Source organism: Bufo bufo, chromosome 4 (assembly GCF_905171765.1).
Source record: "Bufo bufo chromosome 4, aBufBuf1.1, whole genome shotgun sequence".
NCBI lineage: Eukaryota > Metazoa > Chordata > Amphibia > Anura > Bufonidae > Bufo > Bufo bufo.
The window spans coordinates 585412422-585473369 of record NC_053392.1 but is presented as its reverse complement, the minus strand read 5'-3'; the positions used below and the strand labels follow the sequence as shown (position 1 = coordinate 585473369).

Here is a 60948-nt window from a genome sequence, read left to right as displayed (position 1 = left end):
CAAATACTAACAGCGCCAGCAGAGAACGATTCCCTTCCCTGGCCCTGTCAATCAGCATGCCGAGGGGGCGTTATTACCATCGGAGGATGCGGCTGCTACCAGCAAGTAGCCGCCCTACTTGCTGGTAGCAAGGTAATTAGCATATTTCAAAAATCGATTTTTAGCAAATTCTACTGAACGAAAATCATTAATTAGCTTATGTATCATGAGATCGCACTATAGGGATTGTTAGTAAAGAAGAAAAAAAAAAAAAAGGTTTAATGGGGTGATAGAAGCCCTTTAAAGAGGTATTCCCACCACAGACAATGGAGGCATATCACTAGGATATGCCCCCATTGTCTCATATGGGCAGGTCACACCTCTGGGACCCGCACCTACACAGAGAACGGAGCAGGTGATGGAGGGCGCATGCGTCGGCACCATAGAAATTAGCAGTGCGCTCCCATTCACTTGTATGGGGAGAGCGCTTGGCAGTGGCTGGACCCTGGAATACCTGGGGGTCCTCCACAGCCACCACTCTCCCCACCTCATTCTCGGCGTAGGTACGGTTCCAGAGGTGGAACCAGCACCTATCAGAAAATGGGGGGGGGATATCCTAGCAATATGCCCCCATTTTCTGTGATGGGAATACCCCTTTAAGTGCTTCTGCGTGTGTTCTGCGATCTGCAATTATTTCCCCCTCTCTATGCTGTGATGATGATCTGTATTGCGAGTCTTAGATCTGTGTTCTGTGAGCAGATGTTAGGGAGAAGGATTAGGATAGGACTTACTGGTGATTGGCCTAGAATTATGGGAAACGAAGTCTAGACCAGTATAGTACTGGCAGACTGCCTGTATTAAGACATGTCCCAGGCTTGAGGAGAATGGCTGGATGCAAGGGCAGCTAAAAGTCAATATCAGCAGACCAGAGAGCTGGTGCAGATGGGAACGGATCCTCACTGTCCCCAGCAAAAGCATAAGTTAATTTGTGAGAATCTCTAAAACTCAGTTACCCCTTAAAAAAAATAATAATAATATCGTTTTCCCATAAATTTTTTATTACTCTGCAGTGTGAAACAGAAATTTTGTAATAAAACTCACAGGCAAACTTTGGTTTCAGACTACTGCTTGCAGAAAACAATCCAGCGATTCACATTTCTAAAAAGAATTTAAACCAAATTATAAATTTTTCATTCAAAACAATAAAACGGGTGCCAAAATAATCAGATGCAGACTGTATACGTTGCAGATGTGAAATTGAGGTGCGTCATAGGGCGGCCATCGTGATGTCAGCCGAGTGGCTGTAAAGCGGTCAGAAATCAATCCTTTACTCAGAGAGAGAGAAAATGTAGAATTAAGTGAAATTCTAAAATTCCACTCAAAATAAAAATAAAAAGGTTTTTTTTTTTCTTTTTTTTCTGCAAATTCCATGTCTTTGCTACAGGAGAGCTGGACATGTAGCCCTTTAACATGCTACGACCCCTGCAGAGGCTACAGTTCCCCATGGGATAAGTGTTCCAAGATTGCCCCCTAGAGGGACTTGGAGGCATGAACAAGAAGCGTCCATTTTTAGTTAACAAGCCCCTGAGTGCTGTGGGTGATTGATCGCCAAACATCTTACATGCCAAGACGGGACAAACCATAAATAGATTTCAGGAGGTCAGCTCCGACAGACGGGGTTAAAGCAGCACTTTGCTTAGCGGGTCCATCCAGACATACACATTTACATTCCGACATACAATTAAGGAGAAGTGCATTGCATAGATCTCAGACTTCATTGTTCCAGCTCCTTCTTGACTTCCGCTATGTAATAATGATCAGCTCCATGGGCGATCTCCATTATAGCAATAGCCTGAAAGGAGAGAAGATTTTTTGTTGTTGAAAGGACGATTCTTGCTGAATTAAGACCTTTTAAGAAGCAAATGTCCAGATTTGAACACCAGATTGCTTATAGGTTCAACATTCTACACAGCCACCATTAGGGGGAGCTCAAGAGCTTACTGCATACTGTTTTAGTACTGATTTAATGTGTAGTAAGCGCCCTGTAATTGTGGCAGCAGGTGAAGAGAATTTGATCATTAACCCTTCCCCCACAGACACACTCCAAGAGGGATAACATTTTTAGTTTTCCAATGGCATAGCCAAATAGGGACTTTCACCCCTTGGGACAAATCTGATAATTTTACACAGTGTCGTATTGTGGTGGCAGCGACAGAGGGAGCCCTCTCCCTCTGAAACCACTTAAATATTCTATTTGCTACTGACTGCATCTAAGGAGTTAAAAAGGGGAATATGGGCAGTTAAGGGGGTTAAACCATATCTAGATACAATACAGTATTTACTTTTTCAAGGAACTACAAAAATATTCATATCCCTTAAACTTTTCCACATTATTTTCAGGTTACAACCAATGTATTTTTTGGGGGATTTTATGTGATCGAACAACAAAAAAGTAGCAAGTATGTGTGACGTGAAAAGAAAATTATACATGGCTTTCAAAAGTCTTAATAAATAGAAGTGTGGTGTGCATTTGTATTCGTCCCCCGAGACAATACTTTGTAGGACCACCTTTCAATGCAACTTTGCACATCTGGAGGCTGAAAGTTTTGCCCATTTTTCTTTTCAAAATAGCTCGCGCTCAGTCAAATTAAGATGGAGAGCGTCTGAGATCAGTAATGTTCAAGTCTTGCCACAGATTCTCAATGGGATTTAGGTCTGGACTGTGACTGGGCCAGTCTAAGGGCTCATGCACACGAACGTATGTTCTTTCCGTGTCCGTCCCGTTTTTTTTTTTTTTGCGAACCGTATACGGAACCATTGATTTCAATGGGTCCGCCAAAAAAATAAATAAAAAAAAAATAAAAATAGGAAGTTACTCAGTGTGCATTCCGATTCCGTATCGCAAAAAAAATAGAACATGTCCTATTATTGTCTGCATACGGACAAGGATAGTGCTGTTCTATTAGGGGCCAGCTGTTCCGTTCCGCAAAATATGGAATACACACGGATGTCATCCGTATTTTTGCGGACTGCAAAATACATACGGTTGTGTGCACGAGCCCTTAACAGATAGATATCTTTTGATCTAAACCAGGGATGCTCAACCTGTGGCCCTCCAGATGTTGCAAAACTACAACTCCCAGCATGCCCTAATAGCTGTAGGCTATCCAGGCATGCTGGGAGTTGTAGTTTTACAACAGCTGGAGGGCCGCAAATTGGGCATGCCTGATCTAAACCATTCCATTGCAGCTCTGGCTGGATGTTTAGGGTCATTGTCCTGCTGGAAGGTGAACCTCCGCCCCAGTCTCCTACAGGATTGCCCTGCATGTAGCTCCATCCATCTTCCCATCGACTCTGACCAGCTTCCCTAACCCTACTGATGAAAAGCATCCCCACAGTATGATGCCGCCACCACCATGTTTCACAGTGGGGATAATGTGTTCAGGGTGATGTGCAGTGTCAGTTTTCTGCCACACAGCGTTTTGCATTTAGGCCAAAAAGTTCAACTTTGGTCTCATCTGACCGGAGCAGCTTCTTCTACATGTTTGCTGTGTCCCCTACATGGCTGATGGCAAATTGCAAACAGGACTTCTTATGGCTTGCTTTGAAAAATTTGAATTTGTGGAGTACACGACTAGTTGTCCTGTGGACAGATTCTCCCACCTGAGCTGTGGATCTCTGCAGCTCCTCCACAGTGACCATAAGCCTTGTGGCTGCTTCTCTAATTAGTGCTCTCCTTGTCTGGGCTGTCATTTTAGGTGGACGGCCATGTCTTGGTAGGTTTGCAGTTGTGCCATACTCCTTCCGTTTTCGGATGATGGATTGAAAAGTGCTCCGCGAGATATTCAGAGCTTGGGATATTCTTTTATAACCCAACTTTGCTTTACACCTCTTCACAACTTTATTCCTGACCTGTCTGGTGTGTTCCTTGGTTTTCATGATGCTCTTTGATCACTAATGTTCTCCAACAAACCTTTGAGGCCTTCACAGAACAGCTGTAGTTATACGGAGGATAAATTACACACAGATGGACTCCATTTACTAATTAGGTGACTTCTGAAGGCAATTGGCAAACTGGATTTTATTTAGGGGTATCAGAGTACAGGGGGCTGAATAAAAATGTAAGCCACAATTTCCACATTATTTATTAAAAATGATGAAAACCATGTATCATTTTCTTTTCACGTCACACATACTTGCTACTTTGTATTGGTCTATCACATAAAATCCCAATAAAATACATTTAAGTTTGTGGGTGTAACGAAAAAAACAAAATGTGGAAAAGTTCAAAGGGTACGAATACAGAAATGTGCAGAGATCGTTATCATTCTTATCAGACACACATGCTAGATCCAATTACATAAGATGACCCATCATTATGTTTTTGCAGTGTGGGACTAATGCCTCCTTCACACGTCAGTGTTTTGGTCAGTGATTTTCATCAGCGATTGTGACTCACAATCACTGATGGAAATCACTGAGTGTGAATGAGGCTTAAATCACAGAACCCGGAGGAAATCCATGCAAACTCCACGCAGATGTTGCCCATGGTCAGATTTGAACCCAGGACCATGGTTAAGAGTAGTAACCACTGTGCTGCCAACGAGCAGAAACATTCTGATGATATCTAATACATCGTAATGAACTGTACTTGAACTAATGGGACACAATTAGGAGGGAGTTTAAAGGGCATCTGTCAGCAGTTTTGTCCCTATGACACTGGCTGACCTGTTACATGTGCGCTTGGCAGCTGAAGACATCTGTGTTGGTCCCATGTTCATATGTGCCCGCATTGCTGAGAAAAATTATGTTTTAATGTATGCAAATGACCCTCTAGGAGCAACGTGGGCGTCGCTGTTACACCTAGAGGCTCTGCCCTCTCTGCAACTGCTGCGCCCTCTGCATTTTGATTGACGGGGAAAGAGCTGCAGCAGAAAGGACACACCCCATGAGCTGCCAGCTTCATATAAATCTAGCAGAGTAATTGGAACAATGAATGGGGAGATCTCTGGGTCCATGTGAGGTACAGGACTGGTCCTAGCTTTGTTAGAAAGAGATTTGTACTATACTATAGGATGTCTGATTTTAATTTTTTTTATATTAATCATTGGAGAACCCCTTTAAATACACAATAGAGCAGGGCTTGACAAATTTCCTTGGAATCTAGGAGCCAGCTAAAAAAGTTAGGAGCCAGGCGGAGCCGCGTCATAAAATCTATATTGCGATATAATTTTAAGCATGTATATCGCAATATATCGTTTTCTATATTTGGGGGGGGGGGGTGGGGGGGTGTTCAAACTTTTTTTTTTTTTACTTTATTTAATAACTATTAGCCTCCTTAAGGGCTAGAACCCTTGTCATATTCACCCTAATAGAGCTCTATTAGGGTGAATAGGACTTTACACTCTCCCTGCTGTCCTGTGCTTTGTGCACACAACAGCAGGGAGCTGACCATGGCAGCCAGCCTCTGATCAGCCCCTCCAGCCTCTTATCAGCCCCTCCAGCCTCTGATCAGCCCCTCCAGCCTCTGATCAGCCCCTCCAGCCTCTGATCAGCCCCTCCAGCCTCTGATCAGCCCCTCCAGCCTCTGATCAGCCCCTCCAGCCTCTGATCAGCCCCTCCAGCCTCTGATCAGCCCCCCCCAGCCTCTGATCAGCCCCCCCCAGCCTCTGATCAGCCCCCCCCAGCCTCTGATCAGCCCCCCCCCAGCCTCTGATCAGCCCCCCTCCAGCCTCTGATCAGCCCCCCTCCAGCCTCCCTCTTATCAGCCCCCCTCTTATCAGCCCCTCCAGCCTCCCTCTTATCAGCCCCTCCAGCCTCCCTCTTATCAGCCCCTCCAGCCTCCCTCTTATCAGCCCCTCCAGCCTCCCTCTTATCAGCCCCTCCAGCCTCCCTCTTATCAGCCCCTCCAGCCTCCCTCTTATCAGCCCCTCCAGCCTCCCTCTTATCAGCCCCTCCAGCCTCCCTCTTATCAGCCCCTCCAGCCTCCCTCTTATCAGCCCCTCCAGCCTCCCTCTTATCAGCCCCTCCAGCCTCCCTCTTATCAGCCCCTCCAGCCTCCCTCTTATCAGCCCCTCCAGCCTCCCTCTTATCAACCCCTCCAGCCTCCCTCTTATCAACCCCTCCAGCCTCCCTCTTATCAGCCCCTCCAGCCTCCCTCTTATCAGCCCCTCCAGCCTCCCTCTTATCAGCCCCTCCAGCCTCCCTCTTATCAGCCCCTCCCCCCCCCTCTTATCAGCCCCCTCTGGTAACAAACCCACCCTGCCTCCCTCCCCAGTATTAATCATTGGTGGCAGTGGCCACAGGGTCCCCCTCCTCCTCCTCCCCCCATCATTGGTGGCACTGGCAGTGGGCAGTTCCGATCGGAGTCCCAGCAGTGTAATGCTGGGGCTCCGATCGGTTACCATGGCAGCCAGGAGTCACGCTACTGAAGTCCTGGCTGCGATGGTATGTTAGTGAGCAGCATTATACTCACGTGCGCCGTGATCGCCGGGAGCTCCTTCTTCTCATAGGTCTGTGCGGCGCATTGCTAATGCTATAAGCATTAGCAATGAGCCGCACAGACAGAAGAAAGAGCGCCCGGCGGCCTCGGCGCACGTGAGTATAATGCTGCTTACTAACATATCATGGCAGCCAGGACTTCAGTAGCGTGACTCCTGGCTGCCATGGTAACCGATCGGAGCCCCAGCATTACACTGCTGGGACTCCGATCGGAACTGCCCACTGCCACCAATGCAGAGAGTCGAAACTGAAGAACCCGGCCCCCGACCTCTGACAGGACGCTGTGATCCGCGCGAATAACCCCTCAACTGAGGGGTTAATCGCGCGGATCACAGCGTGCAGTCATAGGGGCCGGGATATGGCCGGCACATTCATTGGTGGCGCAGTGGCCACAGTCCCTCCCCTCCTCCTCCTACCCTGTTCTTAGTGGCCAGCGGCAGCCGCGCACAGTGGGGAGGGAGGGACTCCTCTCCTCCACTGTGCCGCTCAGGAAACCATGGTGCGCGCCGAGAGCGCATCTTTGAAAACGGGCTGACAAATACCCAAGCGCCAGGACCAAATTCCTGGTCGCCATGGCGACCTGGCGCCCGGGATTTGTCGAGCCCTGCAATAGAGGAAGCATCAAATACCTTTTTCAGAGCTTTTGTCCCGGCCAATTTCTTCTCCAGTCCCATGTAAAGTCGTCCGAGCTTCAGCCACATGGAGGCGACATTCAGAGAGTAAGGAGGATAGTGCTTACTGGAAGACAAAGCCACCACTACATTGTCACTGGAAAGGACCACATCCATGGCTTCTGCTCAAAAACACCAGACATTGCTCCCATCAGGGGGAATTATCTTGGATGTCACCTGTCCTATGCAGAGATTTCAAGATCAGTGGCGCCAGGGGTAGCGGACAGCAGCTTATTCCTCCCTGTAATAGCATCGCATGTGTATGTATAGCCTTGGTGACCATGTGAAAGCGGTAAAAACAAGATTTATTAATGTTAACGCCATTTTTTGTGGCGTTAAAAGCTGCAAATTTTGGCACATACCGTATTTGTGACTTTGAGCTTCTTGCCACTTTTCTAAAGGGGTTGCGGTTTAGCGAGAGGGCGGGGCCTCTCGTGACCCACCAGATACTTTTTTTTAAAAATATTGCATTATATTTATTTTAAGCTAAAAATATATATTTTTTAATTCGACTTTATTTAAAAAAATATGGCTTTTTCTGTACCGAGCTGACATGCTGTACTAGCAGCCTGTGGATTTTATGTATTTTCCGTCAGACCAGAAGCTGACGGGCTCCTTATCTCTAACCTTATAAACACTCATTATAGCTCAGTTCTCATCTTACTGATAAGAACGAGGCTTAAATAAGTGTTTATGATGTCTCAGTAGTTTAGAGAGAAGCTTTATAAGATGACTGGCACAAAAGTGAAAGTACCAGTCACACAGCGACAAAAACAGTTAACCCTTTGTGACAAAACAGCTAAATATTTTTTAAAAAGGCCAATAAAAACAAATTTTAAAAAAATGGTCTCCAAAGGTGTACATAGCCTTCAAGTCCAAGGTGTACATTTGAGTTTCTGGCACACTCATGCCTAATGTATTAGTAGGTGTCTACCTCTTAATAAATTAGGCATATCACATTCCGGAGCCGAGGGGATCAAGACTGGCATAGGACACAGCAGACTTGTTAACTCTCCCCCTTTATGCCTTCTTATATGACCGCCATACATAAACAGGCATGCTTGGACTGGTGCACAGAAAAGTAAGGCTACTTTCACACTGGCGTTTCTGGCTCCGCTTGTGAGATCCGTTTCAGGGATCTCACAAGCGGCCCAAAACGGATCAGTTCAGCCCCAATGCATTCTGAATGGATAAGGATCCGCTCAGAATGCATCAGTTTGGCTCCGTTTAGCCTCCATTCCGCTCTAGAGGCGGACACCATAACGCTGCTTGCAGTGTTTTGATGTCCGCCTGGCGATGCGGAGCCAAACTGATCCATCCTGACTTACAATGTAAGTCAATGGGGGCGGATCCGTTTTCACTTACACAATATGGTGCAATTGAAAACAGATCCGTCCCCCATTGACTTTATTTTTTTTCTGTTCATGGTAATGCAAACGGATCCGTTCTGAACGGATACAAGCGTTTGCATTATCGGTGTGGATCCGTCTGTGCAGATACAAGACGGATCCGCACCTAACGCAGGTGTGAAAGTAGCCTAACCTGAAGAAGTTGTATAGTTGGTAGAATTCCCCTTGAGGACCCAAACAGTCTTCACCTTCCTGACCCTGCCCAATTTATCAAATCTGACAGGTGTCACTTTATGTGGTAATAACTTTGGGACGCTTTTACTTATCCTAGCTATTCTGAGAATTTTTTCAAGATACATTGTACTTCGTGGTGAATAAGACAATATCTTTAAAAAATAAATAATTTGAAATTTACAGAAAAGTTGGAGAAACTAGCAATTTTCTAAATTTGAGTGTCTGCTTTGAAGACCAGTGATACCTTGCAAAATAGTTATCCTAATTTTTTTTTTCCAAACACTTTTTTTAAATTTTCTTTTTTGCTACTTTTTATTTTAGTTCTACTAGGGAACTTGTGAGGGTCTGATGGCTGGTTCAAAGCAGTACAGTACATGTTGTATTGTACTGCATTGGAACCGTCAGTTTCACACTAACACAGACCTCCCAAGTGTCCCTCTTTTGGAGGGACAGTCCCTCTTTTTGACTCAAGTCCCCGTGTCTCTCTTTTTGATCTGAGGTATAGATTCTCATTATTGCATTTACAATACTGATCCAGAAAGTGTTTCCCATGTGGCTATTAGAGCCCGCCTGGTATATCATTTCATTATTTGAATTTTAGAAATTTCTATATTCAGATAATTTTTGCTCTATTTCGTAAAATGCAGAAAAAAAATAAAATATGGAACTTCACACAATGAACCATAAGTGTCCCTCTTTGAATGTCCAAAAAGTTGGGAGGTATGCTAACAGCCTGGGGGCTGGGCCTCTTAGGCTTCTGTAGCTGGCAGACTATCGGCACCCTGCGATCACAGTGGTTAAAAAAAAAAAGGGCGCCCCCTCCCTCTGTAAACCGCTTAGATGCTGCAGTCAGCATTGACTGTGGCATCTAAGGGGTTAACCCGTCGGAATCTTGCTCCTGTGCCCACCTGATCAGTGTGCCGTACATGTACGGCGTGGGTCCGGGGCTCCCTGCTAGCTGTGCCGTACATGTACAGGTGCAGAAGGGGTTAAAGGAGTAGCCCTAAAACAGCGCCACACTTGTCCAGAGGCCGAACGTGGTATGACAGCTCGGCCATAGTCATTTTAATGGCTGTAATACTGCAGACAACCCATGGACAGGTGTGAAGGAAGCAGTCAGGTGTCTCTTAGCCGTGAAGATTGTGATGTTGCATTGTTGGATTATTGGTCACGAGTCACATGCAACTTTCTCATCATAGTTCACAATGCAAGTCACGTGCGACCACAACGTTACTGCTCTGAAACAGTCACGTGACAGCAAGTTGCGCGACACATGTCCCCGTGTCGCCCCGGCCTAATCCTGTACAGCACCTTGGGAGCGTGATCACAATTACCTGTAGGGGGTGATGATTTTCTGCCCATATTTCAGGGCTCCTTCCCAGTCCTGCTGATACAGGCAGACTCCCATTGACTGGTACATCATATGTAACATGTACACGTTGCACTCGCCAAACACCTCTCCCATCTTCTCTATGCTGAGCTCGCACATTTCCAGCAGCTCGCTCGGACGTGGCAGAGTTAAGGAGAAAGAGGCAACGACAAACATGGATTCCCTCCTACACCATATTGAGACACAGAAAGGCCTGATCCGAGATGATTACTCAGAGAAGTATAAAAGGCGTAGAATATGGTCGGGACTATAAAAAAAATTTTTAAAAAAAATTGGATTCTGGTCTTGTGAAATTCCACACTACTTAGCTGCGCAGATTATCAGATTTTCTAGACTATAGGATGCAAAATTAATGGGGTTTTATGGATGACCCATCAATACGACATCAGAGTGGGGTCCGAATCCCACCACCCAAGCCAATCAGCTGTTGGAAGGGGCCATGTGCTTAGGCGAGCCCTGCAGCCTGTGATCTTATGACCTTTCTGCAGCGCGGTCTCATTCAAGTGAATGGGAGTGAGATGCAATACAAAGGACATCCACTATACAATGTATGGCGCTGTGCCTGGTGTTTTATGAAGAGGCTGCAGCGCTCGCTCAAGCGCCCCAGCTCCTTCATACATCTGATCGGCGGGGGTGGCAGGAGTCTGAACCCCACCGATCTGATATTTATGACTTATCCTGAGGATGTGTCATCAATTATTAAGCCCTGGAAACACTGGAGCTTCAGGGAGAGACAGCCATGGCTACAAAATGGTTGTGAGGCTCTGTTCACACCACGTTAAGAGTCAGGTATTCAGCAAATGGGGCTCTATTTACCCAATGGAGACCAATAGGGCAGCACAGTGGCTCAGTGATTTGCACTGTTGCCTTGTAGCGCTGGGGTCCTGGGTTTGAATCAGACTTAGGCCTCATGCATACGACCATTGCTGTGGTCCACATCAGAGCTGCAGTTTTTGCGGCTCGGGTGCGGACCCATTCACTTCAATGGGGCCGCAAAAGATGCGGAGAGCACTCAGTGTGCTGTCCGAATCAGTTGCTCCGTTCCGTGGCCCCGCAAAAAAACATGTCCTATTCTTGTCCGTTTTGCGGACAAGAATAGGCATTTCTACAATGGGCCGCCCGTTCCGCAAATTGCAGAAGGCACACGGGCGGCTTCCGTGTTTTGCGGATCCGCAATTTGAGGACCACAAAAAAACGGAACGGTCGTGTGCATGAGGCCTAAGGATAACATCTGCATGGAGTTTGTATGTTCTCCCCGTGTATGCGTGGGTTTCCTGCCACACTCCAAAGACATACTGACTTAGACTGTGAGCCCCATTGGGGACAGTTGGATGCGAATGTCTGTAAAGCGCTGAGGAATATAGTAGCGGTATATAAGTGCGTAAACTAAATAAATCCTTTTGGCCTATGGGTGATGTATCCCACCATATACTTATACAGTAGAATACGTTGCAGCCTTTTGTCGGAGATATATAGCTTTGACGCAGGCGATAAATGTGGTACGGACAGAACCATTGTTTGTCCGCCCTGAAGTCCCGGAGATAAGTGGATGCCAAGCACCTGTGTTCATCTAGGGACTAAGCAATACGATCGGACATGCTGCAATGCCAGCTGTCCAACTCCTTTTTTTAGCCCAGTTGGAGAGGTCTGAGCATAGTAGAATCGTCCTCATTGACCTATTGATCAGGTTGGAGACTACAACTCCTAGTATGCTCTGACGGGTCCTAGGTGTTGTACTTTTGCATTAGCTGGAGAGCTGCACCGATATAAAGGGACGCGGTAAAAGAAAATAATGAATAAAAGGATATTTTTATAATGTTTTGCTCTCCGGAACTCCTCCACCACGTTACGGGCGTATCGGACCATGTCTCGTATGGTCTGAGGGCTCGGGGGGTCACCAGGATTCCTGAGCTCCAGTTTTGCTGTATCCTGTAGAGAGATACATAAACAGATGAGTGCACTCCCGTATACCCCACTGACCTACAACCAATACTATGGTGGCCCCAGCCATGGTCCAATCAGTTCCAGCAGTCGGCATATCTAATCAATATAAGAAATGTAAGCACTGAATGACTGCTAGGTTCAGTTGTGGTCTCTGATGGGACTCTGATAAATGGGGCTCATAGTGTATAGGTCTCCTCTTGCAGTATCAGATGGAATTGTACTTTCTGGGGATACCCCTTAAAGGGGTTATCCAACCCCTAAAATGCCTCTCCATACGCCCAGGCTGCTCAAAGAGGTTGTACTTGTCTGCTCCCTGGCACCCACGTCGCTTCTCATGTCGGAGCGGTGGCCGCTGCATCTCCCCGTCGCGCAGATGAAAACACTGGCTGCATACAATGCCAACCCCCCCCCCCCCCATGCCGGATGTTTTAATCCACGTGACGGGGAGATGCAGGGGTGGCGATCAGAAGTGACGCGGATGCCAGGGAGCGAGGCAAGTACAATCTCTGTGAGGGGCCCGGGCGTATGGGGAGGCATTTAAGGGGTTGGATAACCCCTTTAACCTCCGATAATACGGGCTACTTTAGTCTTAAAGCGTTTTTTGCACTTTTCATTCAGAGAGCTGTTACGTACCGGTACGAGGGCACGTTTTCTAGAAGGAGGCGTTGTCATTTTTCAGAGGTACCAATTCAGAGTACAAAAAAAGTCCAGCATGTTGGAATATCCTGGCAGCTAAAATGCCAGACCCCATTATAGTCAATGGGGTGAGTTTGGCACAGTTGGTCTCAGTTATGTGTCGGGACTGGCACTTCTGTTATTTTCATTGTTCTGATCCTATAACGGAGCAGAACAACAAGTCCTAAATCATTGTTTCACGGGAACCCATCAGCAGGTTCATGCCACCATAACTACAGGGACAGGTAAGTGCAGAACTTGAAGCTCCCCTCTGGCTTCTCCCTGCCCGGCTCGGCCCAATTGACGGGTCTCACGCCACGCAAATAGTAGTTAGTGCAGCATGAACTTGCTGGTGGTCTCCCTTTAATTTTTTTTATTTGTGGGGGTGATGTATGGAGAAGATTCTTTAATTAATTATACAAGTGTCATACCAAGTATGTGCAATTTTTTTAACTTACAACAAGAAGTGACTTTTTTGTGCAATAAAATGTTTTTTTTTTATTGATTTTTTTTTACTCCCTTTGATAAAGGGGTTGGTCATCCTCAGGGGCCTTTTGGGCCGATTCCCCCCCTCCCCACTACGAACATAACCGGACCTGTGGAAGGAAGCACTCTTACCTGCTCCCCCCTTACCCCCGACTTCTTCACTCCACTGCTGCCGCTCTCCCTGTGTCAAGTTTGACAGGAGTCATGTGCCCGCTGCATCAGCGACATGTCTCCTATGTGTCCCAGTGACATGATGCATAGGGGACAATTCACCACTGCGGTGGCGATGTGACCCGTGTCAAACCAGGAAGCAGCAGAGGTGGAGCAAAGGAGCAGGTTAAGTATGCTTCTCTCCTCTGGCCACCTTGGGAGTGGGGAGGTTTTGCCCAAAAGGCCCCCAGGGGTGAACAAACCCTTTAAAGGGAACCGGTCGCGTTGAACATAGTGTCTGAGCTGCAGGCAGCATGTTATAGAGCAGGAGGAGCTGAGCAGATTGATGTATAGTTTTATGGGAGAAGATTCAGTAAAACTTGTTATTTATATATTTATATTCCTGCTCATTCTGGGCTTTGAAGTCCAGGAGGCGGTCCTATCAGTGACTGACAGCCTTCCCTCTATGAGGAGGCGGTCCTATCAGTGACTGACAGCCTTCCTTCTATGAGGAGGCGGTCCTATCAGTGACTGACAGCCTTCCCTCTATGAGGAGGCGGTCCTATCAGTGACTGACAGCCTTCCCTCTATGAGGAGGCGGTCCTATCAGTGACTGACAGCCTTCCCTCTATGAGGAGGCGGTCCTATCAGTGACTGACAGCCTTCCCTCTATGAGGAGGCGGTCCTATCAGTGACTGACAGCCTTCCCTCTATGAGGAGGAGGTCCTATCAGTGACTGACAGCCTTCCCTCTATGAGGAGGAGGTCCTATCAGTGACTGACAGCCTTCCCTCTATGAGGAGGCGGTCCTATCAGTGACTGACAGCCTTCCCTCTATGAGGAGGCGGTCCTATCAGTGACTGACAGCCTTCCCTCTATGAGGAGGCGGTCCTATCAGTGACTGACAGCCTTCCCTCTATGAGGAGGCGGTCCTATCAGTGACTGACAGCCTTCCCTCTATGAGAAGGAGGTCCTATCAGTGACTGACAGCCTTCCCTCTATGAGGAGGCGGTCCTATCAGTGACTGACAGCCTTCCCTCTATGAGGAGGCGGTCCTATCAGTGACTGACAGCCTTCCCTCTATGAGGAGGCGGTCCTATCAGTGACTGACAGCCTTCCCTCTATGAGGAGGCGGTCCTATCAGTGACTGACAGCCTTCCCTCTATGAGGAGGCGGTCCTATCAGTGACTGACAGCCTTCCCTCTATGAGGAGGCGGTCCTATCAGTGACTGACAGCCTTCCCTCTATGAGGAGTCAGTTCTATCAGTGATGGACAGCCTTCTCCCTATGACTGTGTATACAGAGATAGCTGTCAATCACTGATAGGACCGCCTCCTGGACTTCAAAGCCCAGAATGAGCCTACAGGCAATTTTACCAGTGTGTTCCTGCACTGGAGAAGGGTAAAAGTTTACACATCCAGCAATCTGAACTATCGGCTCAAACGGCGGGAAGGAACATGCACGGCTTCTGGTCCATACAGATATTCATCAGGGTCTGAGTGACCACCCAATGCTGAGCGATACGGAGCAGACGCTGCAGTACCCACCTTGTAAAAGACATGCACAGTAAGGACACCTGGTGGGTATACAGCCCACATGACCCAGACTAAAGACACTGAGCCTTCCATGTTTGAACACATTGAGAAATGACCCCCTCTACCTTTTCCTTGATGGTGCACTCCTTGCAGTCGCAGGTGAAAAAATACGCATCTTTAAGTCGGTCGTTTCGATCTTCTGTAGGGTACAGCAAATCGATGTAGCTGGTGAAGACCTGAAATTAGAGAAGAAAAGTTCTACAACCTTCTCAGAGACGGTGGGTTTCATTTCCAAATCATTTGTAAGATCTCTGCATGCTGTCTGGGAATGGCAACCTTCAAGAAGTCGACACTCAGAAGGCTGAAAACCTGTCCTGATCAGGCGATCTGGATCTAAAAGCACATTTATCTGGTTACATGTATCAGGGTCTAGCTGCCGAAACCCCCAGAGAACAGTCTGCAGTGGAAACGGGATAGTAGGTGGGGTGGGGGGGGGGGGGGTATTTATCATTCAATGAATGGCAGCATTTTCATAAAATTGCAACTTTTGCTGTTTGAGGTCAGTGTCACTTTAGCCAAGAGTAGGTGGAGCTTAGAGAAGGGGCGTGGTCGCCTGAGGCCTACAGATTTACTATAAATTATACCAGAAACTGGAGTGAATTATAGCTCAGATCTACATCCGCTGATAGCTGGTGTAGATTCGATTTTTCTGGTGCAGAGACCTCTTTTTTAATAAATTTGACACCTCTTCCTCCAGCGCACTTTTTAGTATAAGACTGCAGTATGAAATGCTACTTTTAATAAATTTCCCACAGACGGCAGGACACCACAAGTAGGCGGAGCCAGCAATACCATAGTGCAGCACAAAATACCGCCCCTGCAGAACCAAATAGCAACCTCGCTGCAGTATTCCAGTGTATCACTACTCTGAGGACGGCAATGCAGATGAATTCAGGAGAGCAGCAGCCCCCTGGGCATTGGTCCACTTGGAAATTTCACTGTGGGGTCCATGGCCAGTCCGCCTCTGTGGGGGACCCCATCTCTAGGACGAGATCTTAATAGATGCCTATAAAACAAAGGCTCCCCAGTATTTTGTTAAACTACAACTCCCAGCAGGCTGAGAGCTGTATATGTGCAAGAGCTGGAAAACCCCTGCCTTACATGTACGTTCTAGGGGAAATTAACCAGAAAGAATGGAGGAGGCGCGACCATGTATGTTATTTAAAAGAAGCAGCATATATGACTACATTACCCCAGGCAGAACAGGGTCACCCACAATCATAAAACCTCTTCATTTATAGAATTTTTAGAACTAGTGTTTTAAAACTTGGGCCTATAAATTAAAAGTGCCATGAAACTTTAGCACGTAAGACTTGGGATACAGCCAGGTGCAGTTATTCCTGGTGTCCACAAGAGGGACCCACAAGACAAGGTAACATTACACCACAACAGCTGCCGGGGGCCACATCTGAAGATGCGGCGCGCGGACGCTGAAGACCATTTCATCACACATTTACAGTGGTCTTGTAGATCTTATCGACATTCCACGGACTAAGCTGGCGTCCGGGAGAAAGGGAGAGCCGCTGCCAAAGTATGATCATCTCATGAAGTCATGTTTATCTGGATAATCCTGTGGTTAGTTATAGCCTGGTGTGTTACTACCCTGCTCATAGCGGGACCCTCCGCTCCCGTCTTCCACATCATGGCTTCCATACAGCAGGCTATACCGCACAGTATAACTCTACCTCCTATAGGTCATGTCTTTTTATAGCTAAGGTTTCTGGAGTGTCCTCAAACTTGGAGAATTTCCCGGCGGTGCCCACAAATGCCTCCAGCGTAACGTCAGGGTGTATTTCTATCTGGGAAAGAGGAGGAAGGAGCAGGATTTCTACACTGCATCTCTGGGAAGACCTGACTACATGGAGAATGATTGCCACGATTATCACCAAGGGTGCAGTCACGGGTTACGTTCAGCAAAAAAATGGCGGTAACCGGGCCCGTGACATTAATTATAATGGTGTGACAGAGGGGCCATCATCAACTGCTCTCTAAATCTATTCTTACATTGCAGCAATATCATATAAGACTTTTCAATCATCGGACGCTAGATTACTGGAATTTCACTGCATTTATTGCCCCTATAGGGGTTCAGGTCGGGGGGTCCTGTATGCTTATAATCCAGGAAGGGGGAGGGCGGCAATAAGAAAACATCTAGAGATGGGACATGCACGGCAACGAAGGATATCCTACCTCATCTCCAGCATGGATCTCTTGCACAGCCCGGATCTCGGCCACGGTGCCTTTGTAGGTCACAATCACGTTGGGGCAGCAGCTGTGATTCATTAGTGCAACGCTGCAAATAAATAATGAATAAATAAATACATTTCAATATTTAAAAAAAAAATAAAATGAAAAAAATAAAATAAAAATCATCTTCTCTGAAATAATGCAATAGAAAAGTGAATATGTGGCTATCTACTCGACCAACGCTCCACTCAGCGGTTGCCGGCTGGGGTAGGGCAGAAGGACCAACCACAACTAGTCCTCCTCTGCCCAAGGGCCCCCATAGCAGCCGCATTGTCTCTAGGATATGTACGCCCTTGGATGTAACGTGGTCTGTGAGAATCCATCAGACGGCGTGCGCCATGACAGACGTGAAAAGTAACCTACTCAGGGAATATCGCTGATCCCAAGTGCGACAGCTCCTCGTCTTCAATGGTAAAGCCATTGCAGTTAACCTAGAAGAATAAGAGGGATTAGCGGGGATCCTTCTTTCACACGGTGCATTCATCTCCCTATGTACAGTCATTACACAGGGGCGGTAAAAGGTTCTCTTAATCCCCCTCCTTGGGGTAGAATCCAAATTTAAATTGGATTTTGATATTGATGGCCTACCCACCGGATAGCTCATCAATATCAGATCAGCAGGGGTCCAACTTCTGGCACCGCCAATGATCAGCTGTTTAAAGGGGACCACTGTCTCCTCTTCCTAGGCCTGGTGACATCCCGCTCAACTGATCCGAAACCTGGGACTGCTGCCGATTTGATATTAATGAACAAACAAAAAAAAAAACAGCCATGTTTTTCCAATTCTGTATGACCACTTTAATGGAGTCTTCTGAGCCTATCCTATAGGTCATTAATATCAATGACCTATAGGATAGGCTCAGAAGACTCCATTAAAGTGGTCATACAGAATTGGAAAAACATGGCTGTTTTTTTTTTGTTTTGTTTTTTTAAATACAGCACCCCACCTGTCCACAGGATGTATGGGGTATTGCAGGTTATGTAGCTGGGGAAATTTTAACAACTACCATTGATTTTAGCAGCAGTTTGTCAGGGGCGCCAGGAGTCAGACCCCCACCGATCAAAAGTTTATTTATGTCCTATCCTGAGAATAGATAAATCGATATTTAAATCTTGTAAAACCCCTTTAAAACGTGGGTTTCCAGGATATTACATTGACAGTTTATCCTTATGTGACATCAGCATGAAGCCCACCCTCAGGGGAAAGCGCCATCACTTTCAATACCCGAAATACCAATGTCGGCTCATTCCGTCAATTGATGTGGGATCTGGTGATGGGTCCCCCCCCAAACCGATCAGACATCGATGGCCCAGGTAAGGGAACTGCATAAATAGCAACTTCCTAACATGTTGTGTAATATTGTCGCAGAAAGTGGTTCACTTTGATCTCATTAGCAAGATAGGTTCCCTTGCCACCGATTTCAGCAATGACCTCCGTGAGGAAGCACAAAGCATTACAACTGCCCGGCTGATCACAGAGCCCGGTCTAGAAAACACTGAAACAAAATCTAATTTAAACATGGCTCTTAAAAGGGATTTTCAGATTTGGATAATCCCTTGGCAAAAAGCTGATCACAAAAGGTCTCCCTGCTGGGATCTACAGCGATCAGCTACAATCTGTGGGTAAATCTGGTAATACGTATCCAGTTTCCCTGCAGCGCCACCACAGGTGAAACTGAGAATTACACCATTCCCATTCACACAGTTCCTGGAGGACAGGGCAGGTCCTCCAGGATGTTCTTTGTAACCGCTCTCCACTCTAGCCATAAGAGGAGAATCCTGAACAGAGGACCCCCCCCCCATCCCCACTTCTAAAATGGACAACCCCTTTAAGGACTCAAGGACAAGTAAGGAACCATCAGGACATAGTTCTTTATCCCCAATGGTGCATCTGTAAAGACTGAAGGTACACAGCTTAGCTCAGGCAGCCGCAGCTGTCACAGTGATCACAGACGTCTCGGGATGTCCACACTCTGACGACAGCTGAACTTTTACTACTCATCAGCAGGGAATGATTGTCCACAGAGCCAGAACGGCTATCCATCATTATGTGACATCTCCATGCTCCTGGGTAACAGGGACACTGTCCGTCCATATGTACAACTAATCCGAAAGTACTGTATGCCTTCCACTGCTGTTCACCTTCTACAGCCGGACATGCTGTGTACAAACACGGAGCCAGCAGAGAGAAGCAAACTCACGCAGCAAGAGCAGGAAGCAAGCAGAACTCTGAATGCAGCTCTGGATGTGTGTAGAGTATCAGTGTAAAATAAATTAAGCAAACTATTTGCAAGCAGCATGAACAAACGGAAGCGCAATTACCTGTGCAAAGAGGACTTCAAGTGCGGCATTGTCACCATAGTGCAAATTCTTAGAGTAAAAGTGATGCAAGGCAGCAATATCGATCTGAATGAGCTCTTTCTTTTCATTGTCCAGTTTGTCAAGGTCTAAAAATAAAATAAAACAATAACAATAACAAAAATATAAATAATAATAAAATATATAATATTTTATTATATTTAACCCTAAAATTGTAATAAAATATAAATAAAAATAATTAAAAAAAATACAAATAAAATATGAATTCATTATAATTACTGTTATGGAGTATCATATGGAGATCTTGAAAATTCTTTTGACATAAATGAAAAACAAAAAATAAATAAAAATAAAAAAAATATATACAAAATTTCTTACGGGATTCAAACTCCTTCACCGACAGATATTTCTCGGATGGCGTTCTTTCTGGGTGCAATTTCTAGGATTTAAAGAAAATCTTGATTTATTTCCATTATAAACAAATTTAGAAAATGTGAGTATAATAGTATATATATATATATATTTTTTTATTTTTTATTAGTATAATAGTATTAGATAATAGTATAAAAGTTCTCTCTCTATATTTTTGTCTTCCCTTTTTAAACTGCATGGCCACGAGGCAGTATTCAGAACTTCCTCCATCTGCATGTATGACGATCAGAAAAATAGCAGGGTTCATTTAAATATGTAATTTCCCTTTGTTTCCCATGCATCCAAATAAGGCCGACTCGCATGTTGGACTTTGAGGCAAGCGAATCGCCTCGCTGTAGATGGAGTTGAAACGCGCCGTTCAGCTGTTGGCCTCAGGCCAGCACTTTGTAATCTTGCCCATTAAATATGGGATTGCAGGTGGCTCAGCAGCTGAGGTTAAGAGGACTGGAGTTTGCATATTAAACCTTCAGAAAAAGTCGCCGGCGTTTATCTATTCCGACAACCCCGCCATCGCCGCCTCTTGCCAGTCAGTTTGAGCGCAGAAAAGATCACTTATTTGCGCGCTGTAAGACTTCATGACAGACCGCGCTCCGGGCAGAGCAACTCAACGCCTGCCATATTGGCTCTCTTTTGTACATAGACTTGAAATGATATGAAAATTAAAAAATCTTTACGGCCCCGACGCTCTCCAGCAGCGCCTCAGACTAGTTTTCAATGTTCCCATATGCGGCAGGGGTGGAACGCCAACTTTGTCTTTTACTATGACCTTGAGAATAATAAGTCTCGACTTCAATGTTGAGATGAAGTTTTTTTAGGACATGCCCCCTTTCCTGACACTCGTCATGTAATTAGAATTCTAGAGCGTCTATTCTTATGACTATGTTGTGCCATTCTTCTATTATTCCTACTAGACGTTATGAGTGAATTACTAGAAGTTTGTTGTGAAGGTCCAGATGGGTGTTACCAGCGCTGATTGGATAGTGTCAGACTGTGCAGGGACAACCCCCCCCCCCCAACTGGTAACACCCATCTGGACCTTTACTGCAAATGTCTAGCAATGCATTCATAACTTCTAGTAGGAATAATAGATGAATGACACAAGAGTCATAAGAATAGATGCTCCAAATTGTTATTAAAAGGGGAGATGCAAGATATTACTAAAATAAACATGTCAGGATCTGTCAAGTGATTGCCCTCTAACGAGGTCTATCAGGTTTCCATCGTCGTGTCCATCTTTTTACCGCATTCTGGGCTATTTTATCAACGGCAGTTGAGGAAGGCTGGATGGGCCGAAACGCGTCCTGTACTGTAATTTTGCTATGGATAAAAGAATATCATGGATTGAAAATGAAGACATCTGCTGGGGTTATTTTTTGAACCATTATACTTATGACTCGATACCATCATGGTCCTAGATACATAATATGATGATGGATATATGCTGTGGTCAACCCCCTCGCCTCACAACATATAAATCATCCTCACGCGGACTTCCCGGCGGCCTCACCTGTTTGGCCAGTATCCTTGCGGTCAGTCTTACGGTTTCCGAGGGGTTCCAGTTCTGTCCATACGAGCACATTGAGGAGCATTCCAGCTTGTGCATGGGCCAGTCTCCTTTCTAACATCAGCAGAAAACAGCGGAGAGCAATTAAAACAAGGATATGGCGGTCTTCTCCGCAGACAAAGGTTAGTCGAAATATGTTTCCTTTACAAAATAAGGGATGACACAAAGGATGAGATCCGAGGGAAAGCACAGCGAGGCGAGAAACAATCCTCCGGGACAATCACAAGATGACAAACTGCTTTATTTAGAACCCTGAGTGAGAAGTGAACCTTCCCAACAAAATCGGCCTCTAGCGTCCACACATACAGAACAAAGAAATCATAGGGCCCCACTGCAAAGCGCACATCGCGTCCAGCTCCCAAAATGGATTGGGGGAAAAAAAATAAAATAAAAAATATATAAATTATGTCTGCCAGTATCTACCAACATATGGGAGGAGTGTTGATATCAAGGAAAAAGCTAAGACTTTAGGTTTAAAAAAAAAAAAAAAAAACACGGCTCTCACATCCACATTGATTTACTCATTTGCATTTCTCAGCACAATTTATAATCTGCATATGAGGCCATTTGTAGACTTTTTGATCAAAATACATAAGCCCACTCCCCACGTCAAGGTTTCCTATTTTGGTGGTTGGCGCCAGATTAGAGTAGATACCCACTCGACAGAGGCAACCTTGACAAATGGCCTCACATACAGATTATAAATGACGCCGAGAGCATGTGGATCCGCAAGCCATGTTTTTTTTTTTGGGGGGAATTTATTTACAAATAAAATATTGACAACTGTGCCTTTTCATGGTATGGCACAGTCCAACAGATGCCATGTTATAAATGCTTTGGATTCCCCCTAGCGCCATATATGCAAATTAGACAGCGGCACCTCAGGACAACCCCCTTACTTGAGGCACCTCCCCTGAGACGATCAACAGGATCCAGCTGCTGGAGCAACACGGAAGGGAAAGTTTTTTTTCTGCACAGCCCCCAAACAAAGACCAGTCATGGGGAACTTAATTTACAAGAGACAGGTTCCTCTTTGAATTCATGGACATAAGGATGAACGCACGTACCTGACAGTCCACATTGCAGTAAAAGGCCTGCTTGCATTTGCCACATTTTGAAAGCCCTTCTTTCCTTAGGACGATAAAAAAAAAAAGTTATTACATACTAATCTTTGTTATATTTAGCGAATAATTAGCACACGCAGAAAGTAAGCATTATGATGGCTGGGCTACCTGGCGATCTTGGCCATGACATCTACCGCCTGACTAAAGATCGCTGTGTAGCTGTCACAGTGCGACTTGCTAGTGTCCCAAAATCCGAAAAAAAAATAATCCAGCAACGTTTTATTTTTGAGGTCACGATAACCTCCGAGACACGCGGTGACCCCGTTCAGTGGCGGCGCCGCTATACTGCAATCTTTGGTTGCGGCCAAGATCTCCATGTATCCCTAGCCTAAAACTCATCTCTCTTAGGCCCCTTTCACACGGGCGAGTATTCCGCGCGGATGCGATGCGTGAGGTGAACGCATTGCACCCGCACTGAATACCGACCCATTATTTCAATGGGGTGTTCAGATGAGCGGTGATTTTCACGCATCACTTATGAGTTGCGTGAAAATCGCAGCATGCTCTATATTTGCGTTTTTCACGCAACGCAGGCCCCATAGAAGTGAATGGGGTTGCGTGAAAATCGCAAGCAAGTGCGGATGCGGTGCGATTTTCACGCATGGTTGCTAGGTGACAGTCTATTCACTGTATTATTTTCCCTTATAACATGGTTATAAGGGAAAATAATAGCATTCTGAATACAGAATGCATAGTAGGTGATCAATTGAGGGTTAAAAAAAAAAAAAGAAAAAAAATTAACTCACCTTCTCCTCTTGTTCGCGTAGTTCCCGATCTCTTCTTTACTTCTTAAAAGATGAAAATACCGGCTAGGACCTGTGGTGACGTCAGATCACATGCTCCAATCACATGGTCCATCACCACGGTGATGTACCATGTGATTGGAGCATGTGATCTGACGTCACCAAAGGTCCTTTAGCCCACAGCTCATCATTAAAGAAGTAAAGAAGAGACCGGGAACTACGCGAACAAGAGGAGAAGGGGAGTTAATTTTTTTCTTTTTTTTTTAACCCTCAATTGACCACCTACTAAGCATTCTGTATTCAGAATGCTATTATTTTCCCTTATAACCATGTTATAAGGGAAAATAATAACATCTACACAACACCGATCCCAAACCCGAACTTCTGTGAAGAAGTTCGGGTACCAAACATGAGTGATTTTTCTCACGCGAGTGCAAAACGTATTACAATGTTTTGCACTCGCGCGGAAAAATCGCGGGTATTCCCGCAACGCACCCGCACATTTTCCCGCAACGCCCGTGTGAAAGAGGCCTTACTGTTAAGCCTTACGGGCGGGACGGATTAGGTCCGGATGCGTTCAGTGAAACTCGCACTATTTTGCAAGCAAGTTCAGTCAGTTTTGTCTGCGATTGCGTTTAGTTGTTCAGTTTTTTCCGCGCAGGTGCAATGCGTTTTGATGCGTTTTTCACGCTCGTGATAAAAAACTGAATGTTTACAAACAACATCTCTTAGCATCCATCAGTGAAAAACGCATCGCACCCGCACTTGCTTGCGGATGCAATGCGTTTTTCACGCAGCCCCATTCACTTCTATTGGGCCAGGGTTGCGTGAAAAACGCAGAATATAGAACATGCTGCGATTTTCACGCAACGCAGAACTGATGCGTGAAAAACAACGCTCATGTACACAGACCCATTGAAATGAATGGGTCAGGATTCAGTGCGGGTGCAATGCGTTCACCTCACGCATTGCACCCGCGCGGAAAACTCGCCTGTGTGAAAGGGACCTTATAAAAAGGTTTGTTATTTTGGGCTGCTTTTTCTAGAAATTTTCTGCCTAAACTCGTCACTTTTATACACAGTTGGATCCAATAATCCGGAATATTCTACAGAACCGGCCCCATCAATGCCAGAATTTTCCAGCACAGATAATATATGAACTACCACACTCAACACTAAGGGCTTCTCAGGTTTCCTATCTACATACAGTTATCAGCGATTGTACGTCATCCAAAGAAGGAATCCGAGACACCGCGAGGGGGATCTGGTTTATGTTGGACGCCTCTCCGCAGCAAATAGTAACAGCGGCTATCTTAAGTTGGTTTGAAGATTACAAACATTTTGCCAGAAAAGGAAAAATGTGCTCGGTGTGATCCAAGACAAAACAGGATGCCTTCTAAGGGAGGAGCGGAGCTGCAGATCTGCATCAGTCGAGATGGGTCTCAAAAGGGAGGACACTTAGTCGGTCAATGTCTTCCTTATATCAAAGGTTAACGTTTAAAAGGGGTTGTCTGGTTAAAGCTCGAAGTCAGACAACTTCTTTAAGCTGTGGTACACAACCCACCAACCTAGAGTTGGCCAGACCATTGCTCAACGGGCCACAGCTAGAAGAATCTGCTTCTGAACAACATCATGGTCCAGAACCGGTGGAATGTGTCCGATACATATGGATGACACTGCCAAACCCTCCTCCGCATGTAGCGTGCTGTACTTTGTGGCTGGTCTACGGTGCAAAATCTACAGCAAATTCGCCACATCTAAACTCACTTCTAGGGGCCGTTCAAACCTAATTTGGTAGGCATTCCATGCCAAAACGCAATCTGCCTCCCTCTGGCGGGCCTTGGCGATTGGTCAAGATGCACCAAGAGGACATGTCGGTTACGCCAATAAACCACACCCACATGATCATCAGTGCAGCCTCCCACTGAAAAGAATGGGTGTCGGATCCCGCGTGGCACAGAATGCATGTGTGTGAACAGCCGCTAAGAAGTTCTTACATCATAAAATGATTTGAGGGCTTTTGTCATCTTACAAAGCTATGGTATATCATTAGGGTGTGCCAAAACATGATCGTGGGGCTTAGACTCCCGGCACCCCCCCCCCCCCATCAGATGTTTGAAAAGGCTGCAGCAGTTGGATGAACAATGCTTGGTATTGCAGCTCAGTCCCATTGTACTACGCCTAGGCCATGTGACCGATGAACATGATGGCACTGGCCTAGGAAGAGACCACAGTGCTTGCCCAAGGAACCTTGGTCCCTTCCAACAGCTGATTGGTGGCGGTGCCAGGAGGAGTAAGCCCTCTCCACTGATTCTCAGTGTAGGTTATCAATATTTAATTCATGGAAACCCCCCTTTAAAATCCTACAAGAATGATGGGACCAAGACCCCTTCAGATGAGTCGCTGTGCAGAGAAAACCTGTTTGGACGATATAGATATATAGAATACTCACCTCACAAATTTCCACTGCTCCAGTTGCGGCGCTTCCCTGCTTTCCGGTCCCCCTTAAAACACTAAGGGCTCATGAACATGAACGTATTTTCTTTCCGTGTCCGTTCTGGGGTTTTTGCGGACCGTATGCGGAACCATTCACTTCAATGGGTCCGCAAAAAAAATAAACACACGACTGAAGTTTCTCCGTGTGCATTCTATTTCTGGATGTCCGTATTTCCGTTCCGCAAAAAAATAGAACATGTCCTATTATTGTCCGCATTACGGACAAGGATAGTACTGTTATATGAAGGGCCAGCTGTTCCGTAAAATACGGAATGCACATGGATGTCATCCGTATTTTTTGCAAACCGCAAAATACATACGGTCGTGTGCATGAGCTCTAAAAAGGACTAATCACTGGCTAAAAGGTAGGTCACTGCTGTGGTCAGTGACTGGCTGAGTGGTTACTTGCTGCATGTCAAGAAGGACCGGGAACTAGAGACCGCGAGGGGGTTGGGGAGGATCCGGGAATCATACCGTTTTGTTTTCCCCCCACCACATTTTGAGCATGACGCACCCCTTAAACCTGCCCTCCGTTCTGAGTATCAGCAGGGGTCCGACTGCTGGGAGCAACTCTGCCCTCAAATAAAATGGACCCTGTGAACACCAAGATTAGTGTAGAACAAATCGAAGTATCCGTAGTGGACTTTGATCCAAATTTCAGGAAGAATTCGATTAGTAACGAAGCTGGATTTCCTCGCGCTTCGAGGTAAAGCACCAAAATTTTCCTCAAATGGCGGTAAAAAAATAAAAATGAAAAATACTCACCTCATCCATTTGCTCGTGGAGAGGCCGTCACAGCCATCTTGACTGAAGAAAATGCACCAAATCTATTGCGCACCAACATGTGACATCAGCAAGTCTTTATGCCGGCCAGGCACGGAGACGTTATCAGTGATAACGTCACCGCACCCGGCCATTGTGATGATGTGGCGACATCATCACGTGCGAGATTTGCTTAGTTTTCTTCACTCAAGATGGCCGCAAGCAAATGGATGAGGAGAGTATGTATTTTTTGTTTTTAACCCGCTAGGCCTCAATGTGACTGTCAGATGCTGCAATCAGCATCGAACGCGGCATCTGAGGGGTTCGATGACTGCATGGGGTGGTGCAAACGCCGTTCCCGTAATTGCGCCCGCTACTAATCACATTCCATTGTTTGTGACAAAGTAATTCCATACGAATCTAATTTCTTTGTGCACTTCGGCGAAGCAGCCGAATCGACACCCACCAGAAAAGTCCCTTTACTGTACATTAAACACGTGAAAATCGTACTTCTACTCCAATAGGATCGCTTGAAGCCACAGGCCCAAAGCCCGAGGCTGCACTACTGAGAAATACCTCAGCAGTGCACTGACAGACATCATCAGCCCTTGTGATTTCTGTCATATGCAACGGGATTATGGAAACTTACGTGGATCTAAATCACCGAATATTATTTCATTTGTCAGTTTTTGGATCCTCCAAAAATCTCCATGGGAACGCTGCACCGGAGAAACAAGAGCGGACATTTTGTCATCAGTACCTGTCAGTAGTGCAGCCTCAGACCTTACAGGGCAGTGATGAGTGTAAATGTGACCACCACACTGATGTATTTGGTTTCCATGACAACACATTTCAAACTCAGGTTTCGGCCTACAACTTCATGCGGTCGTATTTCAGCACAGAAATAAAACATGGGGGGGGGGGGGGGGGGGACAGCTTTTCACATTTTTAATGTTTACTAAGGTTTTCAGATAGCGGGTTGGAGATGGCGGTGTACTGTGAACATGGTTTCTCTGTAAACAAACATGCGCTTTTTACCCATAATGGCCAGCTTTTGAGAATGGCAATCCGGGAGGACAGAGGTTGGTATCCCAGAACCTTCCCCAGCAGTAGGTATAGATACTTACCTCAGTAGACAATTCAGCAGCCATTACACCCCCAGGGTTAGCCCCCAGTTCTTCAGGATTCCTGAAGTTCAAGTTTCCTTTATGTGACCAAAAACAGGGAAAGCAGACAACCCTGGTAATGGCGGCTCTATTAGAGGTCATCGAACTTAGGCCTCATACAGCGACACGACCGTCCGCAAATTGCAGATTCGCAAAGTAAGAATACAGATACTGTTCATGCTGCATCCGCTTTTTTCCCCCGCATACCTATTTACTTCAATAGGTCCTTGCTCCGCTTTTTACGGACAAGCATAGGCCAAGTTCTATCTTTTTTGCAACGTACAAAAGGGATGCAGAAAGCGCACGGATCATCTGCATGTTTGTTCCGCAGGAAGATGGGATATGTCCCGAAAAGGAGCACTGACCCATTGAAGTCAATTAGTCCGAAAAAAATAAAAAATAAATTCAAAATACAGACTGCAAAACGGATACTGTCCTGTGAATGAGGCCTTGGCCCCCATTCACATGACCGTGGGGCCATGGACTGCAAAGCGTAGGTCCGCAAAACTAGGGCACCAGCCGTGTGAACTGCGCATCGCAGTGTAGACCCAATGTCTTCAACAGGTCCATGATCCTCAAAATGCAGTGAAAGATAGAATTTTTCCTATCTTTTGCAAAGTGGAAGCACGGAACCAGAAGCCTGCGGAAGGGTTTCCGCGCGTTTCCGGGTCTGTGCCTCCGCTCTGCAAAAGATAGAACTTGTCCTATATTTCGCTGCATCTTGCGGACCTATTGAAGAGGCTGGTGCCCGCGTTTTGCGTTCCGCAATACGGGAACGTGAATTAGGGGAAATATAAGGTGGAGGAAATCACCCAGGGCGCACAGAGACCGGACTATGATCGGAATCTGTTGGTCAGTATGTAATGGGAGCGCCAATCGGCATAGTTTTCTTTGGTGATAACGCGTTGTGCGACGACTGACAAGGCCAATTAATTGTGTGAGTCGGGGAAGTCTTCGATGGCATGCAGTTAATAGCCGGAGCTTAACACTCCGGAGGCCGGTTTATAAAAAGGAGCCGTGACAAGGGCAATGCGATGTTACTACTAAGTGACAACAGGTGCCGAGCCCGAAAAAAAAGACAACAGCTGAAAAAAAAAAAAAAACTGAGAATGGGGTAAATGTGCTCATCTGTCACCAGGTGTCGACGCTGAAGTGGGCACCCCTACCACCGAGCAGCACGGTTAGCCTCCAGTCCTACTGCCCCCCCATGAAGGATGTCTCTCGCACTATGTCAGAGGATCTCATGTTAACATCTGTCACGACCTCCAGCCGAGAACCTAGAAGGGTCTGGCATGGTATGTGCGCAATGTTTATTAATTGCAGGCATGTCATGACCGGCGGCCTAATGAGTAATGGGATACTTGAATTTGGCTGGAGCCAAAGAGGAAAACACTGCCGCAAACTGTACGATAATCTACGGACATTCAAGAGCACCACGGGCAATATTTTTTTGTGCAGCAGAACGGTACAACGCAGCAGAATCCGCACACAACCCCACCCGTGGTCCGGATATTAAATCTGCCGCAGATCAATTTATGTTACGGATGCACGCCACGGATTTCCCACTTTGCAATGTGCAGGGCGAACCCTAAATCTGCACGATTTTGCCAGTGCAGATTTCATCCAGATACGCTGCGTATTTTCTGCTGCGGAAAATCCGACGCAGACCCCTTATGTGTGGCCGTACCACAGGTCAGAGATAAGAGCTCTACATGAGCCTTCAGATGACAGGATTCAAAGAAAACAGACTGTGACAGTTTGCCAACAGACTGATTTTTAACCCCTGCATGTCTCATTTTTAACAAAGACAAATAAAAAAAATAAAAAGTTTTTGGTCCAAAATGAGTAAAATGCAAACATAAAAAAAAAAAATTGCCCTGAAGGTACCAATAGCCTTTAGGCCTCATTCACATTTCTGTTTTTTTTTACTGACGTGTGCTGTCCGCATTACGTGTGCTGTCCGCATTTTCAGGGGTCCGTGAACAAAATAAATAAATACAGAGACCTGCACTACTTTGGTCTGTGACACTGATGAAACACGCCCATTATAGCCTAAGGGTCCGTAAAAAAAAAAAACAGACACGACGCAGAGGTCACCCGCATTTAGTCGGTTTTTCACTGACCACTGATGGGAGATGTTCTGGAAATTAACCTTCAGCCTAGTAGTGTCTGCAGAATACGGACGACACGCAGAGGGCAAAAAGACAAAACATCTTCGCGGACGAAACACGTACCGATTTCTTTTACGGACGTCAAACTGACACAGAAATGTGAACGAGGCCTTAAACTCTTCAACGCAGGTGAAGTTTCGCTGAGGGATATCTGCAGTGCTCACGGTACGTGCGGCCGTACCCCAACCCGAGGCTGCAGAGCCCCATGGAAATATCCGGCCACACCACGCGGGATAAATATAGCCACCAAACAACCGGAGACGTTCCACGAAATCCTCAGGAGAGGCTGCCATAGATACTGAATGCCGGGGAGGACTATGGGGCACAGGGACGTTATTTATTTATTTTTTCTCCTTAAAGGGGTGGTCCAGGGTTAGAAGATCATGGCTGCTTTCTTTGAGCGCCACACCTGACCTCAGGTTGTGTCTGGTATTACAGTACAGCTCGACTGAATTGAATAGGGGTTGATCGACCACACATGTATACAGGTGTAGGTAGCGCTGTTAAAAAAAAAAAAAAATAAAGAAATAAAAAGTCGCCATGTATTTGTAAACCTATACAGCCCCTTTATGAAAGTCAACGGAAAAGTAGTCTTTGACCTATAGGGGAGGGCTTGACGGACGCAAAACGTGCGCGAATACCACCGGCCATCGCAGCGCGTTATCGTACGCAATAGATTTCTATGGAGGAGGGGTGGGCACGACCGCCATATGATGCCACCTGCCCTATGGAACTCCATACTGTATGCCTAAAATATTCTCCTCTGAAATACAGGGATTTATGACGCTGACGCGGCTGTCACGGACAGGCTCACAGTTTGCACTGCGCCGGTCGTTGTCGACTGCAACATCTGTGCATTTTGAGCAGAACCGTGGATTTTCGATGGGCCAAGCATAAGTGACTGCAGCATTTAAAGGAAATGTGTCCGTGCACTAGAGGTCTGCTATGTCTTCTGCCTTCCTACAGACTCTGCTCTGGACACTGCTCACATCTGCCAGTAATTTTAGCAATATGTCTCAGGATAAATAGGGCTATTCGGAGGCGCTAGGACCCCGCTGCCAGAATGTCAGCTTCCTCCCACGTGCAGCAGGAGAGGCGCCGCCGTATGTCTTGTAATAGACGCGCGGCAGTAAGGCGCCCACCCTGGGGAGGAATAAGAGGGAGGCAGCGGGGTACCCGGAGGCCCGTGCCCGGGTGGAGGGGGTGGTACCTGGTGAAGCAGTAGTCGCACTGGTTGCCCCGCTCATTGACAGTCAGGACCCAGGTGTGGGCCGGGCAGGTGAACAGCAGCTCGCCCACTCTGAAGTCACGTAAAGCTCGCATCCCTCTGCCTTTGCCGGGGCTTATGAAGCGCTCGATTCCATCAGAGGGTCCCATGGTGTCCGCGAGAGAGGGCTGCTGGATGGGCGAGGGCCAGAGACAGATGGCGAGGCCGCTGTGCCGGGAGCAGCTATTAATGTCTCCCCGGGCCAGGCAGACAGGGGAGGACAGCTGTGCAGCTGCGGGAGCCGCGGGGTCCTAGCGCCGGTACATTCACCTGCTGCGTCTTGTATATAGCGCCTGCTGCAGTGTACAGCGCAGAGCACACAGGAGGAGGTGTACTGTGTATAGCAGAGCATACAGGAGGAGGTGTACTGTGTATAGCAGAGCACACAGGAGGAGGTGTACTGTGTATAGCAGAGCACACAGGAGGAGGTGTACTGTGTATAGCAGAGCACACAGGAGGAGGTGTACTGTGTATAGCAGAGCACAGGAGGAGGTGTACTGTGTATAGCAGAGCATACAGGAGGAGGTGTACTGTGTATAGCAGAGCACACAGGAGGAGGTGTACTGTGTATAGCAGAGCACAGGAGGAGGTGTACTGTGTATAGCAGAGCACAGGAGGAGGTGTACTGTGTATAGCAGTGTACAGGAGGAGGTGTACTGTGTATAGCAGAGCACACAGGAGGAGGTGTACTGTGTATAGCAGAGCATACAGGAGGAGGTGTACTGTGTATAGCAGAGCACACAGGAGGAGGTGTACTGTGTACAGCAGAGTACAGGAGGAGGTGTACTGTGTATAGCAGAGCACACAGGAGGAGGTGTACTGTGTACAGCAGAGTACAGGAGGAGGTGTACTGTGTATAGCAGAGCACACAGGAGGAGGTGTACTGTGTATAGCAGAGCATACAGGAGGAGGTGTACTGTGTATAGCAGAGCACAGGAGGAGGTGTACTGTGTATAGCAGAGCATACAGGAGGAGGTGTACTGTGTATAGCAGAGCATACAGGAGGAGGTGTACTGTGTATAGCAGAGCATACAGGAGGAGGTGTACTGTGTATAGCAGAGCACACAGGAGGAGGTGTACTGTGTACAGCAGAGTACAGGAGGAGGTGTACTGTGTATAGCAGAGCACAGGAGGAGGTGTACTGTGTATAGCAGTGTACAGGAGGAGGTGTACTGTGTATAGCAGAGCACACAGGAGGAGGTGTACTGTGTATAGCAGAGCACAGGAGGAGGTGTACTGTGTATAGCAGAGCATACAGGAGGAGGTGTACTGTGTATAGCAGAGCATACAGGAGGAGGTGTACTGTGTATAGCAGAGCACAGGAGGAGGTGTACTGTGTATAGCAGAGCACAGGAGGAGGTGTACTGTGTATAGCAGAGCACAGGAGGAGGTGTACTGTGTATAGCAGAGCACAGGAGGAGGTGTACTGTGTATAGCAGAGCATACAGGAGGAGGTGTACTGTGTATAGCAGAGCATACAGGAGGAGGTGTACTGTGTATAGCAGAGCATACAGGAGGAGGTGTACTGTGTATAGCAGAGCACAGGAGGAGGTGTATAGCAGAGCACAGGAGGAGGTGTACTGTGTATAGCAGAGCACAGGAGGAGGTGTACTGTGTATAGCAGAGCACAGGAGGAGGTGTACTGTGTATAGCAGAGCACGGGAGGAGGTGTACTGTGTATAGCAGAGCACAGGAGGAGGTGTACTGTGTATAGCAGAGCACAGGAGGAGGTGTACTGTGTATAGCAGAGTATACAGGAGAAGGTGTACTGTGTATAGCAGAGCACAGGAGGAGGTGTACTGTGTATAGCAGAGCACGGGAGGAGGTGTACTGTGTATAGCAGAGCACAGGAGGAGGTGTACTGTGTATAGCAGAGCACAGGAGGAGGTGTACTGTGTATAGCAGAGCACAGGAGGAGGTGTACTGTGTATAGCAGAGCACAGGAGGAGGTGTACTGTGTATAGCAGAGCACAGGAGGAGGTGTACTGTGTATAGCAGAGCACAGGAGGAGGTGTACTGTGTATAGCAGAGCATACAGGAGGAGGTGTACTGTGTATAGCAGAGCACACAGGAGGAGGTGTACTGTGTATAGCAGAGCACAGGAGGAGGTGTACTGTGTATAGCAGAGCACAGGAGGAGGTGTACTGTGTATAGCAGAGCACAGGAGGAGGTGTACTGTGTATAGCAGAGCACAGGAGGAGGTGTACTGTGTATAGCAGAGCACAGGAGGAGGTGTACTGTGTATAGCAGAGCACAGGAGGAGGTGTACTGTGTATAGCAGAGCACACAGGAGGAGGTGTACTGTGTACAGCACAGAGTACAGGAGGAGGTGTACTGTGTATAGCAGAGCACAGGAGGAGGTGTACTGTGTATAGCAGAGCACAGGAGAAGGTGTACTGTGTATAGCAGAGCACAGGAGAAGGTGTACTGTGTATAGCAGTGTACAGGAGGAGGTGTACTGTGTATAGCAGTGTACAGGAGGAGGTGTACTGTGTATAGCAGAGTATACAGGAGAAGGTGTACTGTGTATAGCAGAGCACAGGAGGAGGTGTACTGTGTATAGCAGAGCACAGGAGGAGGTGTACTGTGTATAGCAGAGCACAGGAGGAGGTGTACTGTGTATAGCAGAGTACAGGAGGAGGTGTACTGTGTATAGCAGTGTACAGGAGGAGGTGTACTGTGTATAGCAGAGCATACAGGAGGAGGTGTACTGTGTATAGCAGAGTACAGGAGGAGGTGTACTGTGTATAGCAGTGTACAGGAGGAGGTGTACTGTGTATAGCAGAGCATACAGGAGGAGGTGTACTGTGTATAGCAGTGTACAGGAGGAGGTGTACTGTGTATAGCAGAGCACAGGAGGAGGTGTACTGTGTATAGCAGAGCATACAGGAGGAGGTGTACTGTGTATAGCAGAGCATACAGGAGGAGGTGTACTGTGTATAGCAGAGCATACAGGAGGAGGTGTACTGTGTATAGCAGAGCATACAGGAGGAGGTGTACTGTGTATAGCAGAGCACAGGAGGAGGTGTACTGTGTATAGCAGAGCATACAGGAGGAGGTGTACTGTGTATAGCAGAGCATACAGGAGGAGGTGTACTGTGTATAGCATAGAGCAGTGATGGTGAACCTTTTACAGACCGAGTGCCCAAACTGCAACCCAAATACCACTTATTTATGGCAAAGTGCCAACACGGCAATTCACCCTGAATACTACAGTCTATTAGTATATCTTCCATGTACTTTATCATTTAGCTATAATAGCCTGCCTACATTCAATGTGCGCCCTGCGCTGTTCATAGTGCGCCCTGCGCTGATAAATGGCAGGAAAAGTCTAAGGCATATCGGTTCACCATAGACTTTTTCCAGGGCGTGGGTGCCCACAGAGAGGGCTCTGAGTGCCACCTCTGGTACCCGTGCCATAGGTTCGCCACCACTGGCATAGAGCATACAGGAGGAGGTGTACTGTGTATAGCAGAGCACAGGAGGAGGTGTACTGTGTACAGCACAGAGCACAGGAGGAGGTGTACTGTGTATAGCATAGAGCATACAGGAGGAGGTGTACTGTGTACAGCACAGAGCACAGGAGGAGGTGTACTGTGTACAGCAGAGCACAGGAGGAGGTGTACTGTGTACAGCAGAGCATACAGGAGGAGGTGTACTGTGTATAGCAGAGCACAGGAGGAGGTGTACTGTGTATAGCAGAGCACAGGAGGAGGTGTACTGTGTATAGCAGAGCACAGGAGGAGGTGTACTGTGTATAGCAGAGCATACAGGAGGAGGTGTACTGTGTATAGCAGAGCACAGGAGGAGGTGTACTGTGTATAGCAGAGCACAGGAGGAGGTGTACTGTGTATAGCAGAACACAGGAGGAGGTGTACTGTGTATAGCAGAGCACAGGAGGAGGTGTACTGTGTATAGCAGAGCACAGGAGGAGGTGTACTGTGTATAGCAGAGCACAGGAGGAGGTGTACTGTGTATAGCAGAGCACAGGAGGAGGTGTACTGTGTATAGCAGAGCACAGGAGGAGGTGTACTGTGTATAGCAGAGCATACAGGAGGAGGTGTACTGTGTATAGCAGAGCACACAGGAGGAGGTATACTGTGTACAGCACAGAGTACAGGAGGAGGTGTACTGTGTATAGCACAGAGCATACAGGAGGAGGTGTACTGTGTATAGCACAGAGCATACAGGAGGAGGTGTACTGTGTATAGCAGAGCACAGGAGGAGGTGTACTGTGTATAGCAGAGCACAGGAGGAGGTGTACTGTGTATAGCAGAGTACAGGAGGAGGTGTACTGTGTATAGCAGAGCATACAGGAGGAGGTGTACTGCGTATAGCAGAGCACACAGGAGGAGGTGTACTGTGTATAGCAGAGCATACAGGAGGAGGTGTACTGTGTATAGCAGAGTACAGGAGGAGGTGTACTGTGTATAGCAGAGCATACAGGAGGAGGTGTACTGCGTATAGCAGAGCACAGGAGGAGGTGTACTGTGTATAGCAGAGCATACAGGAGGAGGTGTACTGTGTATAGCAGAGCACAGGAGGAGGTGTACTGTGTATAGCAGAGCACAGGAGGAGGTGTACTGTGTATAGCAGAGTACAGGAGGAGGTGTACTGTGTATAGCAGAGCATACAGGAGGAGGTGTACTGCGTATAGCAGAGCACACAGGAGGAGGTGTACTGTGTATAGCAGAGCACACAGGAGGAGGTGTACTGTGTATAGCAGAGCATACAGGAGGAGGTGTACTGTGTATAGCAGTGTACAGGAGGAGGTGTACTGTGTATAGCAGAGCACAGGAGGAGGTGTACTGTGTATAGCAGAGCATACAGGAGGAGGTGTACTGTGTATAGCAGTGTACAGGAGGAGGTGTACTGTGTATAGTGCAATGTACAGCATGTATACTATTGGGAAAATAAAATGTAAAGAAGTATCTTCCAGGGAAAAGAACCATCTCGCTAGTTCTACCTTCTGGAAGTGGCTCCCTATGAGTCTAAGGCCTCCTGCACACGAACATGTGCTTCCCGTTGCCATATTGCCGACCTGCAATACACGGGCGCCGTTCTGTGGCTATTCCGCTTCACGTATGCGGACCCATTCACTTCAATGGGTCCACAAATCCAGGGATGCGGAATGGTGTGGAACGGAACCCTACAGAAGAACTACGGAGTGCTTCCGTGGTGTTTCGTCCCATACTTCCGTTCTGCAAAAAGATAGAACATGTCCTATCTTTTTGCGGAACGGCCGGATCGCGGACCCATTAAAGTGAATGGGTCCGCGATCCACTGCGGCTGCCCCACGGACGGTGTTCGTGCATTGCTGCCCACAGCACGACCACGGGGCGCACACTTTCGTGTGCAGGGAGCCTAAGTCTGACTTTTTAACAAGCCTTGAGACATGACAAGGGGAAATAGACAAATATCCCTCCGTAGACAGCTATTTGGGGATGCATGAATCAGCCAGCCTGAATCCTACTCTGTACTAATAAGGGGCAGGCGCCGCCAAAACAGCGGTCTACGGATGGATATCTGGCTATTTTCCCTTGTCATGTCCTAAGCTTTGTTAAAAAGTCTAACTTTGACTCTTAGGGAGCCACTTCCAGAAGGTGGCGCTAGCAAGATGGTTCACGCTCACTCTTTGCATAATCTCAGTTCCCCATATTTTTAATATTTGCCCTGTGTTCACTTTAACAAATTCTAAGCTCCCTATTTGTCCTGTCTACCATTTGCCTCAGGGGCATTTCAAACGGTATCTGAAATTCTTAGTGACATATCCCTTTAATTTAATAGGATACCCTAGTCTAAGTATTTATACATTTGTGATTAAAATTTTTGTATATGTCTGCGGTAATATCATTATGGGGAGACATAATAAATATAGAAACTCCAGCAATTGTGTTTCAAGAACAGGATTTTTTTAATTGGTATTTGCTTGCAACTCAATTGCTGGAGTTTTTCTATATTTATTATAAGACGGGAGGGAACCCGACTTCCAGCAGCAAACAGACGGCAGAGTGCCACGAAGTTTTGCTTATATATTAATTCTCCCTGACGGAGTGGAGCACCTGCCATACCATGGCAAGTGGTACAACGTCATTCCAACAGGAGGAGATTTCTGAAATCCTATCCCAAGTGAACCTTTCCGGGGAATTTCTACAAACACCACCTTCCGAATTTAAGGCACGGGACCTAGAGCGAGAATCCCGACGTTTGCTCAATTATGAATTACACAGCGTGACGATAGCCGAATATTTGAAGGTGAAACGCATCCCGCGAGGGTTACGAATACGCACCAGACCAACGTTCTTCAAGGAGAATCGTGAATACTGCGAGAAATTTGAGCAGATACTCAATAAGTGCTCTTTCGACCTGATGACTTTGACTCTTTCATATCTACACAACGCCATCAGCACAACTAAAACAGAAATCAATACAATTGAAGAACAACTGATGGCAATCATAACGACAGAGGACTACAATCAACTTAAAGAAAAAATAACCGCATCTTCGGCACAGCAACGGAAAGAGGTGGAGGCAACAAAGAGGAGTAAATTTCTCAGGGACACTGAAGACTACAGGCTGAACCGGGTCTACAGATGGCCAGATGTCACTAACAACCGATCAAGCTACGCCAACAAACGCTCATCATCCAGAGATTCAGCACAATCTGGCTCGAGTGGCGATACCCACCTCCAGTACAGATCCGACGACCAACAACGACGATTTCGGGGTAGAAGAGGCCAAAGAGGAGGAGCCAATACCACGACGCGAGGAACTTCCAGTATTACTACAAGATCTCAGGTACAATCATTAGTGATTAACATATCATCACACACATTGGGGCCAGCAGAGATGTCCCTATTAGAAAAAGGACTCTCTTACTGTCCATCTAATCAGTTGGATACGTTCCAACTTGATGTAGATTTACAGAGACTATTCAGGAACATTCGTCTTAAGGTTAATTTCTCTGGTAACCCTGACAACACTAACAGAGGAGACCCCTTACCCAAACCGGGTATATCTATCCGGGATCTTGGCTTGCGCAACAAAAGCCATTTTACGCCCCCAAAATTTCAACCTGCTATTGAGACCTTTATTTCCCTTATTCAACGAGACATGTCTCAATTCAGAAAGAATTTAGCCATGGGCAAATACAAATTCATGCACAACTTAGAGAATACGGAGAGACAAGGTCTTTTGACTCTCAGGAAGAAGAAAGACCTTGTTCTCAAAGCAGCGAGTAAGGGAGGAGCTTTGGTTGTCATGGGCAAACAGAAATACATAGACGAAATACATCGTCCACTTAATGACCATTCTGTATACCTGAAACTATCTAAAGATCCGACCCAACAGGTGACTGAAAAAGTACAATCGGTACTACAACACTACCATGGACTCGGGGTAATTGATGAGTCTGTGGTCACTTTTCTATCAAAATCAAACCCTACCATGCCTGTCATTTACATACTACCTAAAATACACAAGGATCTCCAAAATCCCCCTGGCCGACCCATAGTGGCCTCAACCGACTCTATCCTTTCACCATTATCCATCTTGCTGGAAAAAGTCCTGACTCCCATAATCAGAGGTACAACATCCTTCTTACTGGATACGTCCTCCTTCCTAATATTACTTGACAATCTACCTCCATTGTCCACAGATACCTTTTTAGTAACATGGGCTGTGGTAAGTCTATACATACAGTATCCATTCAACATTCGAAAGGCTTAAATGCAGATCGTAAGTTACTCTCTTCACAGGACATACAACCCAGTCTGGTTGACTTTTATATGGATCTACTTGAGCTTGTTCTTTTGAATAATTTTTTCCTTTTCCAGGACAACTACTACTTACAACAACAGGGTACCGCTATGGGGTCCAATGTGGCGCCTCCCTATGCAAATTCCTACATGGCAGACTTTGAAGAAACCTATATCTACCCACATTCACATTTCCGTACACAGGCAATAACGTGGAAGCGTTATATCGATGATATTTTTTGCATATGGGAGGGCACATTGGACTCCTTGCTCGAATTCCACACATTCCTCAACTCCATTTACCCAGAACTGCAATTTACCATTCACTATCACTCTGATTCGATTAATTTCCTAGATACCATGGTCACTAAACTATCAACCGGTGCCCTTACTACGGATCTGTACAGAAAATCTACAGATCGCAATAACCTTCTACACTTCTCCAGTTTTCATTCTTCAAACACCAAAAAGTCACTCTCGCATTCCCAATTTGAACGTATACGCAGTATAGTCAAAACAGCCCCCTTCAACAAACCAGAATAACAGAAATGAAACAGCGAGGCTATCCACAACACCTCCATGAAACAGATAGATGCAGATCAGACAAACGTACAGGAGTAACTAATAGGATACCCTTTGTTCATACCTCCACCCGAGTGCCAATAAGATAATCAACAGTATTAGGAACCACTGGCCCATTCTACAAAAGGCCTAACCAGACATTGCGGAGTTTAAAAATTCTATACTGCCCTGTACACGTCGCCCCAAGAATTTACGAGACCGAATTGTGAAGGCTGACATAGGCCTCTCCAAGGCTATCCTGAGACAGACTTTTATGCACAAACAAAAGACAGGAACATTTCCATGCGTACATTGCCTTCAATGCTCGAATGCACTAAAAGGACCCCAATTCTATCATCCCCAGTGAGGCAAAAGCTTCCCTATTCGTGGCTTTTTCACGTGTGATACCAATTTCGTGGTATACCTATTAAAATGTCCTTGTGGTAAGATATACGTGGGAGAGACAACTCAAAAGATACGTGATTGTGTACAGTACAGACCAAAAGTTTGGACACACCTTCTCATTCAAAGAGTTTTCTTTATTTTCATGACTATGAAAATTGTAGATTCACACTGAAGACATCAAAACTATGAATTAACACATGTGGAATTATATACATAACAAACAAGTGTGAAACAACTGAAAATATGTCATATTCTAGGTTCTTCAAAGTAGCCACCTTTTGCTTTGATTACTGCTTTGCACACTCTTGGCATTCTCTTGATGAGCTTCAAGAGGTAGTCCCCTGAAATGGTTTTCACTTCACAGGTGTGCCCTGTCAGGTTTAATAAGTGGGATTTCTTGCCTTATAAATGGGGTTGGGACCATCAGTGGCGTTGAGGAGAAGTCAGGTGGATACACAGCTGATAGTCCTACTGAATAGACTGTTAGAATTTGTATTATGGCAAGAAAAAAGCAGCTAAGTAAAGAAAAACGAGTGGCCATCATTACTTTAAGAAATGAAGGTCAGTCAGTCAGCCGAAAAATTGGGAAAACTTTGAAAGTAAGGGCTATTTGACCATGAAGGAGAGTGATGGGGTGCTGCGCCAGATGACCTGGCCTCCACAGTCACCGGACCTGAACCCAATCGAGATGGTTTGGGGTGAGCTGGACCGCAGAGTGAAGGCAAAAGGGCCAACAAGTGCTAAGCATCTCTGGGAACTCCTTCAAGACTGTTGGAAGACCATTTCAGGGGACTACCTCTTGAAGCTCATCAAGAGAACGCCAAGATTGTGCAAAGATTAAAGGGGCGTGATCTCCAGAAAACGTTGCACGTGATGAGGATATACTGAAGACTTGGCGACCTCTGATTGCTATGACTGTGTGACTCCTACAAGGGAATATTGTAGGTGGGGTTCAATTTTGTGTGTCATTTCAGGATACATTTAGGCCTCCTGCACACGGGGCAGCCACAGCGGATCGCGGACCTATTCACTTTAATGGATCCTCGATCCGGCCGCTGTGCTTCTGTAAGGTTCCGTTCCGTGCTTCGGTTCCGCACCATTCTGCATCTCCGGTTTTCCGGACCCATTGAAGTGAATGGGTCCGCATCCGTGATGCGGAATGCACACGGAGCGGTGGCCATGTATTGCGGATTCGCAAATGCGGTTCGCAATAGGGCCACGGAGCGAACACGTTCGTGTGCAATAAGCCTTATCATGATATTTTGTCTTCTGCTGTGCCTTTGTTATTGCTTTGCTGTAGTATGTGTGTCTATGTGTACATTTCATTGGTTTGTCTATTTGTGGTGAGGTGGTGTCAGCTGTCCTGCTGCCCCCACCATCCTTTCATTCATGGACATGTTCAGCTGGCTAGTACCATAAATCACTACTACTCTTCTGTTTTGTATGTTTTTCCAGTTGGCTACTTCCGCTTGGCTATTACTGGAAGATCCAATGTAGGAACTACCTCCATAGCAACTGCTACAGGGCCCGAAGCATTAAGGGGGCCCTCAAATTGGGCCCCACACACTACTGACTTGTGCCTCCTGGCTGCACTCCTTTGTTGTGGCCAGCACATCAGGGCCCAGGTATAGAGGCTCTGTCCTCCTATGTGATCAGGGCCCGGCGGTGGGACATCGCTAGGCCGGATGATGCTCAATGCTTTGGGCCACCAGTGGATTCAAGAGGTTTCTTGGGCCCCTACACTCTGGCAGGAAAAAAGAACCATTAGTTCCCTCCCCCGCCACGAATCGGCACTTTTCTGTGATGCAGGCAGCACAATGATGCCATCTTGCCACCTGCAAAGTTCTGCCAATAAGAGGCGAGGGACAGGTGGTGGTGGTGAGTATGCTTTGTGTGTGTGTGTATGTCACAGCAGGCCTGAGGTATTACATGGGAGGAGGCACTATATACAGGAGGCGATATATACAGAGGGCACAACAGGCAGGAGGCGATATATACAGAGGCACAACAGGCAGGAGGCGATATATACAGAGGCACAACAGGCAGGAGGCGATATATACAGAGGCACAACAGGCAGGAGGTGATATATACAGAGGCACAACACTACACTGCACTACAATACAGGGGGTCACAGCAGGAGGCACTGTAGAGGGGGCAGATCATGCAGGAGGCACTATACAGAGGCACAGGTAACAAGCTCTATGTATAGATAGCACAGGTTATAATATAGGGGCAGCGGCAGGTAGTAGGCACAGGTAAGTGGTACTGTATAAAGGGAGCATAGACTGTAATACAGGGGGCTCTGTGCAAGAGGCACTATCTAAAGGGGGCACAGAATCTGGCACCATATACAAGCGGCACAAAGCGTATAGCACTATTTACAGGCGGCACTGAACGTGTGACACTGTATAAGGAGCACAAAGTATGTGACACTATAAGGGGCCTTAGCATTAAGGGCACTGTGTGTGGCACTTTATATTCAGGGGGCATAGTATGTGACATGACTGTATTCAGGGGCACAGTGTATGCTGCTGTTAAATTCAGGGCACATCGTGTGGCACATAGACAGGGCATTGCACAAAGAAAGATCTCCGAGTGATCCGGCTGCCTCCCGCAGTGACCCGCTGTTTTGTGGCGGCTCTTTCTGCTCCATGTGGGACTCGCAGACTCCTCCCTCCTCCCATTGCTAGCATGGTTACATGCTGGAGGTAACTGGTGACTTGTCTGTGAGTCGGACCTCCCGCTCCTGTAATTCACCCACTGGCCCCTGGTAGTGCCCATACGGCACAGGTAGGAGAGTGTTAGGTCCCGGGCTACTTGAGAAACCTTGGCGCGGTGCTCGGGCTCAGACATGTCCTCCACAATAGGATATGTTGGCTAATCTCTCAATTTTACATCAGTTTGAGGGTTTAGTAAGACCGCAGAGTGCACCTGTCTTTGCAAATGTTATTATATTGTTATATTGGTTATCACATCCACATAATTGCTATCTTGTGTAGGATGTCTATTGTGGTCCGCTGCGGGCATCCTCCACTGTATGCATTTTTGCGGGGATCGCCATTGGCAACGGGCCACAAGTGCAGGATCTGCCCCCCTGTATATACATGCACAACTGCATATGGGTTGGAGCCCTTCCTGCCTGTGTAACACCACGTCATTGTTTCTGTTGCTTTCCATGTAGGATCCAGTCACAATATTTCATTGCTTTCGAGAGAGAAAAAAGCACAGATTCTCCGGAGGCGATTGTCAGGGGTCCAGCACATTCATCTAGGACGGTTGTGGCCAGAAGTGATGGACCTCCGAGAATCCCTCCTGTGCACACCCGGCAGTAGGTTCTTCACGTCCTTGCCCCTCGACTAGAAGACTGATAGAAGGAGCATATTTGAAATTCCTAGGTTGTATTTTTAGGTTTATGTCACACGGCGGGGCTCTGTGGGTGCACTATATACGACCTGATCAGCCCATACGTAAGGGTATTGTTGGCTTGTGGTGGATTTTATGAGGTAAGCCTTGTGCATGGGGTCCCAAGGGTTTCTGTGTCCATACCATTTATTTATTTTTTCGCGGACCGTATGCATTTCAGTGGGCTGCAAAAAAAACAAACAGAAGTTACTCCGTGCACATTCCGTTTCCATATGTCCGCAAAAAAATAGAACATGTCCTATTATTGTCCGCATCACGTACAAGGATAGGACTGTTCTATTAGGGGCCAGCTGTTCCGTTCCGCAAAATACGGAATGTACAGTCGTGGCCAAAAGTTTTGAGAATTACATAAATATTGGAAAAGTTGCTGCTTAAGTTTTTATAATAGCAATTTGCATATACTCCAGAATGTTATGAAGAGTGATCAGATGAATTGCATAGTCCTTCTTTGCCATGAAAATTAACTTAATCCCCAAAAAAACTTCCCACTGCATTTCATTGCTGTCATTAAAGGACCTGCTGAGATCATTTCAGTAATCGTCTTGTTAACTCAGGTGAGAATGTTGACGAGCACAAGGCTGGAGATCATTATGTCAGGCTGATTGGGTTAAAATGGCAGACTTGACATGTTAAAAAGAGGGTGATGCTTGAAATCATTGTTCTTCCATTGTTAACCATGGTGACCTGCAAAGAAACGCGTGCAGCCATCATTGCGTTGCATAAAAATGGCTTCACAGGCAAGGATATTGTGGCTACTAAGATTGCACCTCAATCAACAATGTATAGGATCATCAAGAACTTCAAGGAAAGAGGTTCAATTCGTGTTAAGAAGGTTTCAGGGCGTCCAAGAAAGTCCAGCAAGCGCCAGGATCGTCTCCTAAAGAGGATTCAGCTGCGGGATCGGAGTGCCATCAGTGCAGAGCTTGCTCAGGAATGGCAGCAGGCAGGTGTGAGCGCATCTGCACGCACAGTGAGGCGAAGACTTCCTGGTGTCAAGAAGGGCAGCAAAGAAGCCACTTCTCTCCAAAAAAAAACATCAGGAACAGATTGATCTTCTGCAGAAAGTATGGTGAATGGACTGCTGAGGACTGGGGCAAAGTCATATTCTCCGATGAAGCCTCTTTCCGATTGTTTTGGGCATCTGGAAAAAGGCTTGATCGAAGAAGAAAATGTGAGCGCTACCATCAGTCCTGTGTCATGCCAACAGTAAAGCATCCTGAGACCATTCATGTGTGTGGTTGCTTCTCATCCAAGGGAGTGGGCTCACTCACAATTTTGCCCAAAAACACAGCCATGAATAAAGAATGGCACCAAAACACCCTCCAACAGCAACTTCCTCCAACAATCTAACAACAGTTTGGTGAAGAACAATGCATTTTCCAGCACGATGGAGCACCGTGCCATAAGGCAAAAGTGATAACTAAGTGGCTCGGGGACCAAAACGTTAACATTATGGGTCCATGGCCTGGAAACTCCCCAGATCTTAATCCCATTGAGAACTTGTGGTCAATCCTCAAGAGGCGGGTGGACAAACAAAAACCCACTAATTCTGACAAACTCCAAGAAGTGATTATGAAAGAATGGGTTGCTATCAGTCAGGAATTGGCCCAGAAGTTGATTGAGAGCATGCCCAGTCGAATTGCAGAGTCCTGAAAAAGAAGGGCCAACACTGCAAATACTGACTCTTTGCTTAAATGTCATGTAATTGTCGATAAAAGCCTTTGAAACGTATGAAGTGTGTGTAATTATATTTCACTACATCACAGAAACAACTGAAACAAAGATCTAAAAGCAGTTTAGCAGCAAACTAATATTTGTGTCATTCTCAAAACTTTTGGCCACGACTGTACACAGACGTCAATCGTACTTCTTGTGGATCCGTGTTTTGCCCACCGCAAAATACGTATGGTCATCTGCATGAACACTCCTGCTCCAGCGACGCCCCCTGCTGGTAGCTGCAGCTCTCCTGTGCTTCACTCCTGGCCGTCTTGGGTTGCTATGGAAACTGCTGCTCCAGGTTGACATCAGCTTGGCGGCTTATTTAAACTCCAGCCAATTGACAGGGCCAGGTTCCTGCATAGTCCTCTCACCTGGGCCTGTCAATCAAGAAGGAGAGGGAGGGGCTATAAGAGGAAGTGGGAGGAGCAAGGGTGCACAGAGTGACTTGAAGATTTATCAAAACTGATGCAAAGAAAAACTCATAGCAACCAATCAGATTCCTCCTTTCATTTTTCAGAGCTTCTTTGGAAAATTAAAGGTGGAATCTGATTGGATGCTATGGGCAACTAAGCCAGTTCTACATTTCACCATTTTTGATAAATCTCCCTCATTGTGTCTGGTATATGAATGAATTTCCTGGTGACAGACTCTCTGTAAGGGCTCATGCACACAAAGGTATTTTCTTTCCGCTTCCGTTCCATTTGTTTTGCAGACCGTATGCGGAACTATTCATTTCAATGGGGCAAAAAAAAAAAACGGAAATTACTGTGTGCATTCCGTTTCCGTATTTGCGTTCCGCAAAAAAAGTAGTGCATGTCCTATTATTGTCCGTATGTCATCCGTATTTTGCGGATCCATACTGTAGAAATGCTATGCCAAGCCCATATTGCTCATGTGTTTGGTGATTAATAAGTTACTGTCTCCGTTTACGATCCGCAAAAACGGATCGCATACGGATATGTTTTGTAGAATAATGGAACGGAAGAGGACTTAAATTAGAGAAAAAAAACTCAGATACGGAACAACGGATCCGCAAAACACGGACCCGCAAAAAATAGGGTGACGTCCGTGTTACATCCGTTTTTTGTTTTTGTTTTGCGGATCCACTGTAACAATGCCTGTCCTTGTCTGCAAAACAGACAAGAATAGGACATGTTTTATTATTTTGTGGAACAGAGATGCAGACAGAGTCATTTCCGTTTTTTTGTGGCCCCATTGAAATGAATAGACCGCAAAAAAAACTGAACGGACAAGGGAAAAAAATATGTTTGTGTGCATGAGCCCTAAGATGCATCTGTTGCTCATATTCCTAATTGCTATTGTGACCTTGGCTTCATTTCTGAAATTTAATTTCTCTCTCGCCCCTTGGTTTAGTTTCCTGGTGTCAGTTCTGGTTTTTGACCCCCTGTCTGTCCTCCGACTACAATCATGTTTCATCTTCCAGCTTTTCGCACACTGGTGACGACCCCGTCTATGATTATGCTACAGTTCCATCAGCACCCACCATAAACCAGGGACTTTTCTGGGGACCACAACCTAAGTTAAAGGGGTTATGCTGTAATTTCCTGACCTCTCCGACTGGCGGGACACGTGTTGCGATCATACTTATCTGATCGCCAGTGCTGGGTCCCGGCTCGTTCGCTCCCTGTCCTCCGCTGCTTGTTTCAGGTCCCTCCATGTAAACTTCCTGTTTGATGACGCTGCAGCCAGTCATTGGCCACTGCTCCCCATGCGTCATGTTAAATGGTCATGTGACGCAAGGGCAGTAGATCACTGCTGAAGCCACTGGTTGGCTGCAGCAGCGTCAAACCAGAAGTTTACATGGGTGGACCTGAGACAAGCAGGGGAGTAAACAAGGAGGTAAGTATGAACACCAAAGTGGGTCCTGCCAGTCTGAGAGGCCTGGAAATCAGTGCACAACCTGTTTAAGGCCTCTTTCACATGACCGTGGCTTTTTTTTTCCCGTTTATGGGCTGTTTTTTGCGTTCCGTATACGGTCCGTATACAGAACCATTCATTTCAATGGTTCTGCAAAAAAAACTAAATGTACTCCGTATGCATTCCGTTTCCGTTTTTCCGTTCCGTTGAAAGATAGAACATGTCCTATCATTGCTCGAAAATCACGTTCCTTGGCTCCTTTCAAGTCAATGGGTCCGGAAAAAAAAACGGAACACATACGGAAATGCGTTTCGTTTTTGTGGAACCATCTATTGAAAATTTTATGTCCAGCCCAATTTTTTCTATGTAATTACTGTATACTGTATATGCCATATGGAAAAACTGAACAGAAACGGAAACAAAAAACGGAACAACGGATCTGTGAAAAACGGACCGCAAAACACTGAAAATGCCATACGGTCGTTTGAAAGAGGCCTTACACTTTTCCTGACATTCATCAGCGCAGGGCGCACTATGAACGGCACAGACAGCGCACAGAATGTAGGCAGGCTATTATAGTTAACCGCCTCACGTCCGCCCATAGGATATAAACGTCCTATGGGTGGACGTCTATTTCTGACAGCACGTTTTAAAACGTCCTGTCAGAAATAGCAGCTGCACGCTAATCGTGCAGCTGCTGATCGGGTTGCCCGCTGTCAGTGACAGCAGGGCAACCCTAAGACAAGGCAGGGACAGTGCCCAGGTGTCCCTGCCTTCACGATCGCTGCAGACACAGCGCTCACCGAGCGCTGTGTCTGCAGAGAAGGAAGCGCTGTGCGCTTCCTGTTCCGGCCCGGCGGTCATGTGACCGCCGTGACCGGAGTGTGCAGGAGCTGTGTGAGGTCTCTCAGAGACCTCGATCAGCCCTGCTGTGAGGCTGTACAGCGCAGGATTGCTGCTGTACAGCCTCTCTAGGGGTGCATTTGTCCTGTAACTGGGGCTACTATCTCAGCCCCAGTTACAGGAGAAATCAACTGTGAAAAAAAAAAGAAAAAGTGAAGCAAATGTCCCCCAGAGGTCTTGTATGACCTTATGGGGGACGAAAAGTGTAAAAAAAAATAAAAAAAATAAAGGGTTGAAAAAATAAAATAAAGTTTCACATGTAAAAAAAAAAAAAGTTCCCAAGTTAGGAATAAAAAAAAAAAAATTAAAATAGAAAAAATAAAGTAAAATAGACATATTTAGTATTGCCGCGTCCGTAAAAACCAGCTCTATAAAAATATCACATGACCTAACCCCTCGGATGAACACCGTAAAAAATAAATAAAAAAAACTGTGTCAAAACAAGCAATTTTTGTCACCTTGCATCACAAAAGGTGCAACACCAAGTGATCAAAAACGCGTATGTCCCACAAAATGGTACCAATAAAACCGTCACCTCATCCCGCAAAAAATGAGCCCCTACATAAGAAAATCTCTCAAAAAATAAAAAAACTATAGCTCTTAGAACATGGAGACACTAAAACATAATTTTTTTGGTTTCAAAAATGCTATTATTGTGTTAAAGTGAAACAAATAAAAAAAAGTATACATATTAGGTATTGCCGCGTCCGTAAAAACCAGCTCTATAAAAATATCACATGACCTAACCCCTCGGGTGAACACCGTAAAAAAAAAAAAAAAAAAACTGTGTCAAAACAAGCAATTTTTGTCACCTTGCATCACAAAAGGTGCAACACCAAGTGATCAAAAACGCGTATGTCCCACAAAATGGTACCAATAAAACCGTCACCTCATCCCGCAAAAAATGAGCCCCTACATAAGAAAATCTCTCAAAAAATAAAAAAACTATAGCTCTCAGAACATGGACACATTAAAACATAATTTTTTGGTTTCAAAAATGCTATTATTGTGTAAAACTTTAATAAATGAGAAAAAGTATACATATTAGGTATCGCCACGTCCGTAACAATCTGCTCTATAAAAATGTCACTTGACTGAACCCCTAAGGTGAACGCTGTAAAAATAAATAAATAGAAACTGTGCTAAAACAACCAATTTTTTGGTCACCTTGCCCCATAAAGTGTTATATTGAATGATCAAAAAATCATATGTACCCAAAAATAGTACTAATAAAACTGGCACCTTATCCCCTAGTTTCCAAAATGGGGTCACTTCTTGGGAGTTTCTACTGTAAGGGTGCATCAGGGGGCTTCAAATGGGACATGGCATCTAAAAACCATGTGGAGTTCCTTTCCTTCTGCGCCCTGCCGTGTGCCCATACAGCAGTTTACGACCACATGTGGGGTGTTTCTGTAAACCGCAGAATCTGGGTAATAAATATTGAGTTTTGTTTGGCTGTTAACCATCGATGTGTTAGAGAAAAAAATTGATTAAAATGGAAAATCTGCCAAAAAAGTGAAATTTAAAAATTTGATCTCCATTTTCCTTTAATTCTTGTGGAACGCCTAAAGGGTTAACAAAGTTTGTAAAATCGGTTTTGAATACCTTGAGGGGTGTAGTTTCTACAATGGGGTCATTTATGGGGGTATCCACTATGTAGGCCCCACAAAGTGACTTCAGACCTGAACTGGTCCTTATAAAGTGGGTTTTGGCAATTTTCTTAAAAATTTGAAGAATTGCTTCTAAACTTCTAAGCCTTCTAACGTCCTAAAAAAATAAAATGACATTTCCAAAATGATGCCAACATAAAGTAGACATATGGGGAATGTTAAATAATAAATATTTTATGAGGTATCACTTTCTGTTTTAAAAGCAGAGAAATTGAAATTTAGAAAATTGCGATTTTTTTTAAATTTTTGGGTAAATTTGGGATTTTTTCATAAATAAAGGTGAAATATTTTGACTCAAATTTATGACTATCATGAAGTACAATGTGTCACGAGAAAACAATCTCTGAATGACTTGGATAAATAAAGGCGTTCCAAAGTTATTACCACATAAAGTGAGATATGTCCGTTTTGCAAAATTTGGCCTGGTCAGGAAGGGGGCAAAGGGCCCAGATGGGAAGTGGTTAAATGATCAAGTACATGGAAGATATACTGTATTGGTATTCAGGTTAAATTGCTGTGTTGGCAATTTGCGATAAATAAGTGGAGTTTGGGTTGCAGTTTGGGCACTCTGCCTCTAAAAGGTTCACCATCACTGCCCTAGACCAGTGGTCCCCAACCTTTTTTGCACCAAGGACCAGTTTCATGTAAGACAATTTTTTCCAGGGACTGGGTGGGGTGGGGGGGTTCTGGGGCGGGGTTTATGGGGGTGCTGGTCGGCGCTGACTGATTCACGCGCACGACAAAACACAAGGTGCATATTAAAATATATAACACTATATAATGATTACATTTATTATTTAAATGTGACTCCAAAAAAAAGTATTGCAACACCAATTCGATACCATGAAGAAAAAAAAAATACTCACACGTTAACCACATGTTGCATGGGGTTAACGTGTGAGTATTTTTTAATTTTTACTTTTTGCAAAGTATCAATTGCCCATTATGTGAGGAGGTACTTGATGGGGTCACTTACTAATAATGTGAAGCAAATAGAGGTCTGAATTGATAAAGCCATGTGCCTCATATTAATAGTAACACCAGCGAGTACTTCCTGACATAATGGACATTGAGCAGCATGGGGTTAATGTGTAGGCTGGTGTTAGGTACTACAGTATGATAAGGTTACTGGCTATTAATGTGAGGCACATGAAGTCTAAATTGATGAAACCATGTGCCACATATTAATAGCAACCTCGTCAAGTACCCCGCTTAACATAATGGATAACATGGGGTTAATGGCATCAGGTGTTAATATGAGGCACATTGTTTTATCAATTTGGACCTGCATGTGCCTCACATTAATAGTAAGAAACCTTATTATGTGTACCTCACATTAATGGTTAACCCAATATTTGATGAGGTGCTTGGGGGCCACATACTTTTAATCTGAGGTACATGGGGTACTAATGTAATAGCACCATGTACATCAGATTAATAATAGGTGACCCCATCTGTGGGACAGTGTGTGGGTACCTGCGCTTTCCAGATCACTAATGGCTGGGGACTGGTCTGAGAACACAAAAATCAGGAGGAGGAGGCCGCCGCTGCTGCCGTTCACCAAGCACAAGCTGAGACGGCGCAGTGGTAAACCCTCCCCCGTCCCTCCTCCTACTTTATTATTAGACACATTCATTGGTGGCAGTGGTGCGGCGCCTCAGAGCCCGCTCATTGTATTGGGCTCTGCAGCGGCCGCGTCATGGGAGGGAGGGATTCCCTCCCTCCGTCTCCACGTATGTTGGCAAGATGAACGCGTCGGCCGCGCAAGCGCCTGGCGTCTCCGCTCCTTTCTCCTCTGCGGCCCGGCAAACTATCTTCCAGGGCCCGGTCCTGGGCCGCGGCCCGTCGGTTGGGGACCGCTGCCCTAGACCATACAATAATGTTCAGCCAATTATTCTAAATGAAAGTGCAGTACACCAGAGCAGGGAGTATCTGCAAATGGTTTGTTATAAAATGTAATGTTTTGTGTTGTATTGCACCTAATATAGTTGTGTACAGATGGCAAACCCAGGGTTAATTCCTCTGACACAGCCCTTTACAGGAAGTCGCTAGGTGGTGGCTGGCTCCATCCTTAGCTCAAGAGTGTTCTAGGTTAGTCTAGACTGGGGTTTCAGAGAGCAAGGAAGTGAGGCCTTATCCTTCTTAGGCCAGAAGTTCCAGAGGCTAACACATCTCTGCAAGATCTACAGACAGAGAGATAAGGAGAGAAAGATAAAAGAGAAAAAGGAGAACTTGGCCAAGCCTAGGAGTCAGAAGGTAATCTGCAACTACAGATATTCAGACCTTACTGTAGGGGAGGGACACTGTTAAGACACCCTTCACAATTCACACTTGAACACGTCCTGGCAGACATGCCTTCACAATTCTGTATGCCGCAGTGGATACTACAGCCACCGTTGCCAGAGTACTATTGCCTTTCATACATTCTACTGAGAGAGACTTTAGCAAGATAGAGAGGAAAGAGGGTCATAACTCCCATCTTTGCCTAAATCCCTACATCAGTGGGATCGTCTGGGAGAAAATTGCACTGTGTACAGCTGGAACTGTTATTTGCAATAGTTGGATGTACTACAACTCCTATCCCTGGCCAGGTTACTAACTCTTGTACTATATGCTGGCCATTGCACTCTACACGCCCTGCCTTGCACTGATCCGATCACCCAACATCAAGGGCACCCCAGCTACCATCAGGCAGGAGCCCCAGAACCAGGGTTTTCCCCAAAGGAAGAAGGGGTGGGTGCTCCTTCCTTTCAATGCAGGGGCCTAGTGAGCAATGGTGTGAGGACGGTCACTGTAATTGACTGCAAGCCAAAGCCACTACCGCTCCTGTCTTCTGCTCTAGCTCTTCATGGGTCACTGCAAATGTATTTCTTTTATGTGCATATGAGACCTCTTTCTGAAGGTTACTATGATTTTATTCCCAAAAATTATTTTTTTACATTTGTGTAGCTTCATCTGGTAAACCCTAAACACCTATTGGACTGACCGATAAAAAAAAAAATCTTCAGCTTCTGTGCTGTAAACTAGAGGGCGAGATTTATCAAAACTGGTGTAAGGGAAAAGTTGGCCATAGCAGTCAGATTTCACCTTTCATTTTCCAAAGAAGCTCTGAAAAATAAAAGGTGAAATTGGTTGCTAAGGGAAACTAAGCCAGTTTTCCCATACACCACTTTTGATAAATCCCCCCCCCCCCAGGTCTACCTACTACCTACTCTACACCATCTCACCAGGACTGGAGATACAGCAAGAGACGGGGCTCAGAAGATGAACATCACTGATGCTAGAGAACTCCTTCATGGAGAAGAAGAACAGAGGAACATGCAAGATCTTTTTATTTGTGATTATAGTTCATGTAGTTTCTTCTATTGGACAAAATATTTTGAAGAAAGGACCAATATAAGGTGTAGAATAGAAGGGATGAAAGGCAGATGGAATCACCTGGTATCTGAAGAACAAAAAGTTCACTGGAAAAGATTTTCTAAAATCCTCCTTCCTGTGAGGGAGGAACACGTCAATTGAGAAATTGACAAAAATAAAACTGCAATTAACACCCAAAATAAATAGATATCAGGTGAGGGAGGAAGTCACCCCCTGGCCTCTTCAGCAGCTTTACTGCTGCCTCCTGACATTCTCTCTTTCCTGAAACAAAAGGATCAGTGTTGAGGGAATAAGAGTGCCAGGTATTTTTGGAAAGTGAGACGTCGAAGCGGATAAAGGAGACAAAGGCAATGGAATTTTTTAAAATTTTTATATATCTTTTTATGTGCGAGAGAAAAAGTGAAGTAAACGGAGTCCAGCAAGATGATGGAGCTATGGAAGGAAGGAGATGGGGGTGATTCACCCTGACACATGATAAATGCTGATTGGAATGTTATATAAAAAAATAAAACACATAAGCAAATCCGTTTGGTGGTCTTGTTGATTGACTTTGCTCAGTTCCTCTAAGAGATAAACAGGAAGATATCTTGAAAGAAGCCTTGTTATGTGTTGGCCGTGTTATCTGCAGTCAGTACATAGCTCAGAATGGCCTTGTCAGCTTTCCCGAAATGTCCAGAAGGCTTCCAGTTGTCCTGTCTCCCAGGAGCTATGTACTCGCCTCTCCTCAATCCTGCAGTCCTCCTCACTCCCAGGTGTGACTGTCAGTGCAGTGTGGTCTAGGGGCTGGAGTGCGTGTTCGTTTAGGGGATCTGGTGTAGGACTGAATTTCATAAGGGGTGTGTATTTTTTTAGGGGGTCTAGTTTAGTGGCCATACTTTTTGGCATGGTCTTGGGTCTGTTTATTTAGGAGGTCTAGTCTAGCAGCTATAGCTTTTTTTTGGCATGGTCTTGGGTCTGTTTATTTAAGGGGTATAGCCAGGGGACTGTTAAAGGGGTACTCAGATCTCGGACAACTAGGATATGCCATCAATGTTGGATAGGTGTGGATGGTCTAGCTCCAGAATAGGACCCCCGAAGTGAATGAGAACGTGAGCGGCCTGCTCTTCGTTCACTACCATGTGATTTCCAAAAAGCCAAGCTCAGCTATTTTCAGAAGTCCCAAAGTGGTGAATGAGAACGTACTGCGCATCACGATAAGGAGGCTAGTCCCGCCTGCCATTGACTGCTCCCGCCCCCCCGACACCGGATGTTTTCTTCCGTGTACAGGGAGAAGCAGCGGCGGTGCGGGGACCAGGAGCGGCGCAGAGAGCTGGGTAACTATATTCCCTCTGCGGGGCCCGGCACATTGGGGGGCTGTTTATGATATTAGATTACTCCTTTAATGGATTTGGTCTGGGTTGCTGTTTGTTAAGGGAGTCTGCCCTGTAGTCTGTACTTGCTAAGATGACCTTAGGTTTGGGATCTGTATTTATTTAGGGGGTCTGATCTGGGGTCTGTATTTGTTAAGAGGCATGCAGTTATTTAGGGGTCTGGTGTAGCGTCTGTATTTTTGGGTCTGTATTTATTTACGTGGGGATGGTATTTTTAAGGGTCTTTATTATTTCAGGAGATCTGGGACCTATATTTGTTTAGGGGGTCTGGAGTCCATTTTTATTGAGAGGTTTTGGTCTGGCGTCATTTATTGTTTATTGAGGTTCTGGTCTGGGATCCTTTATTTGTTTAGAGGGTCTAGTCTGGGGTCTGTATTTGTTTAGAGGGTCTGGTCTGGGGTCCATGTTTGTTTAGGGGGCCTGGTCAAGGGCCTGTATTTTTTTAGAAGGTCTGTTGTGGGATCTGTATTTATTTATTTTGAGGTTCTGGTCTGGGGTCTGTATTTGTTTAGAGGGTCTAGTCTGGATTCCATATTTGTTTAGAGGTTCTGGTTTGGGGTCTGTATTTGTGATATTGATATGGGGGCTCTATTCATTTTCTGGTGTGATGAAAGGAATCATATCAGCTACTAGTTATTTCAATGCCACAGGTTGGGGATGTTCTCTGCATATTTGGGCATGTCACTTAATACATGAGGGAGATTTATTAAAACTGGTGCAAAGGAAAACTGGCATAGCAACCAATCAGATTCCACCTTATATTTTTTAGAGCTCCTTTGTAAAATGAAAGGTAGAATTTGATTGGTTGCTATGGTCAACTAAGCCAATGTTCCTTTTCACCAGTTTTGATTAAAGTCCCCCATACCTTTTTAGAATATCCTTCCTTTTTTTCTTTCAAGGAATTAACATATTATCACTTCTAAAGCCTCCTGCTCAGACATTGGTTGAGTTGGTCAAACAGTGAAATTTTTATTTGGCATATTAATCTCTTATAATAGTCATGGAGATGATACGTTGAAGCCATGGGTTTGATTGTGGCCAAGGAACCACCTGCATGGGAGTTCACTTGTCCTCTGTTGTGCATATGCTTCCTCAGAGAGCTCCAGATGGACAAGTGGTCTTCCTCTGAAATGACATTCAGTGCTTCTGTCCACAGCTAAGGTACGGAAATTCGAATGTAAGCTCCACTGGGACAAAGAAGACAAAAAAACAACTAAGGCTACTTTCACACTGGCGTTTTGGCTTTCAGTTTGTGAGATTCGTTCAGGGCTCTTACAAGCCGCCCAAAACGGATCATTTTTTGCACTAATGCATTCTGAATGGAAGAGGATCCGCTCAGTATGCATCAGTCCAGTCTCCATTCCGCTTTGGAGACCAACACCAAAACGCTGGTTGCAGCATTCTGGTGTCCTTCTGATGAAACTGAGCCAAACGGATCCGTCCTGGCACGCAATGTAAGTCAATGGGGGCGGATCCGCTTTCACTGACACAATCTGGCACAATAGAAAATGGATCCATCCTCCATTGACTTTCAATGGTGTTCAAGACGGATCAGTTTTGGCAATGTTAAAGATAATACAAACGGATCAGTTCTGAACGGATGCAGACGGTTGTATTATCTGAACGGGTCCATCCATGATGGATCCGCACAAAACGCGAGTGCGAAAGTAGTCTAACTTAACCAAAGATATATCTTTTCACTATGGAAATAAAATTTAAAGGGGTTGTCCAGCTTGAGCAGTTGTAGGAGAAACAAACGAAGAACATCCTCCCATGAACTCACCAGGCATTTACACTGTGTATCTTTAAGGGGTGAATGGGTGAGCATTGTGGGTGACGCTAGGGAGGCTCGTCCCCATTCCTGCCTGCCATTGGCTGCCCCCCCCCAACATCCGCGCATGGGGAGAAGCAGCAGCAGCGGCGGTGCAGGGACCAGGAGCGACGCAGGGAGCAAGGTAAGTATATTCATTGTAAGGGGCCCGCCATATGGGCGGAATTTTATAGTCTTGGATAACCCCTTTAAAATAAACTAGTCATTGTGCAGTCAGTATAGAGGTCCTTATAGTCCTTACATTCTTATGTGCACCCTCAAGCTGTTTTATGCTGATTCAGATTGCTGCCTTTTTATAGTTGCATTTAATGGGGCCCATATACATTGCAGGGGTCAGCAACCCCCAGCACTCCAGCTGTTGCGAAACAACAACTCCCAGCATGTACACTTGCTTGGCTGTTCTCTGACCTCACGTATAGTAGAAGGGAATGGAGCATGCTGGGAGTTGTAATTTTATAATGCCTGGAGTGATGGAGATGAGTGAATCATTTCTAGAAAATTTATTTGTCTTATAAGCAGGAGATCTTCACCTGTGAGGTGCTGTCCACGCAGGTGAATAAACGCCCACCTGTCTGTTGATTGATAGGGCCAGACATCTAGCCCAGTCCTGACAATCTTGGCTGTGTCTCCTTGTGCTGAGTAGGGACAGGGGGGCGGTGAAGCTCTAATACAGCTTCGGGAGCAGTGACCGCGCTTGCGCCGCTACCTGGGCACATTATTGCACTATATCTTAACTGCACTGTGGAAAGGGTTAATGCACAGCTAGCTAATACTAAGAGACTTTGGGACTTTCTATCTATGCACTGAGAAGTTAGAAATTGTCTACAGTCACTATAAGGGACTATGCAAAGCTTTGGAGGAAACAAACCAGACACATTGACCTTTTGACTGTCTGGTTTAACTGTCTTGTTTACGTCTGAAGACTTATGTCTGTCTTCCCATGAACCTGTATCAAAACTAGTCTGTGACAGATTGAAATTGCAACAATGTTTCTGTTTAGGCTGTGATTCTCCATTCCACTCATCCTACTAGAAGGTTTTAGTTCAGAAACTATTTATGAGGGCAGTTAGAGCCCCAAGATGTCTGCAGATAGGGACTAGTATTTACTAGAAGAGACAATGCCAAACTGCATGAATGATCAGAAGAAGATGCTGAGGGGGGATTACTCTGGCAGTCCCCAGATAGTTACCAGTGTTCAGCAGTAGACATTCTGCACGATTGCACGTATGACCAGAAAAAGATGCTGAGATGGGGATACTCCTCCACAGATCCTGGGGGACCAGCCTTTTGACCAAGGAGCCAGTCAGATGACTGCACCACAGATCCTGGGCCACCATCCCTTTGGCCAGGGTACCATCCTTCTAAGACAGCTAAATCTAGCTTTCCTAGATGTGGAGGGAGTAGAGAACAGGGATGTGGAGACCTTTTCCAGCAGGGTGGCCCAATCTCTGGGCTGTTGTGACCCCCATCTCCAGCTAGCAGGACCTGCTCCTCAAGCTTTTTTACATGCAGAGGACAGAAGTGTGGAGACACCCTTTTGACAGTCTTTCCTAGATCCTAAAGGATGAGGAGTGTGGAGACCTTCTCTTCTAGCGGGTTTTCCTAGATACAGAGGGAGCAGCGAACAGTAGTGTGGAGACCCTTTCCAGGAGGAAGGCCCAGTTCTGGACTGTTGTGACTCCCATCCCCAGTCAGCAGGGCCTGCTCCCCAAGCTTTCTGAGATGCAGAAGATGGGAGTGTGGAGACCCCCTCTTGGCAGACTTTCTTAGACCTAGAGGAAACAGAAGATGTAGATGTCAAGACCTTTATCTCCAGAAGGATTAAAATAATTAATCCTAGAAGACCCCCAGCAGTAAAGCCAGCCAGTGCTACTGTAGAGCGCTGGAGACCGCATGCTGCAGTGGAAATGTCCCAGTAGACCACATTTATTTGCACAGAGAGGCAACTCTGTGACTATACGGTATATTTCTGCAATATGTGTAGTGTTGCCCATTATTGATGGTCCTTGGCAATTTCGAGCATTGTTTTTCATTGGTAAGAAATTGGAGCATGAATCAAAGAGGAACGCGAGCTTTGCCAGGCATATAAGGATTGTCGAGTATGCCAATGGACATGCCAGCCGCCTCGGCATAAAGGGGGTTAAGAGCCATGTCACAGTAAGTAGCATGTGCGGGCCCTTAATAGAGACAGCTCCACACCAGATTGTGGCTGTTGTCTTCAGCTGGTGAGAATTATTTCTACAAGAGGAGAAGATTTAATTGTCCGTGACTACCAGTGCAACAACTGTTACTTCTCAGCGGAGATGAACACAACTCCGAGACGTCGTCCAGAAATCCTGCAGGGCTGGCACTAGAAGAAAGTTATCAATCTTCCTCAAACAGCAGCTTATTTTTAATTAGATGATTCGTTTATTTCTGACTTCCTTTACTGATATTTTTATGAAAAGTGCACCTGCCGCCTTAAAGGGCCTGTCCAGTTTAGAAAAGCCATTTTAATAACCCTATTAGGAAATTCTGAGTTAACAGAGGGAGAGGGTCCTCTGATCAGGATCCTCATCTCTTGGGCATACTGGAGAGTGGTTACAAAGAGTGTCTCTGTCTCCGGAGGACCTGACCTGTCCTGTATTACACAGACAACCTATTGATTTAAATGTTAACTTTCCCCTCTGGCGCTGCTGCAAGGAAACTGGACACTTACCGGCAGGTTTACCCACATATTACGCCAATCACTGGTCTCGGCAGTCTTGTGCTGTACACTGCTGAGGCAAGTGATTGGCTGCAGAGGTATATGGGATGTCACTGCTGCAGCCAAAACAACATGTCACAACTGCAGCCAGTGGAAGCAGATAGAGCTGCGGGGAGGACTTCAGAAAGTAAGTTTTTCCATTATCTTAAAAGCATCCTGGCAGGATAGATCTATAGTATAACAATTCGGACAGCACCTATTCCTTAAAAGGATTTTCCGGTTTGCATCACCATCCTTTAAAATAAGAAAAATTGTAGCTAAAACATCCTTTAGCTGCAATTTTGTAATGTACTTCTTTTACCTTTATTGCTCCTATCTCCCGTTTTCAGCTGTGACCATGTCCATGCAGCTCTTTCTTATTTCCTGTGATTTTGTGTCCATAGGCAGGGCAGTGATAGGGGAGTGTCTATGTTACTAGCTGAGTAGGAGGGGCATAAATTAGCTGGGTGTTTTAAGGGGTGGGGCTGGAGCTGTGGCAGAGAAAGGAGAAGTGCATCATGGGTTTGGTTGGATACAGGAACAGGAAGTGCTACCTACAGGATGGAAACAAAGCAGAGGGATTGGTTTACATGGTGAACATGGGTCAGGAGGGTCCAAACTGACAAAAAGTATGAAGAGGATGTACATGAGGTAAGCACCTAATTGAGCATATCTGTTAAATACCATAGTAATCCTGGAAAAATCCTTTATGAAAGTGATGTTAATGGGTGAGGCTATGATAACTCCCATCTTTCCTGCATTTTTAGGCATAAATTATGTTAGCGTTTTACAAGATTATTATTTTTTAACTGGATAGGTCATCAGTATCTGATCGGTGGGGGCCCGACACCCAGGACCCCCGCCGATCAGATGTTTGAGAAGGGACAGGCGCTTGCAGTAGCGCTGCCGCCTTCTTGCAGCTTTGTCTAGGCCAGTGACGTCACGTTCATCGGTCAGATGGCCTTGGTGCAAGTCAGCCTCATTGAAGTGAATGGGGCTGAGCTGCGATACCAAGCACAGCCACTATACAATGTACGGCGCTGTGATTGGTAAGCATGGAGAAGGCCGCAATGCTTACAGGAGCACTCGTGCTTTCTCAAACAGATGATCGGCGGCGGTCCTGGGTGTCAGACCCCCACCGATCATATACTGATGACCTATTCAGAGGATAGGTCATCAGTATCAAAATCCTGGAAAACTCCTTTAATAACAGGTTCCATACTTAACACAAAACAGTAGATGTTACAACAGTAGATGTTACATCTATCTAGCAGAGGGAGTCTAGCAAAGTTTTTCAGCTGTTCACAACACATGCATGCATGTGTATGGGGGGATTGGGAGAGATAGCTATCAACCAAATTTGAGATACCATAAGTGCCTGATTATTGGGATGCCTGACAATCCTCCTGGAGCACACCTGGCTGCTCACATCAACATCCACATACGGACACTCTGCTGGGAGCGGGTGACTGGGCACCCTGATTCTCAGCATTTATGGGATACGGGAAAATGAATGCAAATAGGCAAGTGGTTTCCAAAAGAGAAATAGGACTAGCGAGCAGATATAGCAGTCCTCATAGCGATAAACCTCTGAATTTATGTCTTCTACAGTCAGTATGTAGAGTATGTGCAAAGATTGGCCTGTCTCCCAGTCCTCTGAGCTATGACTGCATTCTATGATCCCTTACCGCCATCTACTGGCTGCTTCATGAACTGAACAGCAACTACTGAGACACAACAGTAAAAACAGACCTTGCAATACTAACATGACGGCCCGTTTGAGGTCCCTAGGATATCATGTTTAGCAGCAATTATCACAGGATCCATGATGTATATCAAACATTTCATGGTGCTCACTGAAATCACTGGGCATCATGGTCTTTAAAGGGGTTTTCTGACTTTTTTTATACTGACCTGATAGGTCATTAGCAGTGATGGCCAGTTCGCATTGTTCGCCCACGAACATATGCGGGCTGCCATCTTTTTTCACAAGTCCGGCGAGGCACAGGTAAGCCCTTACCTGTGCCTATACCGCGAGCCGGTCTGAAAACAAATGCGGTCACCG

At 45.9% G+C, this 60948-nt stretch overlaps 1 protein-coding gene across 1 annotated transcript; it reads right to left on the bottom strand.

The window, feature by feature from the left end:
• Window positions 1-1031: 1031 nt before the first annotated feature.
• Window positions 1032-31496, bottom strand: SMYD2 (SET and MYND domain containing 2). The gene is made up of 12 exons (XM_040430427.1): window positions 31207-31496; window positions 22603-22666; window positions 21479-21589; window positions 19918-19978; window positions 19543-19667; window positions 17584-17651; window positions 17164-17266; window positions 15039-15149; window positions 11933-12053; window positions 10069-10243; window positions 7110-7218; window positions 1032-1831 (listed from the first exon to the last, which is right to left on the bottom strand). The coding sequence occupies exons 1-12, from the start codon at window positions 31371-31373 to the stop codon at window positions 1754-1756; spliced, it is 1293 nt and encodes a 430-aa protein (XP_040286361.1). The 5' UTR covers window positions 31374-31496; the 3' UTR covers window positions 1032-1753.
• Between the last annotated feature and the right edge of the window lie 29452 nt (window positions 31497-60948).

Coding starts and splice junctions, on each gene's coding strand:
- SMYD2 (XM_040430427.1), bottom strand. CDS start 31,373: ATGGGACCCTCTGATGGAATCGAGCGCTTCATAAGCCCCGGCAAAGGC. Junction 15,150..17,163: donor AGATCCATGCTGGAGATGAG/GTAGGATATCCT, acceptor CTCTAATTTCAG/GTCTTCACCAGCTACATCGA. Junction 7,219..10,068: donor AAAATCATCACCCCCTACAG/GTAATTGTGATC, acceptor TTTGTCTTCCAG/TAAGCACTATCCTCCTTACT.